This window comes from Balaenoptera physalus (genome assembly GCF_965194825.1).
Source record: "Balaenoptera physalus genome assembly, chromosome: X".
Classification (NCBI taxonomy): Eukaryota; Metazoa; Chordata; class Mammalia; order Artiodactyla; family Balaenopteridae; genus Balaenoptera; species Balaenoptera physalus.
The window spans coordinates 136,391,006-136,462,075 of NC_138903.1; positions in this window are offsets into that span (position 1 = coordinate 136,391,006).

Below are 71,070 nucleotides of genomic sequence, written 5' to 3' on the forward strand. Positions count from 1 at the left end.
TTATTTGGAGGTCCAGCCATGCAGAAGAGTTTAGACACTTTGATAAATAAGGAACACACCCATTATAAAGAAATCACATTAGGATTCTCTTTTTAAGCTGTTCCTTAAAACAGTAGTGCTTAGGAAATCTATTGGAGGCAGAAGCAGTCAAGAGTAGCCTACGGTTAGGGTTAGGCTTGGGGTTAGGCTTAGGGTACGGCTTAGGGTACGGGTTCGGGGAGGGCTTCGGGTACGGCATAGGGTATGGGTTAGGGTTAGGGTTAGTGTTAGGGTTAGGGCTCCGATTAGGGTACGTGTTAGGATTAGGGTACATGTTAGGGTTAGGGTAGGGGTTAGGGTTAGGGTACGCGTTAGGGTTAGGGTAGTTATTAAACCTATCCCACTCTCTAGATACACCTTAGCACGTCAAGGAATATTATTTGGGGGTCCAGCCATGGAGAAGAGTTTAGACACTAGGATAAGATAAGGAACACACCCATTATAAAGAAATCACAATAGGATTCTCTTTTTAAGATGTTCCTTAAAACACTAGTGCTTAGGAAATCTATTGGAGGCAGAAGCAGTCAAGGGTAGCCTAGGGTTAGGGTTAGGCTTAGGGTACGGCTTAGGGTACGGCTTAGGGTACGGGTTCGGGGAGGGATTCGGGTATGGCGTAGGGTATGGGATAGGGTTAGGGTTAGGGTTAGTGTTAGGGTTAGGGCTCGGTTTAGGGTATTGGTTAGGATTAGGGTACGTGTTAGGGTTAGGGTAGGGGTTAGGGTTAGGGTACGCGTTAGTGTTAGGGTAGTTATTAAAGCTATCCCACTCTCTAGATACCCCTTAGCACATAAGGAATATTATTTGGAGGTCCAGCCATGGAGAAGAGTTTAGACACTAGGATAAGATAAGGAACACACCCATTATAAAGAAATCACATTAGGATTCTCTTTTTAAGCTGTTCCTTAAAACACTAGTGCTTAGGAAATCTATTGGAGGCAGAAGCAGTCAAGGGTAGCCTAGGGTTAGGGTTAGGCTTAGGGTACGGCTTAGGGTACGGCTTAGGGTACGGGTTCGGGGAGGGCTTCGGGTACGGCGTAGGGTATGGGTTAGGGTTAGGGTTATGTTAGGGTTAGGGCTCGGTTTAGGGTATTGGTTAGGATTAGGGTACGTGTTATGGTTAGGGTAGGGGTTAGGGTTAGGTTACGCGTTAGTGTTAGGTTAGTTATTAAACCTAACCCACTCTCTAGATACCCCTTAGCACGTAAAGGAATATTATTTGAGGGTCCAGCCATGGAGAAGAGTTTAGACACTAGGATAAGATAAGGAACACACCCATTATAAAGAAATCACATTAGGATTCTCTTTTTAAGCTGTTCCTTAAAACACTAGTGCTTAGGAAATCTATTGGAGGCAGAAGCATTCAAGGGTAGCCTAGGGTTAGGGTTAGGCTTAGGGTACAGCTTAGAGTACGGCTTAGGGTACGGGTTCGGGGAGGGCTTCGGGTACGGCGTAGGGTATGGGTTAGGGTTAGGGTTAGGGTTAGTGTTAGGGTTAGGGCTCGGTTTAGGGTATTGGTTAGGATTAGGGTACGTGTTAGTGTTAGGGTAGGGGTTAGGGTTAGGGTACGCGTTAGTGTTAGGGTAGTTATTAAAGCTATCCCACTCTCTAGATACCCCTTAGCACATAAAGGAATATTATTTGGAGGTCCAGCCATGGAGAAGAGTTTAGACACTAGGATAAGATAAGGAACACACCCATTATAAAGAAATCACATTAGGATTCTCTTTTTAAGTTGGTCCTTAAAACACTAGTGCTTAGGAAATCTATTGGAGGCAGAAGCAGTCAAGGGTAGCCTAGGGTTAGGGTTAGGCTTAGAGTACGGATTAGGGTACGGCTTAGGGTACGGGTTCGGGGAGGGCTTCGGGTACGGCGTAGGGTATGGGTTAGGGTTAGGGTTAGGGTTAGTGTTAGGGTTAGGGCTCGGTTTAGGGTACGGGTTAGCATTAGGGTACATGTTAGGGTTAGGGTAGGGGTTAGGGTTAGGGTACGCGTTAGGGTTAGGGTAGTTATTAAACCTATCCCACTCTCTAGATACACCTTAGCACGTAAAGGAATATTATTTGGGGGTCCAGCCATGGAGAAGAGTTTAGACACTAGGATAAGATAAGGAACACACCCATTATAAAGAAATCACATTAGGATTCTCTTTTTAAGCTGTTCCTTAAAACACTAGTGCTTAGGAAATCTATTGGAGGCAGAAGCAGTCAAGGGTAGCCTAGGGTTAGGGTTAGGCTTAGGGTACGGCTTAGGGTACGGCTTAGGGTACGGGTTCGGGGAGGGCTTCGGGTACGGCGTAGGGTATGGGTTAGGGTTAGGGTTAGGGTTAGTGTTAGGGTTAGGGCTCGGTTTAGGGTATTGGTTAGGATTAGGGTACGTGTTAGTGTTAGGGTAGGGGTTAGGGTTAGGGTACGCGTTAGTGTTAGGGTAGTTATTAAACCTATCCCACTCCCTAGATACCGCTTAGCACGTAAAGGAATATTATTTGGAGGTCCAGCCATGCAGAAGAGTTTAGACACTTTGATAAATAAGGAACACACCCATTATAAAGAAATCACATTAGGATTCTCTTTTTAAGCTGTTCCTTAAAACACTAGTGCTTAGGAAATCTATTGGAGGCAGAAGCAGTCAAGAGTAGCCTACGGTTAGGGTTAGGCTTGGGGTTAGGCTTAGGGTACGGCTTAGGGTACGGGTTCGGGGAGGGCTTCGGGTACGGCATAGGGTATGGGTTAGGGTTAGGGTTAGTGTTAGGGTTAGGGCTCCGATTAGGGTACGTGTTAGGATTAGGGTACATGTTAGGGTTAGGGTAGGGGTTAGGGTTAGGGTACGCGTTAGGGTTAGGGTAGTTATTAAACCTATCCCACTCTCTAGATACACCTTAGCACGTCAAGGAATATTATTTGGGGGTCCAGCCATGGAGAAGAGTTTAGACACTAGGATAAGATAAGGAACACAACCATTATAAAGAAATCACAATAGGATTCTCTTTTTAAGATGTTCCTTAAAACACTAGTGCTTAGGAAATCTATTGGAGGCAGAAGCAGTCAAGGGTAGCCTAGGGTTAGGGTTAGGCTTAGGGTACGGCTTAGGGTACGGCTTAGGGTACGGGTTTGGGGAGGGCTTCGGGTACGGCGTAGGGTATGGGTTAGGGTTAGGGTTAGTGTTAGGGTTAGGGCTCGGTTTAGGGTATTGGTTAGGATTAGGGTACGTGTTAGGGTTAGGGTAGGGGTTAGGGTTAGGGTACGCGTTAGTGTTAGGGTAGTTATTAAAGCTATCCCACTCTCTAGATACCCCTTAGCACATAAGGAATATTATTTGGAGGTCCAGCCATGGAGAAGAGTTTAGACACTAGGATAAGATAAGGAACACACCCATTATAAAGAAATCACATTAGGATTCTCTTTTTAAGCTGTTCCTTAAAACACTAGTGCTCAGGAAATCTATTGGAGGCAGAAGCAGTCAAGGGTAGCCTAGGGTTAGGGTTAGGCTTAGGGTTAGGCTTAGGGTACGGCTTAGGGTACGGGTTCGGGGAGGGCTTCGGGTACGGCGTAGGGTATGGGTTAGGGTTAGGGTTATGTTAGGGTTAGGGCTCGGTTTAGGGTATTGGTTAGGATTAGGGTACGTGTTATGGTTAGGGTAGGTGTTAGGGTTAGGTTACGCGTTAGTGTTAGGGTAGTTATTAAACCTAACCCACTCTCTAGATACCCCTTAGCACGTAAAGGAATATTATTTGAGGGTCCAGCCATGGAGAAGAGTTTAGACACTAGGATAAGATAAGGAACACACCCATTATAAAGAAATCACATTAGGATTCTCTTTTTAAGCTGTTCCTTAAAACACTAGTGCTTAGGAAATCTATTGGAGGCAGAAGCATTCAAGGGTAGCCTAGGGTTAGGGTTAGGCTTAGGGTACAGCTTAGCGTACGGCTTAGGGTACGGGTTCGGGGAGGGCTTCGGGTACGGCGTAGGGTATGGGTTAGGGTTAGGGTTAGGGTTAGTGTTAGGGTTAGGGCTCGGTTTAGGGTATTGGTTAGGATTAGGGTACGTGTTAGTGTTAGGGTAGGGGTTAGGGTTAGGGTACGCGTTAGTGTTAGGGTAGTTATTAAAGCTATCCCACTCTCTAGATACCCCTTAGCACATAAAGGAATATTATTTGGAGGTCCAGCCATGGAGAAGAGTTTAGACACTAGGATAAGATAAGGAACACACCCATTATAAAGAAATCACATTAGGATTCTCTTTTTAAGCTGTTCCTTAAAACACTAGTGCTTAGGAAATCTATTGGAGGCAGAAGCATTCAAGGGTAGCCTAGGGTTAGGGTTAGGCTTAGGGTACAGCTTAGCGTACGGCTTAGGGTACGGGTTCGGGGAGGGCTTCGGGTACGGCGTAGGGTATGGGTTAGGGTTAGGGTTAGGGTTAGTGTTAGGGTTAGGGCTCGGTTTAGGGTATTGGTTAGGATTAGGGTACGTGTTAGTGTTAGGGTAGGGGTTAGGGTTAGGGTACGCGTTAGTTTTAGGGTAGTTATTAAACCTATCCCACTCTCTAGATACACCTTAGCACGTAAAGGAATATTATTTGGGGGTCCAGCCATGGAGAAGAGTTTAGACACTAGGATAAGATAAGGAACACAACCATTATAAAGAAATCACAATAGGATTCTCTTTTTAAGATGTTCCTTAAAACACTAGTGCTTAGGAAATCTATTGGAGGCAGAAGCAGTCAAGGGTAGCCTAGGGTTAGGGTTAGGCTTAGGGTACGGCTTAGGGTACGGCTTAGGGTACGGGTTCGGGGAGGGATTCGGGTATGGCGTAGGGCATGGGTTAGGGTTAGGGTTAGGGTTAGTGTTAGGGTTAGGGCTCGGTTTAGGGTATTGGTTAGGATTAGGGTACGTGTTAGGGTTAGGGTAGGGGTTAGGGTTAGGGTACGCGTTAGTGTTAGGGTAGTTATTAAAGCTATCCCACTCTCTAGATACCCCTTAGCACATAAGGAATATTATTTGGAGGTCCAGCCATGGAGAAGAGTTTAGACACTAGGATAAGATAAGGAACACACCCATTATAAAGAAATCACATTAGGATTCTCTTTTTAAGCTGTTCCTTAAAACACTAGTGCTTAGGAAATCTATTGGAGGCAGAAGCAGTCAAGGGTAGCCTAGGGTTAGGGTTAGGCTTAGGGTATGGCTTAGGGTACGGCTTAGGGTACGGGTTCGGGGAGGGCTTCGGGTACGGCGTAGGGTATGGGTTAGGGTTAGGGTTATGTTAGGGTTAGGGCTCGGTTTAGGGTATTGGTTAGGATTAGGGTACGTGTTATGGTTAGGGTAGGGGTTAGGGTTAGGTTACGCGTTAGTGTTAGGGTAGTTATTAAACCTAACCCACTCTCTAGATACCCCTTAGCACGTAAAGGAATATTATTTGAGGGTCCAGCCATGGAGAAGAGTTTAGACACTAGGATAAGATAAGGAACACACCCATTATAAAGAAATCACATTAGGATTCTCTTTTTAAGTTGTTCCTTAAAACACTAGTGCTTAGGAAATCTATTGGAGGCAGAAGCAGTCAAGGGTAGCCTAGGGATAGGGTTAGGCTTAGAGTACGGCTTAGGGTACGGCTTAGGGTACGGGTTCGGGGAGGGCTTCGGGTACGGCGTAGGGTATGGGTTAGGGTTAGGGTTAGGGTTAGTGTTAGGGTTAGGGCTCGGTTTAGGGTACGGGTTAGCATTAGGGTACATGTTAGGGTTAGGGTAGGGGTTAGGGTTAGGGTACGCGTTAGGGTTAGGGTAGTTATTAAACCTATCCCACTCTCTAGATACACCTTAGCACGTCAAGGAATATTATTCGGGGATCCAGCCATGCAGAAGAGTTTAGACACTTTGATAAATAAGGAACACACCCATTATAAAGAAATCACATTAGGATTCTCTTTTTAAGCTGTTCCTTAAAACACTAGTGCTTAGGAAATCTATTGGAGGCAGAAGCAGTCAAGAGTAGCCTACGGTTAGGGTTAGGCTTGGGGTTAGGCTTAGGGTACGGCTTAGGGTACGGGTTCGGGGAGGGCTTCGGGTACGGCATAGGGTATGGGTTAGGGTTAGGGTTAGTGTTAGGGTTAGGGCTCCGATTAGGGTACGTGTTAGGATTAGGGTACATGTTAGGGTTAGGGTAGGGGTTAGGGTTAGGGTACGCGTTAGGGTTAGGGTAGTTATTAAACCTATCCCACTCTCTAGATACACCTTAGCACGTCAAGGAATATTATTTGGGGGTCCAGCCATGGAGAAGAGTTTAGACACTAGGATAAGATAAGGAACACAACCATTATAAAGAAATCACAATAGGATTCTCTTTTTAAGATGTTCCTTAAAACACTAGTGCTTAGGAAATCTATTGGAGGCAGAAGCAGTCAAGGGTAGCCTAGGGTTAGGGTTAGGCTTAGGGTACGGCTTAGGGTACGGCTTAGGGTACGGGTTTGGGGAGGGCTTCGGGTACGGCGTAGGGTATGGGTTAGGGTTAGGGTTAGTGTTAGGGTTAGGGCTCGGTTTAGGGTATTGGTTAGGATTAGGGTACGTGTTAGGGTTAGGGTAGGGGTTAGGGTTAGGGTACGCGTTAGTGTTAGGGTAGTTATTAAAGCTATCCCACTCTCTAGATACCCCTTAGCACATAAGGAATATTATTTGGAGGTCCAGCCATGGAGAAGAGTTTAGACACTAGGATAAGATAAGGAACACACCCATTATAAAGAAATCACATTAGGATTCTCTTTTTAAGCTGTTCCTTAAAACACTAGTGCTTAGGAAATCTATTGGAGGCAGAAGCAGTCAAGGGTAGCCTAGGGTTAGGGTTAGGCTTAGGGTTAGGCTTAGGGTACGGCTTAGGGTACGGGTTCGGGGAGGGCTTCGGGTACGGCGTAGGGTATGGGTTAGGGTTAGGGTTATGTTAGGGTTAGGGCTCGGTTTAGGGTATTGGTTAGGATTAGGGTACGTGTTATGGTTAGGGTAGGTGTTAGGGTTAGGTTACGCGTTAGTGTTAGGGTAGTTATTAAACCTAACCCACTCTCTAGATACCCCTTAGCACGTAAAGGAATATTATTTGAGGGTCCAGCCATGGAGAAGAGTTTAGACACTAGGATAAGATAAGGAACACACCCATTATAAAGAAATCACATTAGGATTCTCTTTTTAAGCTGTTCCTTAAAACACTAGTGCTTAGGAAATCTATTGGAGGCAGAAGCATTCAAGGGTAGCCTAGGGTTAGGGTTAGGCTTAGGGTACAGCTTAGCGTACGGCTTAGGGTACGGGTTCGGGGAGGGCTTCGGGTACGGCGTAGGGTATGGGTTAGGGTTAGGGTTAGGGTTAGTGTTAGGGTTAGGGCTCGGTTTAGGGTATTGGTTAGGATTAGGGTACGTGTTAGTGTTAGGGTAGGGGTTAGGGTTAGGGTACGCGTTAGTGTTAGGGTAGTTATTAAAGCTATCCCACTCTCTAGATACCCCTTAGCACATAAAGGAATATTATTTGGAGGTCCAGCCATGGAGAAGAGTTTAGACACTAGGATAAGATAAGGAACACACCCATTATAAAGAAATCACATTAGGATTCTCTTTTTAAGTTGTTCCTTAAAACACTAGTGCTTAGGAAATCTATTGGAGGCAGAAGCAGTCAAGGGTAGCCTAGGGTTAGGGTTAGGCTTAGAGTACGGCTTAGGGTACGGCTTAGGGTACGGGTTCGGGGAGGGCTTCGGGTACGGCGTAGGGTATGGGTTAGGGTTAGGGTTAGGGTTAGTGTTAGGGTTAGGGCTCGGTTTAGGGTACGGGTTAGCATTAGGGTACATGTTAGGGTTAGGGTAGGGGTTAGGGTTAGGGTACGCGTTAGGGTTAGGGTAGTTATTAAACCTATCCCACTCTCTAGATACACCTTAGCACGTAAAGGAATATTATTTGGGGGTCCAGCCATGGAGAAGAGTTTAGACACTAGGATAAGATAAGGAACACAACCATTATAAAGAAATCACAATAGGATTCTCTTTTTAAGATGTTCCTTAAAACACTAGTGCTTAGGAAATCTATTGGAGGCAGAAGCAGTCAAGGGTAGCCTAGGGTTAGGGTTAGGCTTAGGGTACGGCTTAGGGTACGGCTTAGGGTACGGGTTCGGGGAGGGATTCGGGTATGGCGTAGGGCATGGGTTAGGGTTAGGGTTAGGGTTAGTGTTAGGGTTAGGGCTCGGTTTAGGGTATTGGTTAGGATTAGGGTACGTGTTAGGGTTAGGGTAGGGGTTAGGGTTAGGGTACGCATTAGTGTTAGGGTAGTTATTAAAGCTATCCCACTCTCTAGATACCCCTTAGCACATAAGGAATATTATTTGGAGGTCCAGCCATGGAGAAGAGTTTAGACACTAGGATAAGATAAGGAACACACCCATTATAAAGAAATCACATTAGGATTCTCTTTTTAAGCTGTTCCTTAAAACACTAGTGCTTAGGAAATCTATTGGAGGCAGAAGCAGTCAAGGGTAGCCTAGGGTTAGGGTTAGGCTTAGGGTATGGCTTAGGGTACGGCTTAGGGTACGGGTTCGGGGAGGGCTTCGGGTACGGCGTAGGGTATGGGTTAGGGTTAGGGTTATGTTAGGGTTAGGGCTCGGTTTAGGGTATTGGTTAGGATTAGGGTACGTGTTATGGTTAGGGTAGGGGTTAGGGTTAGGTTACGCGTTAGTGTTAGGGTAGTTATTAAACCTAACCCACTCTCTAGATACCCCTTAGCACGTAAAGGAATATTATTTGAGGGTCCAGCCATGGAGAAGAGTTTAGACACTAGGATAAGATAAGGAACACACCCATTATAAAGAAATCACATTAGGATTCTCTTTTTAAGCTGTTCCTTAAAACACTAGTGCTTAGGAAATCTATTGGAGGCAGAAGCATTCAAGGGTAGCCTAGGGTTAGGGTTAGGCTTAGGGTACAGCTTAGCGTACGGCTTAGGGTACGGGTTCGGGGAGGGCTTCGGGTACGGCGTAGGGTATGGGTTAGGGTTAGGGTTAGGGTTAGTGTTAGGGTTAGGGCTCGGTTTAGGGTATTGGTTAGGATTAGGGTACGTGTTAGTGTTAGGGTAGGGGTTAGGGTTAGGGTACGCGTTAGGGTTAGGGTAGTTATTAAACCTATCCCACTCTCTAGATACACCTTAGCACGTAAAGGAATATTATTTGGGGGTCCAGCCATGGAGAAGAGTTTAGACACTAGGATAAGATAAGGAACACACCCATTATAAAGAAATCACATTAGGATTCTCTTTTTAAGTTGTTCCTTAAAACACTAGTGCTTAGGAAATCTATTGGAGGCAGAAGCAGTCAAGGGTAGCCTAGGGTTAGGGTTAGGCTTAGAGTACGGCTTAGGGTACGGCTTAGGGTACGGGTTCGGGGAGGGCTTCGGGTACGGCGTAGGGTATGGGTTAGGGTTAGGGTTAGGGTTAGTGTTAGGGTTAGGGCTCGGTTTAGGGTACGGGTTAGCATTAGGGTACATGTTAGGGTTAGGGTAGGGGTTAGGGTTAGGGTACGCGTTAGGGTTAGGGTAGTTATTAAACCTATCCCACTCTCTAGATACACCTTAGCACGTCAAGGAATATTATTCGGGGATCCAGCCATGCAGAAGAGTTTAGACACTTTGATAAATAAGGAACACACCCATTATAAAGAAATCACATTAGGATTCTCTTTTTAAGCTGTTCCTTAAAACACTAGTGCTTAGGAAATCTATTGGAGGCAGAAGCAGTCAAGAGTAGCCTACGGTTAGGGTTAGGCTTGGGGTTAGGCTTAGGGTACGGCTTAGGGTACGGGTTCGGGGAGGGCTTCGGGTACGGCATAGGGTATGGGTTAGGGTTAGGGTTAGTGTTAGGGTTAGGGCTCCGATTAGGGTACGTGTTAGGATTAGGTTACATGTTAGGGTTAGGGTAGGGGTTAGGGTTAGGGTACGCGTTAGGGTTAGGGTAGTTATTAAACCTATCCCACTCTCTAGATACACCTTAGCACGTCAAGGAATATTATTTGGGGGTCCAGCCATGGAGAAGAGTTTAGACACTAGGATAAGATAAGGAACACAACCATTATAAAGAAATCACAATAGGATTCTCTTTTTAAGATGTTCCTTAAAACACTAGTGCTTAGGAAATCTATTGGAGGCAGAAGCAGTCAAGGGTAGCCTAGGGTTAGGGTTAGGCTTAGGGTACGGCTTAGGGTACGGCTTAGGGTACGGGTTTGGGGAGGGCTTCGGGTACGGCGTAGGGTATGGGTTAGGGTTAGGGTTAGTGTTAGGGTTAGGGCTCGGTTTAGGGTATTGGTTAGGATTAGGGTACGTGTTAGGGTTAGGGTAGGGTTTAGGGTTAGGGTACGCGTTAGTGTTAGGGTAGTTATTAAAGCTATCCCACTCTCTAGATACCCCTTAGCACATAAGGAATATTATTTGGAGGTCCAGCCATGGAGAAGAGTTTAGACACTAGGATAAGATAAGGAACACACCCATTATAAAGAAATCACATTAGGATTCTCTTTTTAAGCTGTTCCTTAAAACACTAGTGCTTAGGAAATCTATTGGAGACAGAAGCAGTCAAGGGTAGCCTAGGGTTAGGGTTAGGCTTAGGGTTAGGCTTAGGGTACGGCTTAGGGTACGGGTTCGGGGAGGGCTTCGGGTACGGCGTAGGGTATGGGTTAGGGTTAGGGTTATGTTAGGGTTAGGGCTCGGTTTAGGGTATTGGTTAGGATTAGGGTACGTGTTATGGTTAGGGTAGGTGTTAGGGTTAGGTTACGCGTTAGTGTTAGGGTAGTTATTAAACCTAACCCACTCTCTAGATACCCCTTAGCACGTAAAGGAATATTATTTGAGGATCCAGCCATGGAGAAGAGTTTAGACACTAGGATAAGATAAGGAACACACCCATTATAAAGAAATCACATTAGGATTCTCTTTTTAAGCTGTTCCTTAAAACACTAGTGCTTAGGAAATCTATTGGAGGCAGAAGCATTCAAGGGTAGCCTAGGGTTAGGGTTAGGCTTAGGGTACAGCTTAGCGTACGGCTTAGGGTACGGGTTCGGGGAGGGCTTCGGGTACGGCGTAGGGTATGGGTTAGGGTTAGGGTTAGGGTTAGTGTTAGGGTTAGGGCTCGGTTTAGGGTATTGGTTAGGATTAGGGTACGTGTTAGTGTTAGGGTAGGGGTTAGGGTTAGGGTACGCGTTAGTGTTAGGGTAGTTATTAAAGCTATCCCACTCTCTAGATACCCCTTAGCACATAAAGGAATATTATTTGGAGGTCCAGCCATGGAGAAGAGTTTAGACACTAGGATAAGATAAGGAACACACCCATTATAAAGAAATCACATTAGGATTCTCTTTTTAAGTTGTTCCTTAAAACACTAGTGCTTAGGAAATCTATTGGAGGCAGAAGCAGTCAAGGGTAGCCTAGGGTTAGGGTTAGGCTTAGAGTACGGCTTAGGGTACGGCTTAGGGTACGGGTTCGGGGAGGGCTTCGGGTACGGCGTAGGGTATGGGTTAGGGTTAGGGTTAGGGTTAGTGTTAGGGTTAGGGCTCGGTTTAGGGTACGGGTTAGCATTAGGGTACATGTTAGGGTTAGGGTAGGGGTTAGGGTTAGGGTACGCGTTAGGGTTAGGGTAGTTATTAAACCTATCCCACTCTCTAGATACACCTTAGCACGTAAAGGAATATTATTTGGGGGTCCAGCCATGGAGAAGAGTTTAGACACTAGGATAAGATAAGGAACACAACCATTATAAAGAAATCACAATAGGATTCTCTTTTTAAGATGTTCCTTAAAACACTAGTGCTTAGGAAATCTATTGGAGGCAGAAGCAGTCAAGGGTAGCCTAGGGTTAGGGTTAGGCTTAGGGTACGGCTTAGGGTACGGCTTAGGGTACGGGTTCGGGGAGGGATTCGGGTATGGCGTAGGGCATGGGATAGGGTTAGGGTTAGGGTTAGTGTTAGGGTTAGGGCTCGGTTTAGGGTATTGGTTAGGATTAGGGTACGTGTTAGGGTTAGGGTAGGGGTTAGGGTTAGGGTACGCGTTAGTGTTAGGGTAGTTATTAAAGCTATCCCACTCTCTAGATACCCCTTAGCACATAAGGAATATTATTTGGAGGTCCAGCCATGGAGAAGAGTTTAGACACTAGGATAAGATAAGGAACACACCCATTATAAAGAAATCACATTAGGATTCTCTTTTTAAGCTGTTCCTTAAAACACTAGTGCTTAGGAAATCTATTGGAGGCAGAAGCAGTCAAGGGTAGCCTAGGGTTAGGGTTAGGCTTAGGGTATGGCTTAGGGTACGGCTTAGGGTACGGGTTCGGGGAGGGCTTCGGGTACGGCGTAGGGTATGGGTTAGGGTTAGGGTTATGTTAGGGTTAGGGCTCGGTTTAGGGTATTGGTTAGGATTAGGGTACGTGTTATGGTTAGGGTAGGGGTTAGGGTTAGGTTACGCGTTAGTGTTAGGGTAGTTATTAAACCTAACCCACTCTCTAGATACCCCTTAGCACGTAAAGGAATATTATTTGAGGGTCCAGCCATGGAGAAGAGTTTAGACACTAGGATAAGATAAGGAACACACCCATTATAAAGAAATCACATTAGGATTCTCTTTTTAAGCTGTTCCTTAAAACACTAGTGCTTAGGAAATCTATTGGAGGCAGAAGCATTCAAGGGTAGCCTAGGGTTAGGGTTAGGCTTAGGGTACAGCTTAGCGTACGGCTTAGGGTACGGGTTCGGGGAGGGCTTCGGGTACGGCGTAGGGTATGGGTTAGGGTTAGGGTTAGGGTTAGTGTTAGGGTTAGGGCTCGGTTTAGGGTATTGGTTAGGATTAGGGTACGTGTTAGTGTTAGGGTAGGGGTTAGGGTTAGGGTACGCGTTAGGGTTAGGGTAGTTATTAAACCTATCCCACTCTCTAGATACACCTTAGCACGTAAAGGAATATTATTTGGGGGTCCAGCCATGGAGAAGAGTTTAGACACTAGGATAAGATAAGGAACACACCCATTATAAAGAAATCACATTAGGATTCTCTTTTTAAGTTGTTCCTTAAAACACTAGTGCTTAGGAAATCTATTGGAGGCAGAAGCAGTCAAGGGTAGCCTAGGGTTAGGGTTAGGCTTAGAGTACGGCTTAGGGTACGGCTTAGGGTACGGGTTCGGGGAGGGCTTCGGGTACGGCGTAGGGTATGGGTTAGGGTTAGGGTTAGGGTTAGTGTTAGGGTTAGGGCTCGGTTTAGGGTACGGGTTAGCATTAGGGTACATGTTAGGGTTAGGGTAGGGGTTAGGGTTAGGGTACGCGTCAGGGTTAGGGTAGTTATTAAACCTATCCCACTCTCTAGATACACCTTAGCACGTAAAGGAATATTATTTGGGGGTCCAGCCATGGAGAAGAGTTTAGACACTAGGATAAGATAAGGAACACACCCATTATAAAGAAATCACATTAGGATTCTCTTTTTAAGCTGTTCCTTAAAACACTAGTGCTTAGGAAATCTATTGGAGGCAGAAGCAGTCAAGGGTAGCCTAGGGTTAGGGTTAGGCTTAGGGTACGGCTTAGGGTACGGCTTAGGGTACGGGTTCGGGGAGGGCTTCGGGTACGGCGTAGGGTATGGGTTAGGGTTAGGGTTAGGGTTAGTGTTAGGGTTAGGGCTCGGTTTAGGGTATTGGTTAGGATTAGGGTACGTGTTAGTGTTAGGGTAGGGGTTAGGGTTAGGGTACGCGTTAGTGTTAGGGTAGTTATTAAACCTATCCCACTCCCTAGATACCGCTTAGCACGTAAAGGAATATTATTTGGAGGTCCAGCCATGCAGAAGAGTTTAGACACTTTGATAAATAAGGAACACACCCATTATAAAGAAATCACATTAGGATTCTCTTTTTAAGCTGTTCCTTAAAACACTAGTGCTTAGGAAATCTATTGGAGGCAGAAGCAGTCAAGAGTAGCCTACGGTTAGGGTTAGGCTTGGGGTTAGGCTTAGGGTACGGCTTAGGGTACGGGTTCGGGGAGGGCTTCGGGTACGGCATAGGGTATGGGTTAGGGTTAGGGTTAGTGTTAGGGTTAGGGCTCCGATTAGGGTACGTGTTAGGATTAGGGTACATGTTAGGGTTAGGGTAGGGGTTAGGGTTAGGGTACGCGTTAGGGTTAGGGTAGTTATTAAACCTATCCCACTCTCTAGATACACCTTAGCACGTCAAGGAATATTATTTGGGGGTCCAGCCATGGAGAAGAGTTTAGACACTAGGATAAGATAAGGAACACAACCATTATAAAGAAATCACAATAGGATTCTCTTTTTAAGATGTTCCTTAAAACACTAGTGCTTAGGAAATCTATTGGAGGCAGAAGCAGTCAAGGGTAGCCTAGGGTTAGGGTTAGGCTTAGGGTACGGCTTAGGGTACGGCTTAGGGTACGGGTTCGGGGAGGGCTTCGGGTACGGCGTAGGGTATGTTAGGGTTAGGGCTCGGTTTAGGGTATTGGTTAGGATTAGGGTACGTGTTATGGTTAGGGTAGGGGTTAGGGTTAGGGTACGCATTAGTGTTAGGGTAGTTATTAAAGCTATCCCACTCTCTAGATACCCCTTAGCACATAAAGGAATATTATTTGGAGGTCCAGCCATGGAGAAGAGTTTAGACACTAGGATAAGATAAGGAACACACCCATTATAAAGAAATCACATTAGGATTCTCTTTTTAAGCTGTTCCTTAAAACACTAGTGCTTAGGAAATCTATTGGAGGCAGAAGCAGTCAAGGGTAGCCTAGGGTTAGGGTTAGGCTTAGGGTACGGCTTAGGGTACGGCTTAGGGTACGGGTTCGGGGAGGGCTTCGGGTACGGCGTAGGGTATGGCTTAGGGTTAGGGTTAGGGTTAGTGTTAGGGTTAGGGCTCGGTTTAGGGTATTGGTTAGGATTAGGGTACGTGTTAGGGTTACGGTAGGGGTTAGGGTTAGGTTACGCGTTAGTGTTAGAGTAGTTATTAAACCTAACCCACTCTCTAGATACCCCTTAGCACGTAAAGGAATATTATTTGAGGGTCCAGCCATGGAGAAGAGTTTAGACACTAGGATAAGATAAGGAACACACCCATTATAAAGAAATCACATTAGGATTCTCTTTTTAAGCTGTTCCTTAAAACACTAGTGCTTAGGAAATCTATTGGAGGCAGAAGCATTCAAGGGTAGCCTAGGGTTAGGGTTAGGCTTAGGGTACAGCTTAGCGTACGGCTTAGGGTACGGGTTCGGGGAGGGCTTCGGGTACGGCGTAGGGTATGGGTTAGGGTTAGTGTTAGGGTTAGGGCTCGGTTTAGAGTATTGGTTAGGATTAGGGTACGTGTTAGTGTTAGGGTAGGGGTTAGGGTTAGGGTACGCGTTAGTGTTAGGGTAGTTATTAAAGCTATCCCACTCTCTAGATACCCCTTAGCACATAAAGGAATATTATTTGGAGGTCCAGCCATGGAGAAGAGTTTAGACACTAGGATAAGATAAGGAACACACCCATTATAAAGAAATCACATTAGGATTCTCTTTTTAAGTTGTTCCTTAAAACACTAGTGCTTAGGAAATCTATTGGAGGCAGAAGCAGTCAAGGGTAGCCTAGGGTTAGGGTTAGGCTTAGGGTACGGCTTAGGGTACGGCTTAGGGTACGGGTTCGGGGAGGGATTCGGGTATGGCGTAGGGCATGGGTTAGGGTTAGGGTTAGGGTTAGTGTTAGGGTTAGGGCTCGGTTTAGGGTATTGGTTAGGATTAGGGTACGTGTTAGGGTTAGGGTAGGGGTTAGGGTTAGGGTACGCGTTAGTGTTAGGGTAGTTATTAAAGCTATCCCACTCTCTAGATACCCCTTAGCACATAAGGAATATTATTTGGAGGTCCAGCCATGGAGAAGAGTTTAGACACTAGGATAAGATAAGGAACACACCCATTATAAAGAAATCACATTAGGATTCTCTTTTTAAGCTGTTCCTTAAAACACTAGTGCTTAGGAAATCTATTGGAGGCAGAAGCAGTCAAGGGTAGCCTAGGGTTAGGGTTAGGCTTAGGGTATGGCTTAGGGTACGGCTTAGGGTACGGGTTCGGGGAGGGCTTCGGGTACGGCGTAGGGTATGGGTTAGGGTTAGGGTTATGTTAGGGTTAGGGCTCGGTTTAGGGTATTGGTTAGGATTAGGGTACGTGTTATGGTTAGGGTAGGGGTTAGGGTTAGGTTACGCGTTAGTGTTAGGGTAGTTATTAAACCTAACCCACTCTCTAGATACCCCTTAGCACGTAAAGGAATATTATTTGAGGGTCCAGCCATGGAGAAGAGTTTAGACACTAGGATAAGATAAGGAACACACCCATTATAAAGAAATCACATTAGGATTCTCTTTTTAAGCTGTTCCTTAAAACACTAGTGCTTAGGAAATCTATTGGAGGCAGAAGCATTCAAGGGTAGCCTAGGGTTAGGGTTAGGCTTAGGGTACAGCTTAGCGTACGGCTTAGGGTACGGGTTCGGGGAGGGCTTCGGGTACGGCGTAGGGTATGGGTTAGGGTTAGGGTTAGGGTTAGTGTTAGGGTTAGGGCTCGGTTTAGGGTATTGGTTAGGATTAGGGTACGTGTTAGTGTTAGGGTAGGGGTTAGGGTTAGGGTACGCGTTAGGGTTAGGGTAGTTATTAAACCTATCCCACTCTCTAGATACACCTTAGCACGTAAAGGAATATTATTTGGGGGTCCAGCCATGGAGAAGAGTTTAGACACTAGGATAAGATAAGGAACACACCCATTATAAAGAAATCACATTAGGATTCTCTTTTTAAGTTGTTCCTTAAAACACTAGTGCTTAGGAAATCTATTGGAGGCAGAAGCAGTCAAGGGTAGCCTAGGGTTAGGGTTAGGCTTAGAGTACGGCTTAGGGTACGGCTTAGGGTACGGGTTCGGGGAGGGCTTCGGGTACGGCGTAGGGTATGGGTTAGGGTTAGGGTTAGGGTTAGTGTTAGGGTTAGGGCTCGGTTTAGGGTACGGGTTAGCATTAGGGTACATGTTAGGGTTAGGGTAGGGGTTAGGGTTAGGGTACGCGTTAGGGTTAGGGTAGTTATTAAACCTATCCCACTCTCTAGATACACCTTAGCACGTCAAGGAATATTATTCGGGGATCCAGCCATGCAGAAGAGTTTAGACACTTTGATAAATAAGGAACACACCCATTATAAAGAAATCACATTAGGATTCTCTTTTTAAGCTGTTCCTTAAAACACTAGTGCTTAGGAAATCTATTGGAGGCAGAAGCAGTCAAGAGTAGCCTACGGTTAGGGTTAGGCTTGGGGTTAGGCTTAGGGTACGGCTTAGGGTACGGGTTCGGGGAGGGCTTCGGGTACGGCATAGGGTATGGGTTAGGGTTAGGGTTAGTGTTAGGGTTAGGGCTCCGATTAGGGTACGTGTTAGGATTAGGGTACATGTTAGGGTTAGGGTAGGGGTTAGGGTTAGGGTACGCGTTAGGGTTAGGGTAGTTATTAAACCTATCCCACTCTCTAGATACACCTTAGCACGTCAAGGAATATTATTTGGGGGTCCAGCCATGGAGAAGAGTTTAGACACTAGGATAAGATAAGGAACACAACCATTATAAAGAAATCACAATAGGATTCTCTTTTTAAGATGTTCCTTAAAACACTAGTGCTTAGGAAATCTATTGGAGGCAGAAGCAGTCAAGGGTAGCCTAGGGTTAGGGTTAGGCTTAGGGTACGGCTTAGGGTACGGCTTAGGGTACGGGTTTGGGGAGGGCTTCGGGTACGGCGTAGGGTATGGGTTAGGGTTAGGGTTAGTGTTAGGGTTAGGGCTCGGTTTAGGGTATTGGTTAGGATTAGGGTACGTGTTAGGGTTAGGGTAGGGGTTAGGGTTAGGGTACGCGTTAGTGTTAGGGTAGTTATTAAAGCTATCCCACTCTCTAGATACCCCTTAGCACATAAGGAATATTATTTGGAGGTCCAGCCATGGAGAAGAGTTTAGACACTAGGATAAGATAAGGAACACACCCATTATAAAGAAATCACATTAGGATTCTCTTTTTAAGCTGTTCCTTAAAACACTAGTGCTTAGGAAATCTATTGGAGGCAGAAGCAGTCAAGGGTAGCCTAGGGTTAGGGTTAGGCTTAGGGTTAGGCTTAGGGTACGGCTTAGGGTACGGGTTCGGGGAGGGCTTCGGGTACGGCGTAGGGTATGGGTTAGGGTTAGGGTTATGTTAGGGTTAGGGCTCGGTTTAGGGTATTGGTTAGGATTAGGGTACATGTTATGGTTAGGGTAGGTGTTAGGGTTAGGTTACTCGTTAGTGTTAGGGTAGTTATTAAACCTAACCCACTCTCTAGATACCCCTTAGCACGTAAAGGAATATTATTTGAGGATCCAGCCATGGAGAAGAGTTTAGACACTAGGATAAGATAAGGAACACACCCATTATAAAGAAATCACATTAGGATTCTCTTTTTAAGCTGTTCCTTAAAACACTAGTGCTTAGGAAATCTATTGGAGGCAGAAGCATTCAAGGGTAGCCTAGGGTTAGGGTTAGGCTTAGGGTACAGCTTAGCGTACGGCTTAGGGTACGGGTTCGGGGAGGGCTTCGGGTACGGCGTAGGGTATGGGTTAGGGTTAGGGTTAGGGTTAGTGTTAGGGTTAGGGCTCGGTTTAGGGTATTGGTTAGGATTAGGGTACGTGTTAGTGTTAGGGTAGGGGTTAGGGTTAGGGTACGCGTTAGTGTTAGGGTAGTTATTAAAGCTATCCCACTCTCTAGATACCCCTTAGCACATAAAGGAATATTATTTGGAGGTCCAGCCATGGAGAAGAGTTTAGACACTAGGATAAGATAAGGAACACACCCATTATAAAGAAATCACATTAGGATTCTCTTTTTAAGTTGTTCCTTAAAACACTAGTGCTTAGGAAATCTATTGGAGGCAGAAGCAGTCAAGGATAGCCTAGGGTTAGGGTTAGGCTTAGAGTACGGCTTAGGGTACGGCTTAGGGTACGGGTTCGGGGAGGGCTTCGGGTACGGCGTAGGGTATGGGTTAGGGTTAGGGTTAGGGTTAGTGTTAGGGTTAGGGCTCGGTTTAGGGTACGGGTTAGCATTAGGGTACATGTTAGGGTTAGGGTAGGGGTTAGGGTTAGGGTACGCGTTAGGGTTAGGGTAGTTATTAAACCTATCCCACTCTCTAGATACACCTTAGCACGTAAAGGAATATTATTTGGGGGTCCAGCCATGGAGAAGAGTTTAGACACTAGGATAAGATAAGGAACACAACCATTATAAAGAAATCACAATAGGATTCTCTTTTTAAGATGTTCCTTAAAACACTAGTGCTTAGGAAATCTATTGGAGGCAGAAGCAGTCAAGGGTAGCCTAGGGTTAGGGTTAGGCTTAGGGTACGGCTTAGGGTACGGCTTAGGGTACGGGTTCGGTGAGGGATTCGGGTATGGCGTAGGGCATGGGATAGGGTTAGGGTTAGGGTTAGTGTTAGGGTTAGGGCTCGGTTTAGGGTATTGGTTAGGATTAGGGTACGTGTTAGGGTTAGGGTAGGGGTTAGGGTTAGGGTACGCGTTAGTGTTAGGGTAGTTATTAAAGCTATCCCACTCTCTAGATACCCCTTAGCACATAAGGAATATTATTTGGAGGTCCAGCCATGGAGAAGAGTTTAGACACTAGGATAAGATAAGGAACACACCCATTATAAAGAAATCACATTAGGATTCTCTTTTTAAGCTGTTCCTTAAAACACTAGTGCTTAGGAAATCTATTGGAGGCAGAAGCAGTCAAGGGTAGCCTAGGGTTAGGGTTAGGCTTAGGGTATGGCTTAGGGTACGGCTTAGGGTACGGGTTCGGGGAGGGCTTCGGGTACGGCGTAGGGTATGGGTTAGGGTTAGGGTTATGTTAGGGTTAGGGCTCGGTTTAGGGTATTGGTTAGGATTAGGGTACGTGTTATGGTTAGGGTAGGGGTTAGGGTTAGGTTACGCGTTAGTGTTAGGGTAGTTATTAAACCTAACCCACTCTCTAGATACCCCTTAGCACGTAAAGGAATATTATTTGAGGGTCCAGCCATGGAGAAGAGTTTAGACACTAGGATAAGATAAGGAACACACCCATTATAAAGAAATCACATTAGGATTCTCTTTTTAAGCTGTTCCTTAAAACACTAGTGCTTAGGAAATCTATTGGAGGCAGAAGCATTCAAGGGTAGCCTAGGGTTAGGGTTAGGCTTAGGGTACAGCTTAGCGTACGGCTTAGGGTACGGGTTCGGGGAGGGCTTCGGGTACGGCGTAGGGTATGGGTTAGGGTTAGGGTTAGGGTTAGTGTTAGGGTTAGGGCTCGGTTTAGGGTATTGGTTAGGATTAGGGTACGTGTTAGTGTTAGGGTAGGGGTTAGGGTTAGGGTACGCGTTAGGGTTAGGGTAGTTATTAAACCTATCCCACTCTCTAGATACACCTTAGCACGTAAAGGAATATTATTTGGGGGTCCAGCCATGGAGAAGAGTTTAGACACTAGGATAAGATAAGGAACACACCCATTATAAAGAAATCACATTAGGATTCTCTTTTTAAGTTGTTCCTTAAAACACTAGTGCTTAGGAAATCTATTGGAGGCAGAAGCAGTCAAGGGTAGCCTAGGGTTAGGGTTAGGCTTAGAGTACGGCTTAGGGTACGGCTTAGGGTACGGGTTCGGGGAGGGCTTCGGGTACGGCGTAGGGTATGGGTTAGGGTTAGGGTTAGGGTTAGTGTTAGGGTTAGGGCTCGGTTTAGGGTACGGGTTAGCATTAGGGTACATGTTAGGGTTAGGGTAGGGGTTAGGGTTAGGGTACGCGTCAGGGTTAGGGTAGTTATTAAACCTATCCCACTCTCTAGATACACCTTAGCACGTAAAGGAATATTATTTGGGGGTCCAGCCATGGAGAAGAGTTTAGACACTAGGATAAGATAAGGAACACACCCATTATAAAGAAATCACATTAGGATTCTCTTTTTAAGCTGTTCCTTAAAACACTAGTGCTTAGGAAATCTATTGGAGGCAGAAGCAGTCAAGGGTAGCCTAGGGTTAGGGTTAGGCTTAGGGTACGGCTTAGGGTACGGCTTAGGGTACGGGTTCGGGGAGGGCTTCGGGTACGGCGTAGGGTATGGGTTAGGGTTAGGGTTAGGGTTAGTGTTAGGGTTAGGGCTCGGTTTAGGGTATTGGTTAGGATTAGGGTACGTGTTAGTGTTAGGGTAGGGGTTAGGGTTAGGGTACGCGTTAGTGTTAGGGTAGTTATTAAACCTATCCCACTCCCTAGATACCGCTTAGCACGTAAAGGAATATTATTTGGAGGTCCAGCCATGCAGAAGAGTTTAGACACTTTGATAAATAAGGAACACACCCATTATAAAGAAATCACATTAGGATTCTCTTTTTAAGCTGTTCCTTAAAACACTAGTGCTTAGGAAATCTATTGGAGGCAGAAGCAGTCAAGAGTAGCCTACGGTTAGGGTTAGGCTTGGGGTTAGGCTTAGGGTACGGCTTAGGGTACGGGTTCGGGGAGGGCTTCGGGTACGGCATAGGGTATGGGTTAGGGTTAGGGTTAGTGTTAGGGTTAGGGCTCCGATTAGGGTACGTGTTAGGATTAGGGTACATGTTAGGGTTAGGGTAGGGGTTAGGGTTAGGGTACGCGTTAGGGTTAGGGTAGTTATTAAACCTATCCCACTCTCTAGATACACCTTAGCACGTCAAGGAATATTATTTGGGGGTCCAGCCATGGAGAAGAGTTTAGACACTAGGATAAGATAAGGAACACAACCATTATAAAGAAATCACAATAGGATTCTCTTTTTAAGATGTTCCTTAAAACACTAGTGCTTAGGAAATCTATTGGAGGCAGAAGCAGTCAAGGGTAGCCTAGGGTTAGGGTTAGGCTTAGGGTACGGCTTAGGGTACGGCTTAGGGTACGGGTTCGGGGAGGGCTTCGGGTACGGCGTAGGGTATGTTAGGGTTAGGGCTCGGTTTAGGGTATTGGTTAGGATTAGGGTACGTGTTATGGTTAGGGTAGGGGTTAGGGTTAGGGTACGCATTAGTGTTAGGGTAGTTATTAAAGCTATCCCACTCTCTAGATACCCCTTAGCACATAAAGGAATATTATTTGGAGGTCCAGCCATGGAGAAGAGTTTAGACACTAGGATAAGATAAGGAACACACCCATTATAAAGAAATCACATTAGGATTCTCTTTTTAAGCTGTTCCTTAAAACACTAGTGCTTAGGAAATCTATTGGAGGCAGAAGCAGTCAAGGGTAGCCTAGGGTTAGGGTTAGGCTTAGGGTACGGCTTAGGGTACGGCTTAGGGTACGGGTTCGGGGAGGGCTTCGGGTACGGCGTAGGGTATGGCTTAGGGTTAGGGTTAGGGTTAGTGTTAGGGTTAGGGCTCGGTTTAGGGTATTGGTTAGGATTAGGGTACGTGTTAGGGTTACGGTAGGGGTTAGGGTTAGGTTACGCGTTAGTGTTAGAGTAGTTATTAAACCTAACCCACTCTCTAGATACCCCTTAGCACGTAAAGGAATATTATTTGAGGGTCCAGCCATGGAGAAGAGTTTAGACACTAGGATAAGATAAGGAACACACCCATTATAAAGAAATCACATTAGGATTCTCTTTTTAAGCTGTTCCTTAAAACACTAGTGCTTAGGAAATCTATTGGAGGCAGAAGCATTCAAGGGTAGCCTAGGGTTAGGGTTAGGCTTAGGGTACAGCTTAGCGTACGGCTTAGGGTACGGGTTCGGGGAGGGCTTCGGGTACGGCGTAGGGTATGGGTTAGGGTTAGTGTTAGGGTTAGGGCTCGGATTAGAGTATTGGTTAGGATTAGGGTACGTGTTAGTGTTAGGGTAGGGGTTAGGGTTAGGGTACGCGTTAGTGTTAGGGTAGTTATTAAAGCTATCCCACTCTCTAGATACCCCTTAGCACATAAAGGAATATTATTTGGAGGTCCAGCCATGGAGAAGAGTTTAGACACTAGGATAAGATAAGGAACACACCCATTATAAAGAAATCACATTAGGATTCTCTTTTTAAGTTGTTCCTTAAAACACTAGTGCTTAGGAAATCTATTGGAGGCAGAAGCAGTCAAGGGTAGCCTAGGGTTAGGGTTAGGCTTAGAGTACGGCTTAGGGTACGGCTTAGGGTACGGGTTCGGGGAGGGCTTCGGGTACGGCGTAGGGTATGGGTTAGGGTTAGGGTTAGGGTTAGTGTTAGGGTTAGGGCTCGGTTTAGGGTACGGGTTAGCATTAGGGTTCATGTTAGGGTTAGGGTAGGGGTTAGGGTTAGGGTACGCGTTAGGGTTAGGGTAGCTATTAAACCTATCCCACTCTCTAGATACACCTTAGCACGTAAAGGAATATTATTTGGGGGTTCAGCCATGGAGAAGAGTTTAGACACTAGGATAAGATAAGGAACACACCCATTATAAAGAAATCACATTAGGATTCTCTTTTTAAGCTGTTCCTTAAAACACTAGTGCTTAGGAAATCTATTGGAGGCAGAAGCAGTCAAGGGTAGCCTAGGGTTAGGGTTAGGCTTAGGGTACGGCTTAGGGTACGGCTTAGGGTACGGGTTCGGGGAGGGATTCGGGTATGGCGTAGGGTATGGGTTAGGGTTAGGGTTAGGGTTAGTGTTAGGGTTAGGGCTCGGTTTAGGGTATTGGTTAGGATTAGGGTACGTGTTAGGTTTAGGGTAGGGGTTAGGGTTAGGGTACGCGTTAGTGTTAGGGTAGTTATTAAAGCTATCCCACTCTCTAGATACCCCTTAGCACATAAGGAATATTATTTGGAGGTCCAGCCATGGAGAAGAGATTAGACACTAGGATAAGATAAGGAACACACCCATTATAAAGAAATCACATTAGGATTCTCTTTTTAAGCTGTTCCTTAAAACACTAGTGCTTAGGAAATCTATTGGAGGCAGAAGCAGTCAAGGGTAGCCTAGGTTTAGGATTAGGCTTAGGGTACGGCTTAGGGTACGGCTTAGGGTACGGGTTCGGGGAGGGCTTCGGGTACGGCGTAGGGTATGGGTTAGGGTTAGGGTTAGTGTTAGGGTTAGGGCTCGGTTTAGAGTATTGGTTAGGATTAGGGTACGTGTTAGTGTTAGGGTAGGGGTTAGGGTTAGGGTACGCATTAGTGTTAGGGTAGTTATTAAACCTATCCCACTCCCTAGATACCGCTTAGCACGTAAAGGAATATTATTTGGAGGTCCAGCCATGCAGAAGAGTTTAGACACTTTGATAAATAAGGAACACACCCATTATAAAGAAATCACATTAGGATTCTCTTTTTAAGCTGTTCCTTAAAACACTAGTGCTTAGGAAATCTATTGGAGGCAGAAGCAGTCAAGAGTAGCCTACGGTTAGGGTTAGGCTTGGGGTTAGGCTTAGGGTACGGCTTAGGGTACGGGTTTGGGGAGGGCTTCGGGTACGGCATAGGGTATGGGTTAGGGTTAGGGTTAGTGTTAGGGTTAGGGCTCCGATTAGGGTACGTGTTAGGATTAGGGTACCTGTTACGGTTAGGGTAGGGGTTAGGGTTAGGGTACGCGTTAGGGTTAGGGTAGTTATTAAACCTATCCCACTCTCTAGATACACCTTAGCACGTCAAGGAATATTATTTGGGGGTCCAGCCATGGAGAAGAGTTTAGACACTAGGATAAGATAAGGAACACAACCATTATAAAGAAATCACAATAGGATTCTCTTTTTAAGATGTTCCTTAAAACACTAGTGCTTAGGAAATCTATTGGAGGCAGAAGCAGTCAAGGGTAGCCTAGGGTTAGGGTTAGGCTTAGGGTACGGCTTAGGGTACGGCTTAGGGTACGGGTTCGGGGAGGGCTTCGGGTACGGCGTAGGGTATGGGTTAGGGTTAGGGTTAGTGTTAGGGTTAGGGCTCGGTTTAGGGTATTGGTTAGGATTAGGGTACGTGTTATGGTTAGGGTAGGGGTTAGGGTTAGGGTACGCGTTAGTGTTAGGGTAGTTATTAAAGCTATCCCACTCTCTAGATACCCCTTAGCACATAAAGGAATATTATTTGGAGGTCCAGCCATGGAGAAGAGTTTAGACACTAGGATAAGATAAGGAACACACCCATTATAAAGAAATCACATTAGGATTCTCTTTTTAAGCTGTTCCTTAAAACACTAGTGCTTAGGAAATCTATTGGAGGCAGAAGCAGTCAAGGGTAGCCTAGGGTTAGGGTTAGGCTTAGGGTACGGCTTAGGGTACGGCTTAGGGTACGGGTTCGGGGAGGGCTTGGGGTACGGCGTAGGGTATGGCTTAGGGTTAGGGTTAGGGTTAGTGTTAGGGTTAGGGCTCGGTTTAGGGTATTGGTTAGGATTAGGGTACGTGTTAGGGTTACGGTAGGGGTTAGGGTTAGGGTACGCGTTAGGGTTAGGGTAGCTATTAAACCTATCCCACTCTCTAGATACACCTTAGCACGTAAAGGAATATTATTTGGGGGTCCAGCCATGGAGAAGAGTTTAGACACTAGGATAAGATAAGGAACACACCCATTATAAAGAAATCACATTAGGATTCTCTTTTTAAGCTGTACCTTAAAACACTAGTGCTTAGGAAATCTATTGGAGGCAGAAGCAGTCAAGGGTAGCCTAGGGTTAGGGTTAGGCTTAGGGTACGGCTTAGGGTACGGCTTAGGGTACGGGTTCGGGGAGGGCTTCGGGTACGGCGTAGGGTATGGGTTAGGGTTAGGGTTAGGGTTAGTGTTAGGGTTAGGGCTCGGTGTAGGGTATTGGTTAGGATTAGGGTACGTGTTAGTGTTAGGGTAGTTATTAAACCTATCCCACTCCCTAGATACCGCTTAGCACGTAAAGGAATATTATTTGGAGGTCCAGCCATGCAGAAGAGTTTAGACACTTTGATAAATAAGGAACACACCCATTATAAAGAAATCACATTAGAATTCTCTTTTTAAGCTGTTCCTTAAAACACTAGTGCTTAGGAAATCTATTGGAGGCAGAAGCAGTCAAGAGTAGCCTACGGTTAGGGTTAGGCTTGGGGTTAGGCTTAGGGTACGGCTTAGGGTACGGGTTCGGGGAGGGCTTCGGGTACGGCATAGGGTATGGGTTAGGGTTAGGGTTAGTGTTAGGGTTAGGGCTCCGATTAGGGTACGTGTTAGGATTAGGGTACATGTTAGGGTTAGGGTAGGGGTTAGGGTTAGGGTACGCTTTAGGGTTAGGGTAGTTATTAAACCTATCCCACTCTCTAGATACACCTTAGCACGTCAAGGAATATTATTTGGGGGTCCAGCCATGGAGAAGAGTTTAGACACTAGGATAAGATAAGGAACACATCCATTATAAAGAAATCACAATAGGATTCTCTTTTTAAGATGTTCCTTAGAACACTAGTGCTTAGGAAATCTATTGGAGGCAGAAGCAGTCAAGGGTAGCCTAGGGTTAGGGTTAGGCTTAGGGTACGGCTTAGGGTACGGCTTAGGGTACGGGTTCGGTGAGGGATTCGGGTATGGCGTAGGGTATGGGTTAGGGTTAGGGTTAGGGTTAGTGTTAGGGTTAGGGCTCTGTTTAGGGTATTGGTTAGGATTAGGGTACGTGTTAGGTTTAGGGTAGGGGTTAGGGTTAGGGTACGTGTTAGTGTTAGGGTAGTTATTAAAGCTATCCCACTCTCTAGATACCCCATAGCACATAAGGAATATTATTTGGAGGTCCAGCCATGGAGAAGAGTTTAGACACTAGGATAAGATAAGGAACACACCCATTATAAAGAAATCACATTAGGATTCTCTTTTTAAGCTGTTCCTTAAAACACTAGTGCTTAGGAAATCTATTGGAGGCAGAAGCAGTCAAGGGTAGCCTAGGGTTAGGGTTAGGCTTAGGGTACGGCTTAGGGTACGGCTTAGGGTACGGGTTCGGGGAGGGCTTCGGGTACGGCGTAGGGTATGGGTTAGGGTTAGGGTTAGTGTTAGGGTTAGGGCTCGGTTTAGGGTATTGGTTAGGATTAGGGTACGTGTTAGTGTTAGGGTAGGGGTTAGGGTTAGGGTACGCGTTAGTGTTAGGGTAGTTATTAAACCTATCCCACTCCCTAGATACCGCTTAGCACGTAAAGGAATATTATTTGGAGGTCCAGCCATGCAGAAGAGTTTAGACACTTTGATAAATAAGGAACACACCAATTATAAAGAAATCACATTAGGATTCTCTTTTTAAGCTGTTCCTTAAAACACTAGTGCTTAGGAAATCTATTGGAGGCAGAAGCAGTCAAGAGTAGCCTACGGTTAGGGTTAGGCTTGGGGTTAGGCTTAGGGTACGGCTTAGGGTACGGGTTCGGGTAGGGCTTCGGGTACGGCATAGGGTATGGGTTAGGGTTAGGGTTAGTGTTAGGGTTAGGGCTCCGATTAGGGTACGTGTTAGGAATAGGGTACATGTTAGGGTTAGGGTAGGGGTTAGGGTTAGGGTACGCGTTAGGGTTAGGGTAGTTATTAAACCTATCCCACTCTCTAGATACACGTTAGCACGTCAAGGAATATTATTTGGGGGTCCAGCCATGGAGAAGAGTTTAGACACTAGGATAAGATAAGGAACACACCCATTATAAAGAAATCACAATAGGATTCTCTTTTTAAGATGTTCCTTAAAACACTAGTGCTTAGGAAATCTATTGGAGGCAGAAGCAGTCAAGGGTAGCCTAGGGTTAGGGTTAGGCTTAGGGTTAGGCTTAGGGAACGGCTTAGGGTACGGGTTCGGTGAGGGCTTCGGGTACGGCGTAGGGTATGGGTTAGGGTTAGGGTTAGGGTTAGTGTTAGGGTTAGGGCTCGTTTTAGGGTACGTGTTAGGATTAGGGTACGTGTTAGGGTTAGGGTAGGGGATAGGGTTAGGGTACGCGTTAGGGTTAGGGTAGTTATTAAACCTATCCCACTCTCTAGATACCCCTTAGCACGTAAAGGAATATTATTTGGGGGTCCAGCCATGGAGAAGAGTTTAGACACTAGGATAAGATAAGGAACACACCCATTATAAAGAAATCACAATAGGATTCTCTTTTTAAGCTGTTCCTTAAAACACTAGTGCTTAGGAAATCTATTGGAGGCAGAAGCAGTCAAGGGTAGCCTAGGGTTAGGGTTAGGCTTAGGGTACGGCTTAGGGTACGGCTTAGGGTACGGGTTCGGGGAGGGCTTCGGGTACGGCGTAGGGTATGGGTTAGGGTTAGGGTTAGGGTTAGTGTTAGGGTTACGGTTCGGTTTAGGGTATTGGTTAGGATTAGGGTACGTGTTATGGTTAGGGTAGGGGTTAGGGTTAGGGTACGCGTTAGTGTTAGTGTAGTTATTAAAGCTATCCCACTCTCTAGATACCCCTTAGCACATAAAGGAATATTATTTGGAGGTCCAGCCATGGAGAAGAGTTTAGACACTAGGATAAGATAAGGAACACACCCATTATAAAGAAATCACATTAGGATTCTCTTTTTAAGCTGTTCCTTAAAACACTAGTGCTTAGGAAATCTATTGGAGGCAGAAGCAGTCAAGGGTAGCCTAGGGTTAGGGTTAGGCTTAGGGTACGGCTTAGGGTACGGGTTCGGTGAGGGCTTCGGGTACGGCGTAGGGTATGGGTTAGGGTTAGGGTTAGGGTTAGTGTTAGGGTTAGGGCTCGGTTTAAGGTACGGGTTAGGATTAGGGTACATGTTAGGGTTAGGGTAGGGGTTAGGGTTAGGGTACGCGTTAGGGTTAGGGTAGTTATTAAACCTATCCCACTCTCTAGATACACCTTAGCACGTAAAGGAATATTATTTGGGGGTCCAGCCATGGAGAAGAGGTTAGACACTAGGATAAGATAAGGAACACACCCATTATAAAGAAATCACAATAGGATTCTCTTTTTAAGCTGTTCCTTAAAACACTAGTGCTTAGGAAATCTATTGGAGGCAGAAGCAGTCAAGGGTAGCCTAGGGTTAGGGTTAGGCTTAGGGTACGGCTTAGGGTACGGCTTAGGGTACGGGTTCGGAGAGGGCTTCGGGTACGGCGTAGGGTATGGGTTAGGGTTAGGGTTAGGGTTATTGTTAGGGTTAGGGCTCGGTTTAGGGTATTGGTTAGGATTAGGGTACGTGTTATGGTTAGGGTAGGGGTTAGGGTTAGGGTACGCTTTAGTGTTAGGGTAGTTATTAAAGCTATCCCACTCTCTAGATACCCCTTAGCACATAAAGGAATATTATTTGGAGGTCCAGCCATGGAGAAGAGTTTAGACACTAGGATAAGATAAGGAACACACCCATTATAAAGAAATCACATTAGGATTCTCTTTTTAAGCTGTTCCTTAAAACACTAGTGCTTAGGAAATCTATTGGAGGCAGAAGCAGTCAAGGGTAGCCTAGGGTTAGGGTTAGGCTTAGAGTACGGCTTAGGGTACGGCTTAGGGTACGGGTTCGGGGAGGGCTTCGGGTATGGCGTAGGGTATGGGTTAGGGTTAGGGTTAGGGTTAGTGTTAGGGTTAGGGCTCGGTTTAGGGTACGGGTTAGGATTAGGGTACGTGTTAGGGTTAGGGTAGGGGATAGGGTTAGGGTACGCGTTAGGGTTAGGGTAGTTATTAAACCTATCCCACTCTCTAGATACCCCTTAGCACGTAAAGGAATATTATTTGGGGGTCCAGCCATGGAGAAGAGTTTAGACACTAGGATAAGATAAGGAACACACCCATTATAAAGAAATCACATTAGGATTCCCTTTTTAAGCTGTTCCTTAAAACACTAGTGCTTAGGAAATCTGTTGGAGGCAGAAGCAGTCAAGGGTAGCCTAGGGTTAGGGTTAGGCTTAGGGTACGGCTTAGGGTACGGGTTCGGTGAGGGCTTCGGGTACGGCGTAGGGTATGGGTTAGGGTTAGGGTTAGGGTTAGTTTTAGGGTTAGGGCTCGGTTTAGGGTACGGGTTAGGATTAGGGTACGTGTTAGGGTTAGGGTAGGGGATAGGGTTAGGGTACGCGTTAGAGTTAGGGTAGTTATTAAACCTATCCCACTCTCTAGATACCCCTTAGCACGTAAAGGAATATTATTTGGGGGTCCAGCTATGGAGAAGAGTTTAGACACTAGGATAAGATAAGGAACACACCCATTATAAAGAAATCACATTAGGATTCTCTTTTTAAGCTGTTCCTTAAAACACTAGTGCTTAGGAAATCTATTGGAGGCAGAAGCAGTCAAGGGTAGCCTAGGGTTAGGGTTAGGCTTAGGGTACGGCTTAGGGTACGGCTTAGGGTACGGGTTCGGGGAGGGCTTCGGGTACGGCGTAGGGTATGGGTTAGGGTTAGGGTTAGTGTTAGGGTTAGGGCTCGGTTTAGGGTATTGGTTAGGATTAGGGTACGTGTTAGTGTTAGGGTAGGGGTTAGGGTTAGGGTACGCGTTAGTGTTAGGGTAGTTATTAAACCTATCCCACTCCGTAGATACCGCTTAGCACGTAAAGGAATATTATTTGGAGGTCCAGCCATGCAGAAGAGTTTAGACACTTTGATAAATAAGGAACACACCCATTATAAAGAAATCACATTAGGATTCTCTTTTTAAGCTGTTCCTTAAAACACTAGTGCTTAGGAAATCTATTGGAGGCAGAAGCAGTCAAGAGTAGCCTACGGTTAGGGTTAGGCTTGGGGTTAGGCTTAGGGTACGGCTTAGGGTACGGGTTTGGGGAGGGCTTCGGGTACGGCATAGGGTATGGGTTAGGGTTAGGGTTAGTGTTAGGGTTAGGGCTCCGATTAGGGTACGTGTTAGGATAAGGGTACCTGTTAGGGTTAGGGTAGGGGTTAGGGTTAGGGTACGCGTTAGGGTTAGGGTAGTTATTAAACCTATCCCACTCTCTAGATACACCTTAGCACGTCAAGGAATATTATTTGGGGGTCCAGCCATGGAGAAGAGTTTAGACACTAGGATAAGATAAGGAACACAACCATTATAAAGAAATCACATTAGGATTCTCTTTTTAAGCTGTTCCTTAAAACACTAGTGCTTAGGAAATCTATTGGAGGCAGAAGCAGTCAAGGGTAGCCTAGGGTTAGGGTTAGGCTTAGGGTACGGCTTAGGGTACGGCTTAGGGTACGGGTTCGGGGAGGGCTTGGGGTACGGCGTAGGTTATGGCTTAGGGTTAGGGTTAGGGTTAGTGTTAGGGTTAGGGCTCGGTTTAGGGTATTGGTTAGGATTAGGGTACGTGTTAGGGTTACGGTAGGGGTTAGGGTTAGGTTACGCGTTAGTGTTAGGGTAGTTATTAAACCTAACCCACTCTCTAGATACCCCTTAGCACGTAAAGGAATATTATTTGAGGGTCCAGCCATGGAGAAGAGTTTAGACACTAGGATAAGATAAGGAACACACCCATTATAAAGAAATCACATTAGGATTCTCTTTTTAAGCTGTTCCTTAAAACACTAGTGCTTAGGAAATCTATTGGAGGCAGAAGCATTCAAGGGTAGCCTAGGGTTAGGGTTAGGCTTAGGGTACAGCTTAGCGTACGGCTTAGGGTACGGGTTCGGGGAGGGCTTCGGGTACGGCGTAGGGTATGGGTTAGGGTTAGTGTTAGGGTTAGGGCTCGGTTTAGGGTATGGGTTAGCATTAGGGTACATGTTAGGGTTAGGGTAGGGGTTAGGGTTAGGGTACGCGTTAGGGTTAGGGTAGCTATTAAACCTATCCCACTCTCTAGATACACCTTAGCACGTAAAGGAATATTATTTGGGGGTCCAGCCATGGAGAAGAGTTTAGACACTAGGATAAGATAAGGAACACACCCATTATAAAGAAATCACATTAGGATTCTCTTTTTAAGCTGTACCTTAAAACACTAGTGCTTAGGAAATCTATTGGAGGCAGAAGCAGTCAAGGGTAGCCTAGGGTTAGGGTTAGGCTTAGGGTACGGCTTAGGGTACGGCTTAGGGTACGGGTTCGGGGAGGGCTTCGGGTACGGCGTAGGGTATGGGTTAGGGTTAGGGTTAGGGTTAGTGTTAGGGTTAGGGCTCGGTGTAGGGTATTGGTTAGAATTAGGGTACGTGTTAGTGTTAGGGTAGTTATTAAACCTATCCCACTCCCTAGATACCGCTTAGCACGTAAAGGAATATTATTTGGAGGTCCAGCCATGCAGAAGAGTTTAGACACTTTGATAAATAAGGAACACACCCATTATAAAGAAATCACATTAGAATTCTCTTTTTAAGCTGTTCCTTAAAACACTAGTGCTTAGGAAATCTATTGGAGGCAGAAGCAGTCAAGAGTAGCCTACGGTTAGGGTTAGGCTTGGGGTTAGGCTTAGGGTACGGCTTAGGGTACGGGTTCGGGGAGGGCTTCGGGTACGGCATAGGGTATGGGTTAGGGTTAGGGTTAGTGTTAGGGTTAGGGCTCCGATTAGGGTACGTGTTAGGATTAGGGTACATGTTAGGGTTAGGGTAGGGGTTAGGGTTAGGGTAAGCTTTAGGGTTAGGGTAGTTATTAAACCTATCCCACTCTCTAGATACACCTTAGCACGTCAAGGAATATTATTTGGGGGTCCAGCCATGGAGAAGAGTTTAGACACTAGGATAAGATAAGGAACACATCCATTATAAAGAAATCACAATAGGATTCTCTTTTTAAGATGTTCCTTAGAACACTAGTGCTTAGGAAATCTATTGGAGGCAGAAGCAGTCAAGGGTAGCCTAGGGTTAGGGTTAGGCTTAGGGTACGGCTTAGGGTACGGCTTAGGGTACGGGTTCGGTGAGGGATTCGGGTATGGCGTAGGGTATGGGTTAGGGTTAGGGTTAGGGTTAGTGTTAGGGTTAGGGCTCTGTTTAGGGTATTGGTTAGGATTAGGGTACGTGTTAGGTTTAGGGTAGGGGTTAGGGTTAGGGTACGTGTTAGTGTTAGGGTAGTTATTAAAGCTATCCCACTCTCTAGATACCCCATAGCACATAAGGAATATTATTTGGAGGTCCAGCCATGGAGAAGAGTTTAGACACTAGGATAAGATAAGGAACACACCCATTATAAAGAAATCACATTAGGATTCTCTTTTTAAGCTGTTCCTTAAAACACTAGTGCTTAGGAAATCTATTGGAGGCAGAAGCAGTCAAGGGTAGCCTAGGGTTAGGGTTAGGCTTAGGGTACGGCTTAGGGTACGGCTTAGGGTACGGGTTCGGGGAGGGCTTCGGGTACGGCGTAGGGTATGGGTTAGGGTTAGGGTTAGTGTTAGGGTTAGGGCTCGGTTTAGGGTATTGGTTAGGATTAGGGTACGTGTTAGTGTTAGGGTAGGGGTTAGGGTTAGGGTACGCGTTAGTGTTAGGGTAGTTATTAAACCTATCCCACTCCCTAGATACCGCTTAGCACGTAAAGGAATATTATTTGGAGGTCCAGCCATGCAGAAGAGTTTAGACACTTTGATAAATAAGGAACACACCAATTATAAAGAAATCACATTAGGATTCTCTTTTTAAGCTGTTCCTTAAAACACTAGTGCTTAGGAAATCTATTGGAGGCAGAAGCAGTCAAGAGTAGCCTACGGTTAGGGTTAGGCTTGGGGTTAGGCTTAGGGTACGGCTTAGGGTACGGGTTCGGGTAGGGCTTCGGGTACGGCATAGGTTATGGGTTAGGGTTAGGGTTAGTGTTAGGGTTAGGGCTCCGATTAGGGTACGTGTTAGGAATAGGGTACATGTTAGGGTTAGGGTCGGGGTTAGGGTTAGGGTACGCGTTAGGGTTAGGGTAGTTATTAAACCTATCCCACTCTCTAGATACACGTTAGCACGTCAAGGAATATTATTTGGGGGTCCAGCCATGGAGAAGAGTTTAGACACTAGGATAAGATAAGGAACACACCCATTATAAAGAAATCACAATAGGATTCTCTTTTTAAGATGTTCCTTAAAACACTAGTGCTTAGGAAATCTATTGGAGGCAGAAGCAGTCAAGGGTAACCTAGGGTTAGGGTTAGGCTTAGGGTTAGGCTTAGGGAACGGCTTAGGGTACGGGTTCGGTGAGGGCTTCGGGTACGGCGTAGGGTATGGGTTAGGGTTAGGGTTAGGGTTAGTGTTAGGGTTAGGGCTCGTTTTAGGGTACGTGTTAGGATTAGGGTACGTGTTAGGGTTAGGGTAGGGGATAGGGTTAGGGTACGCGTTAGGGTTAGGGTAGTTATTAAACCTATCCCACTCTCTAGATACCCCTTAGCACGTAAAGGAATATTATTTGGGGGTCCAGCCATGGAGAAGAGTTTAGACACTAGGATAAGATAAGGAACACACCCATTATAAAGAAATCACAATAGGATTCTCTTTTTAAGCTGTTCCTTAAAACACTAGTGCTTAGGAAATCTATTGGAGGCAGAAGCAGTCAAGGGTAGCCTAGGGTTAGGGTTAGGCTTAGGGTACGGCTTAGGGTACGGCTTAGGGTACGGGTTCGGGGAGGGCTTCGGGTACGGCGTAGGGTATGGGTTAGGGTTAGGGTTAGGGTTAGTGTTAGGGTTACGGTTCGGTTTAGGGTATTGGTTAGGATTAGGGTACGTGTTATGGTTAGGGTAGGGGTTAGGGTTAGGGTACGCGTTAGTGTTAGTGTAGTTATTAAAGCTATCCCACTCTCTAGATACCCCTTAGCACATAAAGGAATATTATTTGGAGGTCCAGCCATGGAGAAGAGTTTAGACACTAGGATAAGATAAGGAACACACCCATTATAAAGAAATCACATTAGGATTCTCTTTTTAAGCTGTTCCTTAAAACACTAGTGCTTAGGAAATCTATTGGAGGCAGAAGCAGTCAAGGGTAGCCTAGGGTTAGGGTTAGGCTTAGGGTACGGCTTAGGGTACGGGTTCGGTGAGGGCTTCGGGTACGGCGTAGGGTATGGGTTAGGGTTAGGGTTAGGGTTAGTGTTAGGGTTAGGGCTCGGTTTAAGGTACGGGTTAGGATTAGGGTACATGTTAGGGTTAGGGTAGGGGTTAGGGTTAGGGTACGCGTTAGGGTTAGGGTAGTTATTAAACCTATCCCACTCTCTAGATACACCTTAGCACGTAAAGGAATATTATTTGGGGGTCCAGCCATGGAGAAGAGGTTAGACACTAGGATAAGATAAGGAACACACCCATTATAAAGAAATCACAATAGGATTCTCTTTTTAAGCTGTTCCTTAAAACACTAGTGCTTAGGAAATCTATTGGAGGCAGAAGCAGTCAAGGGTAGCCTAGGGTTAGGGTTAGGCTTAGGGTACGGCTTAGGGTACGGCTTAGGGTACGGGTTCGGAGAGGGCTTCGGGTACGGCGTAGGGTATGGGTTAGGGTTAGGGTTAGGGTTATTGTTAGGGTTAGGGCTCGGTTTAGGGTATTGGTTAGGATTAGGGTACGTGTTATGGTTAGGGTAGGGGTTAGGGTTAGGGTACGCTTTAGTGTTAGGGTAGTTATTAAAGCTATCCCACTCTCTAGATACCCCTTAGCACATAAAGGAATATTATTTGGAGGTCCAGCCATGGAGAAGAGTTTAGACACTAGGATAAGATAAGGAACACACCCATTATAAAGAAATCACATTAGGATTCTCTTTTTAAGCTGTTCCTTAAAACACTAGTGCTTAGGAAATCTATTGGAGGCAGAAGCAGTCAAGGGTAGCCTAGGGTTAGGGTTAGGCTTAGAGTACGGCTTAGGGTACGGCTTAGGGTACGGGTTCGGGGAGGGCTTCGGGTATGGCGTAGGGTATGGGTTAGGGTTAGGGTTAGGGTTAGTGTTAGGGTTAGGGCTCGGTTTAGGGTACGGGTTAGGATTAGGGTACGTGTTAGGGTTAGGGTAGGGGATAGGGTTAGGGTACGCGTTAGGGTTAGGGTAGTTATTAAACCTATCCCACTCTCTAGATACCCCTTAGCACGTAAAGGAATATTATTTGGGGGTCCAGCCATGGAGAAGAGTTTAGACACTAGGATAAGATAAGGAACACACCCATTATAAAGAAATCACATTAGGATTCCCTTTTTAAGCTGTTCCTTAAAACACTAGTGCTTAGGAAATCTGTTGGAGGCAGAAGCAGTCAAGGGTAGCCTAGGGTTAGGGTTAGGCTTAGGGTACGGCTTAGGGTACGGGATCGGTGAGGGCTTCGGGTACGGCGTAGGGTATGGGTTAGGGTTAGGGTTAGGGTTAGTTTTAGGGTTAGGGCTCGGTTTAGGGTACGGGTTAGGATTAGGGTACGTGTTAGGGTTAGGGTAGGGGATAGGGTTAGGGTACGCGTTAGAGTTAGGGTAGTTATTAAACCTATCCCACTCTCTAGATACCCCTTAGCACGTAAAGGAATATTATTTGGGGGTCCAGCCATGGAGAAGAGTTTAGACACTAGGATAAGATAAGGAACACACCCATTATAAAGAAATCACATTAGGATTCTCTTTTTAAGCTGTTCCTTAAAACACTAGTGCTTAGGAAATCTATTGGAGGCAGAAGCAGTCAAGGGTAGCCTAGGGTTAGGGTTAGGCTTAGGGTACGGCTTAGGGTACGGCTTAGGGTACGGGTTCGGGGAGGGCTTCGGGTACGGCGTAGGGTATGGGTTAGGGTTAGGGTTAGGGTTAGTGTTAGGGTTAGAGCTAGGTTTAGGGTATTGGTTAGGATTAGGGTACGTGTTATGGTTAGGGTAGGGGTTAAGGTTAGGGTACGCGTTAGTGTTAGGGTAGTTATTAAACCTATCCCACTCTCTAGATACACCTTAGCACATAAAGGAATATTATTTGGAGGTCCAGCCGTGGAGAAGAGTTTAGACACTAGGATAAGATAAGGAACACACCCATTATAAAGAAATCACATTAGGATTCTCTTTTTAAGCTGTTCCTTAAAACACTAATGCTTAGGAAATCTATTGGAGGCAGAAGCATCCAAGGGTAGCCTAGGGTTAGGGTTAGGCTTAGGGTTAGGCTTAGGGTACGGCTTAGGGTACGGGTTTGGGGAGGGCTTCTGGTACGGCGTAGGGTATGGGTTAGGGTTAGGGTTAGGGTTAGTGTTAGGTTTAGGGCTCGGTATAGGGTATTGGTTAGGATTAGGGTACGTGTTAGGGTTAGGGTAGGGGTTAGGGTTAGGGTACGCGTTAGTGTTAGGGTAGTTATTAAACCTAACCCACTCTCTAGATACCCCTTAGCACGTAAAGGAATATTATTTGGAGGTCCAGCCATGGAGAAGAGTTTAGACACTAGGATAAGATAAGGAACACACCCATTATAAAGAAATCACATTAGGATTCTCTTTTTAAGCTGTTCCTTAAAACACTAGTGCTTAGGAAATCTATTGGAGGCAGAAGCAGACAAGGGTAGCCTAGGGTTAGGGTTAGGCTTAGGGTACGGCTTAGGGTACGGCTTAGGGTACGGGTTCGGGGAGGGCTTCGGGTACGGCGTAGGGTATGGGTTAGGGTTAGGGTTAGGGTTAGGGTTAGTGTTATGGTTAGGGCTCGGTTTAGGGTATTGGTTAGGATTAGGGTACGTGTTATGGTTAGGGTAGGGGTTAGGGTTAGGGTACGCGTTAGTGTTAGGGTAGTTATTAAAGCTATCCCACTCTCTAGATACCCCTTAGCACATAAAGGAATATTATTTGGAGGTCCAGCCATGGAGAAGAGTTTAGACACTAGGATAAGATAAGGAACACACCCATTATAAAGAAATCACATTAGGATTCTCTTTTTAAGCTGTTCCTTAAAACACTAGTGCTTAGGAAATCTATTGGAGGCAGAAGCAGTCAAGGGTAGCCTAGGGTTAGGGTTAGGCTTAGGGTACGGCTTAGGGTACGGCTTAGGGTACGGGTTCGGGGAGGGCTTCGGGTATGGCGTAGGGTATGGGTTAGGGTTAGGGTTAGTGTTAGTGTTAGGGTTAGGGCTCGGTTTAGGGTACGGGTTAGGATTAGGGTACGTGTTATGGTTAGGGTAGGGGATAGGGTTAGGGTACGCGTTAGGGTTAGGGTAGTTATTAAACCTATCCCACTCTCTAGATAACCCTTAGCACGTAAAGGAATATTATTTGGGGGTCCAGCCATGGAGAAGAGTTTAGACACTAGGATAAGATAAGGAACACACCCATTATAAAGAAATCACATTAGGATTCACTTTATAAGCTCTTCCTTAAAACACTAGTGCTTAGGAAATCTATTGGAGGCAGAAGCACTCAAGGGTAGCCTAGGGTTAGGGTTAGGCTTAGGGTACGGCTTAGGGTACGGCTTAGGGTACGGGTTTGGGGAGGGCTTCGGGTACGGCTTAGGGTATGGGTTAGGGTTAGGGTTAGGGTTAGTGTTAGGGTTAAGGCTCGGCTTAGGGTATTGGTTAGGATTAGGGTACGTGTTAGGGTTAGGGTAGGGGTTAGGGTTAGGGTACGCGTTAGTGTTAGGGTAGTTATTAAACCTATCCCAATCTCTAGATACCCCTTAGCACGTAAAGGAATATTATTTGGAGGTCCAGCCATGGAGAAGAGTTTAGACACTAGGATAAGATAAGGAACACACCCATTATAAAGAAATCACATTAGGATTCTGTTTTTAAGCTGTTTCTTAAAACACTAGTGCTTAGGAAATCTATTGGAGGCAGAAGCAGTCAAGGGTAGCCTAGGGTTAGGGTTAGGCTTAGGGTACGGCTTAGGGTACGGCTTAGGGTAACGGTTCGGGGAGGGCTTCGGGTACGGCATAGGGTATGGGTTAGGGTTAGGGTTAGGGTTAGTGTTAGGGTTAGGGCTCGGTTTAGGGTACGGGTTAGGATTAGGGTAGGGGATAGGGTTAGGGTACGCGTTAGGGTTAGGGTAGTTATTAAACCTATCCCACTCTCTAGATACACCTTAGCACGTAAAGGAATATTATTTGGGGGTCCAGCCATGGAGAAGAGGTTAGACACTAGGATAAGATAAGGAACACACCCATTATAAAGAAATCACAATAGGATTATCTTTTTAAGCTGTTCCTTAAAACACTAGTGCTTAGGAAATCTATTGGAGGCAGAAGCAGTCAAGGGTAGCCTAGGGTTAGGGTTAGGCTTAGGGTACGGCTTAGGGTACGGGTTCGGGGAGGGCTTCGGGTACGGCGTAGGGTATGGGTTAGGGTTAGGGTTAGGGTTAGTGTTAGGGTTAGGGCTCGGTTTAGGGTATTGGTTAGGATTAGGGTACGTGTTATGGTTAGGGTAGGGGTTAGGGTTAGGGTACGCGTTAGTGTTAGGGTAGTTATTAAAGCTATCCCACTCTCTAGATACCCCTTAGCACATAAAGGAATATTATTTGGAGGTCCAGCCATGGAGAAGAGTTTAGACACTAGGATAAGATAAGGAACACACCCATTATAAAGAAATCACATTAGGATTCTCTTTTTAAGCTGTTCCTTAAAACACTAGTGCTTAGGAAATCTATTGGAGGCAGAAGCAGTCAAGGGTAGCCTAGGGTTAGGGTTAGGCTTAGAGTACGGCTTAGGGTACGGCTTAGGGTACGGGTTCGGGGAGGGCTTCGGGTATGGCGTAGGGTATGGGTTAGGGTTAGGGTTAGGGTTAGTGTTAGGGTTAGGGCTCGGTTTAGGGTACGGGATAGGATTAGGGTACGTGTTAGGGTTAGGGTAGGGGTTAAGGTTAGGGTACGCGTTAGTGTTAGGGTAGTTATTAAACCTATCCCACTCTCTAGATACACCTTAGCACATAAAGGAATATTATTTGGAGGTCCAGCCGTGGAGAAGAGTTTAGACACTAGGATAAGATAAGGAACACACCCATTATAAAGAAATCACATTAGGATTCACTTTATAAGCTGTTCCTTAAAACACTAGTGCTTAGGAAATCTATTGGAGGCAGAAGCACTCAAGGGTAGCCTAGGGTTAGGGTTAGGCTTAGGGTACGGCTTAGGGTACGGCTTAGGGTACGGGTTTGGGGAGGGCTTCGGGTACGGCTTAGGGTATGGGTTAGGGTTAGGGTTAGGGTTAGTGTTAGGGTTAAGGCTCGGCTTAGGGTATTGGTTAGGATTAGGGTACGTGTTAGGGTTAGGGTAGGGGTTAGGGTTAGGGTACGCGTTAGTGTTAGGGTAGTTATTAAACCTATCCCAATCTCTAGATACCCCTTAGCACGTAAAGGAATATTATTTGGAGGTCCAGCCATGGAGAAGAGTTTAGACACTAGGATAAGATAAGGAACACACCCATTATAAAGAAATCACATTAGGATTCTGTTTTTAAGCTGTTTCTTAAAACACTAGTGCTTAGGAAATCTATTGGAGGCAGAAGCAGTCAAGGGTAGCCTAGGGTTAGGGTTAGGCTTAGGGTACGGCTTAGGGTACGGCTTAGGGTAACGGTTCGGGGAGGGCTTCGGGTACGGCATAGGGTATGGGTTAGGGTTAGGGTTAGGGTTAGTGTTAGGGTTAGGGCTCGGTTTAGGGTATTGGTTAGGATTAGGGTACGTGTTAGGGTTAGGGTAGGGGTTAGGGTTAGGGTACGCGTTAGTGTTAGGGTAGTTATTAAACCTATCCCAGTCTCTAGATACCCCTTAGCACGTAAAGGAATATTATTTGGAGGTCCAGCCATGGAGAAGAGGTTAGACACTAGGATAAGATAAGGAACACACCCATTATAAAGAAATCACATTAGGATTCTGTTTTTAAGCTGTTTCTTAAAACACTAGTGCTTAGGAAATCTATTGGAGGCAGAAGCAGTCAAGGGTAGCCTAGGGTTAGGGTTAGGCTTAGGGTACGGCTTAGGGTACGGCTTAGGGTAACGGTTCGGGGAGGGCTTCGGGTACGGCATAGGGTATGGGTTAGGGTTAGGGTTAGGGTTAGTGTTAGGGTTAGGGCTCGGTTTAGGGTACGGGTTAGGATTAGGGTAGGGGATAGGGTTAGGGTACGCGTTAGGGTTAGGGTAGTTATTAAACCTATCCCACTCTCTAGATACACCTTAGCACGTAAAGGAATATTATTTGGGGGTCCAGCCATGGAGAAGAGGTTAGACACTAGGATAAGATAAGGAACACACCCATTATAAAGAAATCACAATAGGATTATCTTTTTAAGCTGTTCCTTAAAACACTAGTGCTTAGGAAATCTATTGGAGGCAGAAGCAGTCAAGGGTAGCCTAGGGTTAGGGTTAGGCTTAGGGTACGGCTTAGGGTACGGGTTCGGGGAGGGCTTCGGGTACGGCGTAGGGTATGGGTTAGGGTTAGGGTTAGGGTTAGTGTTAGGGTTAGGGCTCGGTTTAGGGTATTGGTTAGGATTAGGGTACGTGTTATGGTTAGGGTAGGGGTTAGGGTTAGGGTACGCGTTAGTGTTAGGGTAGTTATTAAAGGTATCCCACTCTCTAGATACCCCTTAGCACATAAAGGTATATTATTTGGAGGTCCAGCCATGGAGAAGAGTTTAGACACTAGGATAAGATAAGGAACACACCCATTATAAAGAAATCACATTAGGATTCTCTTTTTAAGCTGTTCCTTAAAACACTAGTGCTTAGGAAATCTATTGGAGGCAGAAGCAGTCAAGGGTAGCCTAGGGTTAGGGTTAGGCTTAGAGTACGGCTTAGGGTACGGCTTAGGGTACGGGTTCGGGGAGGGCTTCGGGTATGGCGTAGGGTATGGGTTAGGGTTAGGGTTAGGGTTAGTGTTAGGGTTAGGGCTCGGTTTAGGGTACGGGATAGGATTAGGGTACGTGTTAGGGTTAGGGTAGGGGTTAAGGTTAGGGTACGCGTTAGTGTTAGGGTAGTTATTAAACCTATCCCACTCTCTAGATACACCTTAGCACATAAAGGAATATTATTTGGAGGTCCAGCCGTGGAGAAGAGTTTAGACACTAGGATAAGATAAGGAACACACCCATTATAAAGAAATCACATTAGGATTCCCTTTTTAAGCTGTTCCTTAAAACACTAATGCTTAGGAAATCTATTGGAGGCAGAAGCAGTCAAGGGTAGCCTAGGGTTAGGGTTAGGCTTAGGGTACGGCTTAGGGTACGGGTTCGGTGAGGGCTTCGGGTACGGCGTAGGGTATGGGTTAGGGTTAGGGTTAGGGTTAGTTTTAGGGTTAGGGCTCGGTTTAGGGTACGGGTTAGGATTAGGGTACGTGTTAGGGTTAGGGTAGGGGATAGGGTTAGGGTACGCGTTAGAGTTAGGGTAGTTATTAAACCTATCCCACTCTCTAGATACCCCTTAGCACGTAAAGGAATATTATTTGGGGGTCCAGCCATGGAGAAGAGTTTAGACACTAGGATAAGATAAGGAACACACCCATTATAAAGAAATCACATTAGGATTCTCTTTTTAAGCTGTTCCTTAAAACACTAGTGCTTAGGAAATCTATTGGAGGCAGAAGCAGTCAAGGGTAGCCTAGGGTTAGGGTTAGGCTTAGGGTACGGCTTAGGGTACGGCTTAGGGTACGGGTTCGGGGAGGGCTTCGGGTACGGCGTAGGGTATGGGTTAGGGTTAGGGTTAGGGTTAGTGTTAGGGTTAGAGCTAGGTTTAGGGTATTGGTTAGGATTAGGGTACGTGTTAGTGTTAGGGTAGGGGTTAGGGTTAGGGTACGCGTTAGTGTTAGGGTAGTTATTAAACCTATCCCACTCTCTAGATACCCCTTAGCACATAAAGGAATATTATTTGGAGGTCCAGCCATGGAGAAGAGTTTAGACACTAGGATACGATAAGGAACACACCCATTATAAAGAAATCACATTAGGATTCTCTTTTTAAGCTGTTCCTTAAAACACTAATGCTTAGGAAATCTATTGGAGGCAGAAGCAGACAAGGGTAGCCTAGGGTTAGGGTTAGGCTTAGGGTACGGCTTAGGGTACGGCTTAGGGTACGGGTTCGGGGATGGCTTCGGGTACGGTGTAGGGTATGGGTTAGGGTTAGGGTTAGGGTTAGGGTTAGTGTTATGGTTAGGGCTCGGTTTAGGGTATTGGTTAGGATTAGGGTACGTGTTATGGTTAGGGTAGGGGTTAGGGTTAGGGTACGCGTTAGTGTTAGGGTAGTTATTAAAGCTATCCCACTCTCTAGATACCCCTTAGCACATAAAGGAATATTATTTGGAGGTCCAGCCATGGAGAAGAGTTTAGACACTAGGATAAGATAAGGAACACACCCATTATAAAGAAATCACATTAGGATTCTCTTTTTAAGCTGTTCCTTAAAACACTAGTGCTTAGGAAATCTATTGGAGGCAGAAGCAGTCAAGGGTAGCCTAGGGTTAGGGTTAGGCTTAGGGTACGGCTTAGGGTACGGCTTAGGGTACGGGTTTGGGGAGGGCTTCGGGTATGGCGTAGGGTATGGGTTAGGGTTAGGGTTAGGGTTAGTGTTAGGGTTAGGGCTCGGTTTAGGGTACGGGTTAGGATTAGGGTACGTGTTAGGGTTAGGGTAGGGGATAGGGTTAGGGTACGCGTTAGGGTTAGGGTAGTTATTAAACCTATCCCACTCTCTAGATACCCCTTAGCACGTAAAGGAATATTATTTGGGGGTCCAGCCATGGAGAAGAGTTTAGACACTAGGATAAGATAAGGAACACACCCATTATAAAGAAATCACATTAGGATTCACTTTATAAGCTGTTCCTTAAAACACTAGTGCTTAGGAAATCTATTGGAGGCAGAAGCACTCAAGGGTAGCCTAGGGTTAGGGTTAGGCTTAGGGTACGGCTTAGGGTACGGCTTAGGGTACGGGTTTGGGGAGGGCTTCGGGTACGGCTTAGGGTATGGGTTAGGGTTAGGGTTAGGGTTAGTGTTAGGGTTAGGGCTCGGCTTAGGGTATTGGTTAGGATTAGGGTACATGTTAGGGTTAGGGTAGGGGTTAGGGTTAGGGTACGCGTTAGTGTTAGGGTAGTTATTAAACCTATCCCAATCTCTAGATACCCCTTAGCACGTAAAGGAATATTATTTGGAGGTCCAGCCATGGAGAAGAGTTTAGACACTAGGATAAGATAAGGAACACACCCATTATAAAGAAATCACATTAGGATTCTGTTTTTAAGCTGTTTCTTAAAACACTAGTGCTTAGGAAATCTATTGGAGGCAGAAGCAGTCAAGGGTAGCCTAGGGTTAGGGTTAGGCTTAGGGTACGGCTTAGGGTAACGGTTCGGGGAGGGCTTCGGGTACGGCATAGGGTATGGGTTAGGGTTAGGGTTAGGGTTAGTGTTAGGGTTAGGGCTCGGTTTAGGGTATTGGTTAGGATTAGGGTACGTGTTAGGGTTAGGGTAGGGGTTAGGGTTAGGGTACGCGTTAGTGTTAGGGTAGTTATTAAACCTATCCCAGTCTCTAGATACCCCTTAGCACGTAAAGGAATATTATTTGGAGGTCCAGCCATGGAGAAGACTTTAGACACTAGGATAAGATAAGGAACACACCCATTATAAAGAAATCACATTAGGATTCTCTTTTTAAGCTGTTCCTTAAAACACTAGTGCTTAGGAAATCTATTGGAGGCAGAAGCAGTCAAGGGTAGCCTAGGGTTAGGGTTAGGCTTAGGGTACGGCTTAGGGTACGGCTTAGGGTACGGGTTTGGGGAGGGCTTCGGGTACGGCTTAGGGTATGGGTTAGGGTTAGGGTTAGGGTTAGTGTTAGGGTTAGGGCTCGGCTTAGGGTATTGGTTAGGATTAGGGTACGTGTTAGGGTTAGGGTAGGGGTTAGGGTTAGGTTACGCGTTAGTGTTAGGGTAGTTATTAAACCTATCCCAATCTCTAGATACCCCTTAGCACGTAAAGGAATATTATTTGGAGGTCCAGCCATGGAGAAGAGTTTAGACACTAGGATAAGATAAGGAACACACCCATTATAAAGAAATCACATTAGGATTCTCTTTTTAAGCTGTTCCTTAAAACACTAGTGCTTAGGAAATCTATTGGAGGCAGAAGCAGTCAAGGGTAGCCTAGGGTTAGGGTTAGGCTTAGGGTACGGCTTAGGGTACGGGTTCGGGGATGGCTTCGGGTACGGCGTAGGGTATGGGTTAGGGTTAGGGTTAGGGTTAGTGTTAGGGTTAGGGCTCGGTTTAGGGTATTGTTTAGGATTAGGGTACGTGATAGGGTTAGGGTAGGGGTTAGGGTTAGGGTACGCGTTAGTGTTAGGGTAGTTATTAAAGCTATCCCACTCTCTAGATACCCCTTAGCACGTAAAGGAATATTATTTGGAGGTCCAGCCATGGAGAAGAATTTAGACACTAGGATAAGATAAGGAACACACCCATTATAAAGAAATCACATTAGGATTCTCTTTTTAAGCTGTTCCTTAAAACACAAGTGCTTAGGAAATCTATTGGAGGCAGAAGCAGTCAAGGGTAGCCTAGGGTTAGGGTTAGGCTTAGGGTTAGGCTTAGGGTACGGCTTAGGGTACGGGTTCGGGGAGGGCTTCTGGTACGGCGTAGGGTATGGGTTAGGGTTAGGGTTAGTGTTAGGGGTAGGGCTCGGTATAGGGTATTGGTTCGGATTAGGGTACGTGTTAGGGTTAGGGTAGGGTTTAGGGTTAGGGTACGCGTTAGTGTTAGGGTAGTTATTAAACCTAACCCACTCTCTAGATACCCCTTAGCACGTAAAGGAATATTATTTGGAGGTCCAGCCATGGAGAAGAGTTTAGGCACTAGGATAAGATAAGGAACACACCCATTATAAAGAAATCACATTAGGATTCTCTTTTTAAGCTGTTCCTTAAAACACTAGTGCTTAGAAAATCTATTGGAGGCAGAAGCAGTCAAGGGTAGCCTAGGGTTAGGGTTAGGCTTAGGGTACGGCTTAGGGTACGGCTTAGGGTATCGGTTCGGGGAGGGCTTCGGGTACGGCGTAGGGTATGGGTTAGGGTTAGGGTTAGGGTTAGTGTTAGGGTTAGGGCTCGGTTTAGGGTATTGGTTAGAATTAGTGTACGTGTTAGGGTTAGGGTAGGGGTTAGGGTTAGGGTACGCGTTAGTGTTAGGGTAGTTATTAAACCTATCCCAGTCTCTAGATACCCCTTAGCACGTAAAGGAATATTATTTGGAGGTCCAGCCATGGAGAAGAGTTTAGACACTAGGATAAGATAAGGAACACACCCATTATAAAGAAATCACATTAGGATTCTCTTTTTAAGCTGTTCCTTAAAACACTAGTGCTTAGGAAATCTATTGGAGGCAGAAGCAGTCAAGGGTAGCCTAGGGTTAGGGTTAGGCTTAGGGTACGGCTTAGGGTACGGCTTAGGGTACGGGTTCGGGGAGGGCTTCGGGTACGGCGTAGGGTATGGGTTAGGGTTAGGGTTAGGGTTAGTGTTAGGGTTAGGGCTCGGTTTAGGGTATTGGTTAGGATTAGGGTACGTGTTAGTGTTAGGGTAGGGGTTAGGGTTAGGGTACGCGTTAGTGTTAGGGTAGTTATTAAACCTATCCCACTCTGTAGATACCCCTTAGCACGTAAAGGAATATTATTTGGAGGTCCAGCCATGGAGAAGAATTTAGACACTAGGATAAGATAAGGAACACACCCATTATAAAGAAATCACATTAGGATTCTCTTTTTAAGCTGTTCCTTAAAACACTAGTGCTTAGGAAATCTATTGGAGGCAAAAGCAGTCAAGGGTAGCCTAGGGTTAGGGTTAGGCTTAGGGTTAGGCTTAGGGTACGGCTTAGGGTACGGGTTCGGTGAGGGCTTCGGGTACGGCGTAGGGTATGGGTTAGGGTTAGGGTTAGAGTTAGTGTTAGGATTAGGGCTCGGTTTAGGGTACGGGTTAGGATTAGGGTACGTGTTAGGGTTAGGGTAGGGGCTAGGGTTAGGGTACGCGTTAGGGTTAGGGTAGTTATTAAACCTATCCCACTCTCTAGATACCCCTTAGCACGCAAAGGAATATTATTTGGGGGTCCAGCCATGGAGAAGAGTTTAGACACTAGGATAAGATAAGGAACACACCCATTATAAAGAAATCACATTAGGATTCTCTTTTTAAGCTGTTCCTTAAAACACTAGTGCTTAGGAAATCTATTGGAGGAAGAAGCAGTCAAGGGTAGCCTAGGGTTAGGGTTAGGCTTAGGGTACGGCTTAGGGTACGGCTTAGGGTACGGGTTCGGGGAGGGCTTTGTGTACGGGGTAGGGTATGGGTTAGGGTTAGGGTTAGGGTTAGTGTTAGGGTTAGGGCTTGGTTTAGGGTACGGGATAGGTTTAGGGTACATGTTAGGGTTAGGGTAGGGGTTAGGGATAGGGTACGCGTTAGGGTTAGGGTAGTTATTAAACCTATCCCACTCTCTAGATACACCTTAGCACGTAAAGGAATATTATTTGGGGGTCCAGCCATGGAGAAGAGTTTAGACACTAGGATAAGATAAGGAACACACCCATTATAAAGAAATCACATTAGGATTCTCTTTTTAAGCTGTTCCTTAAAACACTAGTGCTTAGGAAATCTATTGGAGGCAGAAGCAGTCAAGGGTAGCCTAGGGTTAGGGTTAGGCTTAGGGTACGGCTTAGGGTACGGCTTAGGGTACCGGTTCGGGGAGGGTTTCGGGCATGGCGTAGGGTATGGGTTAGGGTTAGGGTTAGGGTTAGTGTTAGGGTTAGGGCTCGGTTTAGGGTATTGGTTAGGATTAGGGTACGTGTTAGGGTTAGGGTAGGGGTTAGGGTTAGGGTACGCGTTAGTGTTAGGGTAGTTATTAAACCTATCCCAGTCTCTAGATACCCCTTAGCACGTAAAGGAATATTATTTGGAGGTCCAGGCATGGAGAAGAGTTTAGACACTAGGATAAGATAAGGAACTCACCCATTATAAAGAAATCACATTAGGATTCTCTTTTTAAGCTGTTCCTTAAAACACTAGTGCTTAGGAAATCTATTGGAGGCAGAAGCAGTCAAGGGTAGCCTAGGGTTAGGTTTAGGCTTAGGGTACGGCTTAGGGTACGGCTTAGGGTACGGGTTTGGGGAGGACTTCGTGTACGGCTTAAGGTATGGGTTAGGGGTAGGGTTAGGGTTAGTGTTAGGGTTAGGGCTCGGCTTAGGGTATTGGTTAGGATTAGGGTACGTGTTAGGGTTAGGGTAGGGGTTAGGTTTAGGGTACGCGTTAGTGTTAGGGTAGTTATTAAAGCTATCCCACTCTCTAGATACCCCTTAGCACGTAAAGGAATATTATTTGGAGGTCCAGCCATGGAGAAGAATTTAGACACTAGGATAAGATAAGGAACACACCCATTATAAACAAATCACATTAGGATTCTCTTTTTAAGCTGTTCCTTAAAACACTAGTGCTTAGGAAATCTATTGGAGGCAGAAGCATTCAAGGGTAGCCTAGGTTTAGGGTTAGGATTAGGGTTAGGCTTAGGGTACGGCTTAGGGTACGGGTTCGGGGAGGGCTTCTGGTACGGCGTAGGGTATGGGTTAGGGTTAGGGTTAGGGTTAGTGTTAGGGTTAGGGCTCGGTTTAGGGTATTGGTTAGGATTAGGGTACGTCTTAGGGTTAGGGTAGGGGTTAGGGTTAGGGTACGCGTTAGTGTTAGGGTAGTTATTAAACCTATCCCATTCTCTAGATACCCCTTAGCACGTAAAGGAATATTATTTGGAGGTCCAGCCATGTAGAAGAGTTTAGACACTAGGATAAGATAAGGAACACACCCATTATAAAGAAATCACATTAGGATTCTCTTTTTAAGCTGATCCTTAAAACACTAGTGCTTAGGAAATCTATTGGAGGCAGAAGCAGTCAAGGGTAGCCTAGGGTTAGGGTTAGGCTTAGGGTTAGGCTTAGGGTACGGCTTAGGGTACGGGTTTGGGGAGGGCTTCGGGTATGGCGTAGGGTATGGGTTAGGGTTAGGGTTAGGGTTAGTGTTAGGGTTAGGGCTCGGTTTAGGGTATTGGTTAGGATTAAGGTACGAGTTATGGTTAGGGTAGGGGTTAGGGTTAGGGTACGCGTTAGTGTTAGGGTAGTTATTAAACCTATCCCACTCTCTATATACCCCTTAGCACATAAAGGAATATTATTTGGAGGTCCAGCCATGGAGAAGAGTTTAGACACTAGGATAAGATAAGGAACACACCCATTATAAAGAAATCACATTAGGATTCTCTTTTTAAGCTGTTCCTTAAAACACTAGTGCTTAGAAAATCTATTGGAGGCAGAAGCAGTCAAGGGTAGCCTAGGGTTAGGGTTAGGCTTAGGGTACGGCTTAGGGTACGGCTTAGGGTACGGGTTTGGGGAGGGCTTCGGGTACGGCTTAGGGTATGGGTTAGGGTTAGGGTTAGGGTTAGTGTTAGGGTTAGGGCTCGGCTTAGGGTATTTGTTAGGATTAGGGTACGTGTTAGGGTTAGGGTAGGGGTTAGGGTTAGGGTACGCGTTAGTGTTAGGGTATTTATTAAACCTATCCCAATCTCTAGATACCCCTTAGCACGTAAAGGAATATTATTTGGAGGTCCAGCCATGGAGAAGAGTTTAGACACTAGGATAAGATAAGGAACACACCCATTATAAAGAAATCACATTAGGATTCTCTTTTTAAGCTGTTCCTTAAAACACTAGTGCTTAGAAAATCTATTGGAGGCAGAAGCAGTCAAGGGTAGCCTAGGGTTAGGGTTAGGCTTAGGGTACGGCTTAGGGTACGGCTTAGGGTACCGGTTCGGGGAGGGCTTCGGGTACGGCGTAGGGTATGGGTTAGGGTTAGGGTTAGGGTTAGTGTTAGGGTTAGGGCTCGGTTTAGGGTATTGGTTAGGATTAGGGTACGTGTTAGGGTTAGGGTAGGGGTTAGGGTTAGGGTACGCGTTAGTGTTAGGGTAGTTATTAAACCTATCCCAGTCTCTAGATACCCCTTAGCACGTAAAGGAATATTATTTGGAGGTCCAGCCATGGAGAAGAGTTTAGACACTAGGATAAGATAAGGAACACACCCATTATAAAGAAATCACATTAGGATTCTCTTTTTAAGCTGTTCCTTAAAACACTAGTGCTTAGGAAATCTATTGGAGGCAGAAGCAGTCAAGGGTAGCCTAGGGTTAGGGTTAGGCTTAGGGTACGGCTTAGGGTACGGCTTAGGGTACGGGTTTGGGGAGGGCTTCGGGTATGGCGTAGGGTATGGGTTAGGGTTAGGGTTAGGGTTAGTGTTAGGGTTAGGGCTCGGTTTAGGGTACGGGTTAGGATTAGGGTACGTGTTAGGGTTAGGGTAGGGGATAGGGTTAGGGTACGCGTTAGGGTTAGGGTAGTTATTAAACCTATCCCACTCTCTAGATACCCCTTAGCACGTAAAGGAATATTATTTGGGGGTCCAGCCATGGAGAAGAGTTTAGACACTAGGATAAGATAAGGAACACACCCATTATAAAGAAATCACATTAGGATTCACTTTATAAGCTGTTCCTTAAAACACTAGTGCTTAGGAAATCTATTGGAGGCAGAAGCACTCAAGGGTAGCCTAGGGTTAGGGTTAGGCTTAGGGTACGGCTTAGGGTACGGCTTAGGGTACGGGTTTGGGGAGGGCTTCGGGTACGGCTTAGGGTATGGGTTAGGGTTAGGGTTAGGGTTAGTGTTAGGGTTAGGGCTCGGCTTAGGGTATTGGTTAGGATTAGGGTACATGTTAGGGTTAGGGTAGGGGTTAGGGTTAGGGTACGCGTTAGTGTTAGGGTAGTTATTAAACCTATCCCAATCTCTAGATACCCCTTAGCACGTAAAGGAATATTATTTGGAGGTCCAGCCATGGAGAAGAGTTTAGACACTAGGATAAGATAAGGAACACACCCATTATAAAGAAATCACATTAGGATTCTGTTTTTAAGCTGTTTCTTAAAACACTAGTGCTTAGGAAATCTATTGGAGGCAGAAGCAGTCAAGGGTAGCCTAGGGTTAGGGTTAGGCTTAGGGTACGGCTTAGGGTAACGGTTCGGGGAGGGCTTCGGGTACGGCATAGGGTATGGGTTAGGGTTAGGGTTAGGGTTAGTGTTAGGGTTAGGGCTCGGTTTAGGGTATTGGTTAGGATTAGGGTACGTGTTAGGGTTAGGGTAGGGGTTAGGGTTAGGGTACGCGTTAGTGTTAGGGTAGTTATTAAACCTATCCCAGTCTCTAGATACCCCTTAGCACGTAAAGGAATATTATTTGGAGGTCCAGCCATGGAGAAGACTTTAGACACTAGGATAAGATAAGGAACACACCCATTATAAAGAAATCACATTAGGATTCTCTTTTTAAGCTGTTCCTTAAAACACTAGTGCTTAGGAAATCTATTGGAGGCAGAAGCAGTCAAGGGTAGCCTAGGGTTAGGGTTAGGCTTAGGGTACGGCTTAGGGTACGGCTTAGGGTACGGGTTTGGGGAGGGCTTCGGGTACGGCTTAGGGTATGGGTTAGGGTTAGGGTTAGGGTTAGTGTTAGGGTTAGGGCTCGGCTTAGGGTATTGGTTAGGATTAGGGTACGTGTTAGGGTTAGGGTAGGGGTTAGGGTTAGGTTACGCGTTAGTGTTAGGGTAGTTATTAAACCTATCCCAATCTCTAGATACCCCTTAGCACGTAAAGGAATATTATTTGGAGGTCCAGCCATGGAGAAGAGTTTAGACACTAGGATAAGATAAGGAACACACCCATTATAAAGAAATCACATTAGGATTCTCTTTTTAAGCTGTTCCTTAAAACACTAGTGCTTAGGAAATCTATTGGAGGCAGAAGCAGTCAAGGGTAGCCTAGGGTTAGGGTTAGGCTTAGGGTACGGCTTAGGGTACGGGTTCGGGGATGGCTTCGGGTACGGCGTAGGGTATGGGTTAGGGTTAGGGTTAGGGTTAGTGTTAGGGTTAGGGCTCGGTTTAGGGTATTGTTTAGGATTAGGGTACGTGATAGGGTTAGGGTAGGGGTTAGGGTTAGGGTACGCGTTAGTGTTAGGGTAGTTATTAAAGCTATCCCACTCTCTAGATACCCCTTAGCACGTAAAGGAATATTATTTGGAGGTCCAGCCATGGAGAAGAATTTAGACACTAGGATAAGATAAGGAACACACCCATTATAAAGAAATCACATTAGGATTCTCTTTTTAAGCTGTTCCTTAAAACACAAGTGCTTAGGAAATCTATTGGAGGCAGAAGCAGTCAAGGGTAGCCTAGGGTTAGGGTTAGGCTTAGGGTTAGGCTTAGGGTACGGCTTAGGGTACGGGTTCGGGGAGGGCTTCTGGTACGGCGTAGGGTATGGGTTAGGGTTAGGGTTAGTGTTAGGGGTAGGGCTCGGTATAGGGTATTGGTTCGGATTAGGGTACGTGTTAGGGTTAGGGTAGGGTTTAGGGTTAGGGTACACGTTAGTGTTAGGGTAGTTATTAAACCTAACCCACTCTCTAGATACCCCTTAGCACGTAAAGGAATATTATTTGGAGGTCCAGCCATGGAGAAGAGTTTAGGCACTAGGATAAGATAAGGAACACACCCATTATAAAGAAATCACATTAGGATTCTCTTTTTAAGCTGTTCCTTAAAACACTAGTGCTTAGAAAATCTATTGGAGGCAGAAGCAGTCAAGGGTAGCCTAGGGTTAGGGTTAGGCTTAGGGTACGGCTTAGGGTACGGCTTAGGGTATCGGTTCGGGGAGGGCTTCGGGTACGGCGTAGGGTATGGGTTAGGGTTAGGGTTAGGGTTAGTGTTAGGGTTAGGGCTCGGTTTAGGGTATTGGTTAGAATTAGTGTACGTGTTAGGGTTAGGGTAGGGGTTAGGGTTAGGGTACGCGTTAGTGTTAGGGTAGTTATTAAACCTATCCCAGTCTCTAGATACCCCTTAGCACGTAAAGGAATATTATTTGGAGGTCCAGCCATGGAGAAGAGTTTAGACACTAGGATAAGATAAGGAACACACCCATTATAAAGAAATCACATTAGGATTCTCTTTTTAAGCTGTTCCTTAAAACACTAGTGCTTAGGAAATCTATTGGAGGCAGAAGCAGTCAAGGGTAGCCTAGGGTTAGGGTTAGGCTTAGGGTACGGCTTAGGGTACGGCTTAGGGTACGGGTTCGGGGAGGGCTTCGGGTACGGCGTAGGGTATGGGTTAGGGTTAGGGTTAGGGTTAGTGTTAGGGTTAGGGCTCGGTTTAGGGTATTGGTTAGGATTAGGGTACGTGTTAGTGTTAGGGTAGGGGTTAGGGTTAGGGTACGCGTTAGTGTTAGGGTAGTTATTAAACCTATCCCACTCTGTAGATACCCCTTAGCACGTAAAGGAATATTATTTGGAGGTCCAGCCATGGAGAAGAATTTAGACACTAGGATAAGATAAGGAACACACCCATTATAAAGAAATCACATTAGGATTCTCTTTTTAAGCTGTTCCTTAAAACACTAGTGCTTAGGAAATCTATTGGAGGCAAAAGCAGTCAAGGGTAGCCTAGGGTTAGGGTTAGGCTTAGGGTTAGGCTTAGGGTACGGCTTAGGGTACGGGTTCGGTGAGGGCTTCGGGTACGGCGTAGGGTATGGGTTAGGGTTAGGGTTAGAGTTAGTGTTAGGATTAGGGCTCGGTTTAGGGTACGGGTTAGGATTAGGGTACGTGTTAGGGTTAGGGTAGGGGCTAGGGTTAGGGTACGCGTTAGGGTTAGGGTAGTTATTAAACCTATCCCACTCTCTAGATACCCCTTAGCACGCAAAGGAATATTATTTGGGGGTCCAGCCATGGAGAAGAGTTTAGACACTAGGATAAGATAAGGAACACACCCATTATAAAGAAATCACATTAGGATTCTCTTTTTAAGCTGTTCCTTAAAACACTAGTGCTTAGGAAATCTATTGGAGGAAGAAGCAGTCAAGGGTAGCCTAGGGTTAGGGTTAGGCTTAGGGTACGGCTTAGGGTACGGCTTAGGGTACGGGTTCGGGGAGGGCTTTGTGTACGGGGTAGGGTATGGGTTAGGGTTAGGGTTAGGGTTAGTGTTAGGGTTAGGGCTTGGTTTAGGGTACGGGATAGGTTTAGGGTACATGTTAGGGTTAGGGTAGGGGTTAGGGATAGGGTACGCGTTAGGGTTAGGGTAGTTATTAAACCTATCCCACTCTCTAGATACACCTTAGCACGTAAAGGAATATTATTTGGGGGTCCAGCCATGGAGAAGAGTTTAGACACTAGGATAAGATAAGGAACACACCCATTATAAAGAAATCACATTAGGATTCTCTTTTTAAGCTGTTCCTTAAAACACTAGTGCTTAGGAAATCTATTGGAGGCAGAAGCAGTCAAGGGTAGCCTAGGGTTAGGGTTAGGCTTAGGGTACGGCTTAGGGTACGGCTTAGGGTACCGGTTCGGGGAGGGTTTCGGGCATGGCGTAGGGTATGGGTTAGGGTTAGGGTTAGGGTTAGTGTTAGGGTTAGGGCTCGGTTTAGGGTATTGGTTAGGATTAGGGTACGTGTTAGGGTTAGGGTAGGGGTTAGGGTTAGGGTACGCGTTAGTGTTAGGGTAGTTATTAAACCTATCCCAGTCTCTAGATACCCCTTAGCACGTAAAGGAATATTATTTGGAGGTCCAGGCATGGAGAAGAGTTTAGACACTAGGATAAGATAAGGAACTCACCCATTATAAAGAAATCACATTAGGATTCTCTTTTTAAGCTGTTCCTTAAAACACTAGTGCTTAGGAAATCTATTGGAGGCAGAAGCAGTCAAGGGTAGCCTAGGGTTAGGTTTAGGCTTAGGGTACGGCTTAGGGTACGGCTTAGGGTACGGGTTTGGGGAGGACTTCGTGTACGGCTTAAGGTATGGGTTAGGGGTAGGGTTAGGGTTAGTGTTAGGGTTAGGGCTCGGCTTAGGGTATTGGTTAGGATTAGGGTACGTGTTAGGGTTAGGGTAGGGGTTAGGTTTAGGGTACGCGTTAGTGTTAGGGTAGTTATTAAAGCTATCCCACTCTCTAGATACCCCTTAGCACGTAAAGGAATATTATTTGGAGGTCCAGCCATGGAGAAGAATTTAGACACTAGGATAAGATAAGGAACACACCCATTATAAACAAATCACATTAGGATTCTCTTTTTAAGCTGTTCCTTAAAACACTAGTGCTTAGGAAATCTATTGGAGGCAGAAGCATTCAAGGGTAGCCTAGGTTTAGGGTTAGGATTAGGGTTAGGCTTAGGGTACGGCTTAGGGTACGGGTTCGGGGAGGGCTTCTGGTACGGCGTAGGGTATGGGTTAGGGTTAGGGTTAGGGTTAGTGTTAGGGTTAGGGCTCGGTTTAGGGTATTGGTTAGGATTAGGGTACGTCTTAGGGTTAGGGTAGGGGTTAGGGTTAGGGTACGCGTTAGTGTTAGGGTAGTTATTAAACCTATCCCATTCTCTAGATACCCCTTAGCACGTAAAGGAATATTATTTGGAGGTCCAGCCATGTAGAAGAGTTTAGACACTAGGATAAGATAAGGAACACACCCATTATAAAGAAATCACATTAGGATTCTCTTTTTAAGCTGATCCTTAAAACACTAGTGCTTAGGAAATCTATTGGAGGCAGAAGCAGTCAAGGGTAGCCTAGGGTTAGGGTTAGGCTTAGGGTTAGGCTTAGGGTACGGCTTAGGGTACGGGTTTGGGGAGGGCTTCGGGTATGGCGTAGGGTATGGGTTAGGGTTAGGGTTAGGGTTAGTGTTAGGGTTAGGGCTCGGTTTAGGGTATTGGTTAGGATTAAGGTACGAGTTATGGTTAGGGTAGGGGTTAGGGTTAGGGTACGCGTTAGTGTTAGGGTAGTTATTAAACCTATCCCACTCTCTATATACCCCTTAGCACATAAAGGAATATTATTTGGAGGTCCAGCCATGGAGAAGAGTTTAGACACTAGGATAAGATAAGGAACACACCCATTATAAAGAAATCACATTAGGATTCTCTTTTTAAGCTGTTCCTTAAAACACTAGTGCTTAGAAAATCTATTGGAGGCAGAAGCAGTCAAGGGTAGCCTAGGGTTAGGGTTAGGCTTAGGGTACGGCTTAGGGTACGGCTTAGGGTACGGGTTTGGGGAGGGCTTCGGGTACGGCTTAGGGTATGGGTTAGGGTTAGGGTTAGGGTTAGTGTTAGGGTTAGGGCTCGGCTTAGGGTATTTGTTAGGATTAGGGTACGTGTTAGGGTTAGGGTAGGGGTTAGGGTTAGGGTACGCGTTAGTGTTAGGGTATTTATTAAACCTATCCCAATCTCTAGATACCCCTTAGCACGTAAAGGAATATTATTTGGAGGTCCAGCCATGGAGAAGAGTTTAGACACTAGGATAAGATAAGGAACACACCCATTATAAAGAAATCACATTAGGATTCTCTTTTTAAGCTGTTCCTTAAAACACTAGTGCTTAGAAAATCTATTGGAGGCAGAAGCAGTCAAGGGTAGCCTAGGGTTAGGGTTAGGCTTAGGGTACGGCTTAGGGTACGGCTTAGGGTACCGGTTCGGGGAGGGCTTCGGGTACGGCGTAGGGTATGGGTTAGGGTTAGGGTTAGGGTTAGTGTTAGGGTTAGGGCTCGGTTTAGGGTATTGGTTAGGATTAGGGTACGTGTTAGGGTTAGGGTAGGGGTTAGGGTTAGGGTACGCGTTAGTGTTAGGGTAGTTATTAAACCTATCCCAGTCTCTAGATACCCCTTAGCACGTAAAGGAATATTATTTGGAGGTCCAGCCATGGAGAAGAGTTTAGACACTAGGATAAGATAAGGAACACACCCATTATAAAGAAATCACATTAGGATTCTCTTTTTAAGCTGTTCCTTAAAACACTAGTGCTTAGGAAATCTATTGGAGGCAGAAGCAGTCAAGGGTAGCCTAGGGTTAGGGTTAGGCTTAGGGTACGGCTTAGGGTACGGCTTAGGGTACGGGTTTGGGGAGGGCTTCGTGTACGGCTTAGGGTATGGGTTAGGGTTAGGGTTAGGGTTAGTGTTAGGGTTAGGCCTCGGCTTAGGGTATTGGTTAGGATTAGGGTACGTGTTAGGGTTAGGGTAGGGGTTAGGGTTAGGATACGCGTTAGTGTTAGGGTAGTTATTAAACCTATCCCAATCTCTAGATACCCCTTAGCACGTAAAGGAATATTATTTGGAGGTCCAGCCATGGAGAAGAGTTTAGACACTAGGATAAGATAAGGAACACACCCATTATAAAGAAATCACATTAGGATTCTCTTTTTAAGCTGTTCCTTAAAACACTAGTGCTTAGGAAATCTATTGGAGGCAGAAGCAGTCAAGGGTAGTCTAGGGTTAGGGTTAGGCTTAGGGTACGGCTTAGGGTACGGCTTAGGGTACGGGTTCGGGGATGGCTTCGGGTACGGCGTAGGGTATGGGTTAGGGTTAGGGTTAGGGTTAGTGTTAGGGTTAGGGCTCGGTTTAGGGTATTGGTTAGGATTAGGGTACGTGTTAGGGTTAGGGTAGGGGTTAGGGTTAGGGTACGCGTTAGTGTTAGGGTAGTTATTAAAGCTATCCCACTCTCTAGATACCCCTTAGCACGTAAAGGAATATTATTTGGAGGTCCAGCCATGGAGAAGAATTTAGACACTAGGATAAGATAAGGAACACACCCATTATAAACAAATCACATTAGGATTCTCTTTTTAAGCTGTTCCTTAAAACACTAGTGCTTAGGAAATCTATTGGAGGCAGAAGCATTCAAGGGTAGCCTAGGTTTAGGGTTAGGATTAGGGTTAGGCTTAGGGTACGGCTTAGGGTACGGGTTCGGGGAGGGCTTCTGGTACGGCGTAGGGTATGGGTTAGGGTTAGGGTTAGGGTTAGTGTTAGGGTTAGGGCTCGGTTTAGGGTATTGTTTAGGATTAGGGTACGTGTTAGCGATAGGGTAGGGTTTAGGGTTAGGGTACGCGTTAGTGTTAGGGTAGTTATTAAACCTATCCCACTCTCTATATACCCCTTAGCACATAAAGGAATATTATTTGGAGGTCCAGCCATGGAGAAGAGTTTAGACACTAGGATAAGATAAGGAACACACCCATTATAAAGAAATCACATTAGGATTCTCTTTTTAAGCTGTTCCTTAAAACACTAGTGCTTAGAAAATCTATTGGAGGCAGAAGCAGTCAAGGGTAGCCTAGGGTTAGGGTTAGGCTTAGGGTACGGCTTAGGGTACGGCTTAGGGTACGGGTTTGGGGAGGGCTTCGGGTACGGCTTAGGGTATGGGTTAGGGTTAGGGTTAGGGTTAGTGTTAGGGTTAGGGCTCGGCTTAGGGTATTTGTTAGGATTAGGGTACGTGTTAGGGTTAGGGTAGGGGTTAGGGTTAGGGTACGCGTTAGTGTTAGGGTATTTATTAAACCTATCCCAATCTCTAGATACCCCTTAGCACGTAAAGGAATATTATTTGGAGGTCCAGCCATGGAGAAGAGTTTAGACACTAGGATAAGATAAGGAACACACCCATTATAAAGAAATCACATTAGGATTCTCTTTTTAAGCTGTTCCTTAAAACACTAGTGCTTAGAAAATCTATTGGAGGCAGAAGCAGTCAAGGGTAGCCTAGGGTTAGGGTTAGGCTTAGGGTACGGCTTAGGGTACGGCTTAGGGTACCGGTTCGGGGAGGGCTTCGGGTACGGCGTAGGGTATGGGTTAGGGTTAGGGTTAGGGTTAGTGTTAGGGTTAGGGCTCGGTTTAGGGTATTGGTTAGGATTAGGGTACGTGTTAGGGTTAGGGTAGGGGTTAGGGTTAGGGTACGCGTTAGTGTTAGGGTAGTTATTAAACCTATCCCAGTCTCTAGATACCCCTTAGCACGTAAAGGAATATTATTTGGAGGTCCAGCCATGGAGAAGAGTTTAGACACTAGGATAAGATAAGGAACACACCCATTATAAAGAAATCACATTAGGATTCTCTTTTTAAGCTGTTCCTTAAAACACTAGTGCTTAGGAAATCTATTGGAGGCAGAAGCAGTCAAGGGTAGCCTAGGGTTAGGGTTAGGCTTAGGGTACGGCTTAGGGTACGGCTTAGGGTACGGGTTTGGGGAGGGCTTCGTGTACGGCTTAGGGTATGGGTTAGGGTTAGGGTTAGGGTTAGTGTTAGGGTTAGGCCTCGGCTTAGGGTATTGGTTAGGATTAGGGTACGTGTTAGGGTTAGGGTAGGGGTTAGGGTTAGGATACGCGTTAGTGTTAGGGTAGTTATTAAACCTATCCCAATCTCTAGATACCCCTTAGCACGTAAAGGAATATTATTTGGAGGTCCAGCCATGGAGAAGAGTTTAGACACTAGGATAAGATAAGGAACACACCCATTATAAAGAAATCACATTAGGATTCTCTTTTTAAGCTGTTCCTTAAAACACTAGTGCTTAGGAAATCTATTGGAGGCAGAAGCAGTCAAGGGTAGCCTAGGGTTAGGGTTAGGCTTAGGGTACGGCTTAGGGTACGGCTTAGGGTACGGGTTCGGGGATGGCTTCGGGTACGGCGTAGGGTATGGGTTAGGGTTAGGGTTAGGGTTAGTGTTAGGGTTAGGGCTCGGTTTAGGGTATTGGTTAGGATTAGGGTACGTGTTAGGGTTAGGGTAGGGGTTAGGGTTAGGGTACGCGTTAGTGTTAGGGTAGTTATTAAAGCTATCCCACTCTCTAGATACCCCTTAGCACGTAAAGGAATATTATTTGGAGGTCCAGCCATGGAGAAGAATTTAGACACTAGGATAAGATAAGGAACACACCCATTATAAACAAATCACATTAGGATTCTCTTTTTAAGCTGTTCCTTAAAACACTAGTGCTTAGGAAATCTATTGGAGGCAGAAGCATTCAAGGGTAGCCTAGGTTTAGGGTTAGGATTAGGGTTAGGCTTAGGGTACGGCTTAGGGTACGGGTTCGGGGAGGGCTTCTGGTACGGCGTAGGGTATGGGTTAGGGTTAGGGTTAGGGTTAGTGTTAGGGTTAGGGCTCGGTTTAGGGTATTGTTTAGGATTAGGGTACGTGTTAGCGATAGGGTAGGGTTTAGGGTTAGGGTACGCGTTAGTGTTAGGGTAGTTATTAAACCTAACCCACTCTCTAGATACCCTTTAGCACGTAAAGGAATATTATTTGGAGGTCCAGCCATGGAGAAGAGTTTAGACACTAGGATAAGATAAGGAACACACCCATTATAAAGAAATCACATTAGGATTCTCTTTTTAAGCTGTTCCTTAAAACACTAGTGCTTAGGAAATCTATTGGAGGCAGAAGCAGTCAAGGGTAGCCTAGGGTTAGGGTTAGGCTTAGGATTAGGCTTAGGGTACGGCTTAGGGTACGGGTTCGTGGAGGGCTTCTGGTACGGCATAGGGTATGGGTTAGGGTTAGGGTTAGGGTTAGTGTTAGGTTAGGGCTCGGTATAGGGTATTGGTTAGGATTAGGGTACGTGTTAGGGTTAGGGTAGGGTTTAGGGTTAGGGTACGCGTTAGTGTTAGGGTAGTTATTAAACCTAACCCACTCTCTAGATACCCCTTAGCACGTAAAGGAATATTATTTGGAGGTCCAGCCATGGAGAAGAGTTTAGACACTAGGATAAGATAAGGAACACACCCATTATAAAGAAATCACATTAGGATTCTCTTTTTAAACTGTTCCTTAAAACACTAGTGCTTAGGAAATCTATTGGAGGCAGAAGCAGTCAAGGGTAGCCTAGGGTTAGGTTAGGCTTACGGTTAGGCTTAGGGTACGGCTTAGGGTATGGGTTTGGGGAGGGCTTCAGGTATGGCGTAGGGTATGGGTTAGGGTTAGGGTTAGGGTTAGTGTTAGGGTTAGGGCTCGGTTTAGGGTATTGGTTAGGATTAAGGTACGTGTTATGGTTAGGGTAGGGGTTAGGGTTAGGGTACGCATTAGTGTTAGGGTAGTTATTAAACCTATCCCACTCTCTAGATACCCCTTAGCACATAAAGGAATATTATTTGGAGGTCCAGCCATGGAGAAGAGTTTAGACACTAGGATAAGATAAGGAACACACCCACTATAAAGAAATCACATTAGGATTCTCTTTTTAAGCTGTTCCTTAAAACACTAGTGCTTAGGAAATCTATTGGAGGCAGAAGCAGTCAAGGGTAGCCTAGGGTTAGGTTAGGCTTAGGGTACGGCTTAGGGTACGGGTTCGGGGATGGCTTCGGGTACGGCGTAGGGTATGGGTTAGGGTTAGGGTTAGGGTTAGTGTTAGGGTTAGGGCTCGGTTTAGGGTATTGTTTAGGATTAGGGTACGTGATAGGGTTAGGGTAGGGGTTAGGGTTAGGGTACGCGTTAGTGTTAGGGTAGTTATTAAAGCTATCCCACTCTCTAGATACCCCTTAGCACGTAAAGGAATATTATTTGGAGGTCCAGCCATGGAGAAGAATTTAGACACTAGGATAAGATAAGGAACACACCCATTATAAAGAAATCACATTAGGATTCTCTTTTTAAGCTGTTCCTTAAAACACAAGTGCTTAGGAAATCTATTGGAGGCAGAAGCAGTCAAGGGTAGCCTAGGGTTAGGGTTAGGCTTAGGGTTAGGCTTAGGGTACGGCTTAGGGTACGGGTTCGGGGAGGGCTTCTGGTACGGCGTAGGGTATGGGTTAGGGTTAGGGTTAGTGTTAGGGGTAGGGCTCGGTATAGGGTATTGGTTCGGATTAGGGTACGTGTTAGGGTTAGGGTAGGGTTTAGGGTTAGGGTACGCGTTAGTGTTAGGGTAGTTATTAAACCTAACCCACTCTCTAGATACCCCTTAGCACGTAAAGGAATATTATTTGGAGGTCCAGCCATGGAGAAGAGTTTAGGCACTAGGATAAGATAAGGAACACACCCATTATAAAGAAATCACATTAGGATTCTCTTTTTAAGCTGTTCCTTAAAACACTAGTGCTTAGAAAATCTATTGGAGGCAGAAGCAGTCAAGGGTAGCCTAGGGTTAGGGTTAGGCTTAGGGTACGGCTTAGGGTACGGCTTAGGGTATCGGTTCGGGGAGGGCTTCGGGTACGGCGTAGGGTATGGGTTAGGGTTAGGGTTAGGGTTAGTGTTAGGGTTAGGGCTCGGTTTAGGGTATTGGTTAGAATTAGTGTACGTGTTAGGGTTAGGGTAGGGGTTAGGGTTAGGGTACGCGTTAGTGTTAGGGTAGTTATTAAACCTATCCCAGTCTCTAGATACCCCTTAGCACGTAAAGGAATATTATTTGGAGGTCCAGCCATGGAGAAGAGTTTAGACACTAGGATAAGATAAGGAACACACCCATTATAAAGAAATCACATTAGGATTCTCTTTTTAAGCTGTTCCTTAAAACACTAGTGCTTAGGAAATCTATTGGAGGCAGAAGCAGTCAAGGGTAGCCTAGGGTTAGGGTTAGGCTTAGGGTACGGCTTAGGGTACGGCTTAGGGTACGGGTTCGGGGAGGGCTTCGGGTACGGCGTAGGGTATGGGTTAGGGTTAGGGTTAGGGTTAGTGTTAGGGTTAGGGCTCGGTTTAGGGTATTGGTTAGGATTAGGGTACGTGTTAGTGTTAGGGTAGGGGTTAGGGTTAGGGTACGCGTTAGTGTTAGGGTAGTTATTAAACCTATCCCACTCTGTAGATACCCCTTAGCACGTAAAGGAATATTATTTGGAGGTCCAGCCATGGAGAAGAATTTAGACACTAGGATAAGATAAGGAACACACCCATTATAAAGAAATCACATTAGGATTCTCTTTTTAAGCTGTTCCTTAAAACACTAGTGCTTAGGAAATCTATTGGAGGCAAAAGCAGTCAAGGGTAGCCTAGGGTTAGGGTTAGGCTTAGGGTTAGGCTTAGGGTACGGCTTAGGGTACGGGTTCGGTGAGGGCTTCGGGTACGGCGTAGGGTATGGGTTAGGGTTAGGGTTAGAGTTAGTGTTAGGATTAGGGCTCGGTTTAGGGTACGGGTTAGGATTAGGGTACGTGTTAGGGTTAGGGTAGGGGCTAGGGTTAGGGTACGCGTTAGGGTTAGGGTAGTTATTAAACCTATCCCACTCTCTAGATACCCCTTAGCAGGCAAAGGAATATTATTTGGGGGTCCAGCCATGGAGAAGAGTTTAGACACTAGGATAAGATAAGGAACACACCCATTATAAAGAAATCACATTAGGATTCTCTTTTTAAGCTGTTCCTTAAAACACTAGTGCTTAGGAAATCTATTGGAGGAAGAAGCAGTCAAGGGTAGCCTAGGGTTAGGGTTAGGCTTAGGGTACGGCTTAGGGTACGGCTTAGGGTACGGGTTCGGGGAGGGCTTTGTGTACGGGGTAGGGTATGGGTTAGGGTTAGGGTTAGGGTTAGTGTTAGGGTTAGGGCTTGGTTTAGGGTACGGGATAGGTTTAGGGTACATGTTAGGGTTAGGGTAGGGGTTAGGGATAGGGTACGCGTTAGGGTTAGGGTAGTTATTAAACCTATCCCACTCTCTAGATACACCTTAGCACGTAAAGGAATATTATTTGGGGGTCCAGCCATGGAGAAGAGTTTAGACACTAGGATAAGATAAGGAACACACCCATTATAAAGAAATCACATTAGGATTCTCTTTTTAAGCTGTTCCTTAAAACACTAGTGCTTAGGAAATCTATTGGAGGCAGAAGCAGTCAAGGGTAGCCTAGGGTTAGGGTTAGGCTTAGGGTACGGCTTAGGGTACGGCTTAGGGTACCGGTTCGGGGAGGGTTTCGGGCATGGCGTAGGGTATGGGTTAGGGTTAGGGTTAGGGTTAGTGTTAGGGTTAGGGCTCGGTTTAGGGTATTGGTTAGGATTAGGGTACGTGTTAGGGTTAGGGTAGGGGTTAGGGTTAGGGTACGCGTTAGTGTTAGGGTAGTTATTAAACCTATCCCAGTCTCTAGATACCCCTTAGCACGTAAAGGAATATTATTTGGAGGTCCAGGCATGGAGAAGAGTTTAGACACTAGGATAAGATAAGGAACACACCCATTATAAAGAAATCACATTAGGATTCTCTTTTTAAGCTGTTCCTTAAAACACTAGTGCTTAGGAAATCTATTGGAGGCAGAAGCAGTCAAGGGTAGCCTAGGGTTAGGGTTAGGCTTAGGGTACGGCTTAGGGTACGGCTTAGGGTACGGGTTCGGGGAGGGCTTCGGGTACGGCGTAGGGTATGGGTTAGGGTTAGGGTTAGGGTTAGTGTTAGGGTTAGGGCTCGGTTTAGGGTATTGGTTAGGATTAGGGTACGTGTTAGTGTTAGGGTAGGGGTTAGGGTTAGGGTACGCGTTAGTGTTAGGGTAGTTATTAAACCTATCCCACTCTGTAGATACCCCTTAGCACGTAAAGGAATATTATTTGGAGGTCCAGCCATGGAGAAGAATTTAGACACTAGGATAAGATAAGGAACACACCCATTATAAAGAAATCACATTAGGATTCTCTTTTTAAGCTGTTCCTTAAAACACTAGTGCTTAGGAAATCTATTGGAGGCAAAAGCAGTCAAGGGTAGCCTAGGGTTAGGGTTAGGCTTAGGGTTAGGCTTAGGGTACGGCTTAGGGTACGGGTTCGGTGAGGGCTTCGGGTACGGCGTAGGGTATGGGTTAGGGTTAGGGTTAGAGTTAGTGTTAGGATTAGGGCTCGGTTTAGGGTACGGGTTAGGATTAGGGTACGTGTTAGGGTTAGGGTAGGGGCTAGGGTTAGGGTACGCGTTAGGGTTAGGGTAGTTATTAAACCTATCCCACTCTCTAGATACCCCTTAGCACGCAAAGGAATATTATTTGGGGGTCCAGCCATGGAGAAGAGTTTAGACACTAGGATAAGATAAGGAACACACCCATTATAAAGAAATCACATTAGGATTCTCTTTTTAAGCTGTTCCTTAAAACACTAGTGCTTAGGAAATCTATTGGAGGAAGAAGCAGTCAAGGGTAGCCTAGGGTTAGGGTTAGGCTTAGGGTACGGCTTAGGGTACGGCTTAGGGTACGGGTTCGGGGAGGGCTTTGTGTACGGGGTAGGGTATGGGTTAGGGTTAGGGTTAGGGTTAGTGTTAGGGTTAGGGCTTGGTTTAGGGTACGGGATAGGTTTAGGGTACATGTTAGGGTTAGGGTAGGGGTTAGGGATAGGGTACGCGTTAGGGTTAGGGTAGTTATTAAACCTATCCCACTCTCTAGATACACCTTAGCACGTAAAGGAATATTATTTGGGGGTCCAGCCATGGAGAAGAGTTTAGACACTAGGATAAGATAAGGAACACACCCATTATAAAGAAATCACATTAGGATTCTCTTTTTAAGCTGTTCCTTAAAACACTAGTGCTTAGGAAATCTATTGGAGGCAGAAGCAGTCAAGGGTAGCCTAGGGTTAGGGTTAGGCTTAGGGTACGGCTTAGGGTACGGCTTAGGGTACCGGTTCGGGGAGGGTTTCGGGCATGGCGTAGGGTATGGGTTAGGGTTAGGGTTAGGGTTAGTGTTAGGGTTAGGGCTCGGTTTAGGGTATTGGTTAGGATTAGGGTACGTGTTAGGGTTAGGGTAGGGGTTAGGGTTAGGGTACGCGTTAGTGTTAGGGTAGTTATTAAACCTATCCCAGTCTCTAGATACCCCTTAGCACGTAAAGGAATATTATTTGGAGGTCCAGGCATGGAGAAGAGTTTAGACACTAGGATAAGATAAGGAACTCACCCATTATAAAGAAATCACATTAGGATTCTCTTTTTAAGCTGTTCCTTAAAACACTAGTGCTTAGGAAATCTATTGGAGGCAGAAGCAGTCAAGGGTAGCCTAGGGTTAGGTTTAGGCTTAGGGTACGGCTTAGGGTACGGCTTAGGGTACGGGTTTGGGGAGGACTTCGTGTACGGCTTAAGGTATGGGTTAGGGGTAGGGTTAGGGTTAGTGTTAGGGTTAGGGCTCGGCTTAGGGTATTGGTTAGGATTAGGGTACGTGTTAGGGTTAGGGTAGGGGTTAGGTTTAGGGTACGCGTTAGTGTTAGGGTAGTTATTAAAGCTATCCCACTCTCTAGATACCCCTTAGCACGTAAAGGAATATTATTTGGAGGTCCAGCCATGGAGAAGAATTTAGACACTAGGATAAGATAAGGAACACACCCATTATAAACAAATCACATTAGGATTCTCTTTTTAAGCTGTTCCTTAAAACACTAGTGCTTAGGAAATCTATTGGAGGCAGAAGCATTCAAGGGTAGCCTAGGTTTAGGGTTAGGATTAGGGTTAGGCTTAGGGTACGGCTTAGGGTACGGGTTCGGGGAGGGCTTCTGGTACGGCGTAGGGTATGGGTTAGGGTTAGGGTTAGGGTTAGTGTTAGGGTTAGGGCTCGGTTTAGGGTATTGGTTAGGATTAGGGTACGTCTTAGGGTTAGGGTAGGGGTTAGGGTTAGGGTACGCGTTAGTGTTAGGGTAGTTATTAAACCTATCCCATTCTCTAGATACCCCTTAGCACGTAAAGGAATATTATTTGGAGGTCCAGCCATGTAGAAGAGTTTAGACACTAGGATAAGATAAGGAACACACCCATTATAAAGAAATCACATTAGGATTCTCTTTTTAAGCTGATCCTTAAAACACTAGTGCTTAGGAAATCTATTGGAGGCAGAAGCAGTCAAGGGTAGCCTAGGGTTAGGGTTAGGCTTAGGGTTAGGCTTAGGGTACGGCTTAGGGTACGGGTTTGGGGAGGGCTTCGGGTATGGCGTAGGGTATGGGTTAGGGTTAGGGTTAGGGTTAGTGTTAGGGTTAGGGCTCGGTTTAGGGTATTGGTTAGGATTAAGGTACGAGTTATGGTTAGGGTAGGGGTTAGGGTTAGGGTACGCGTTAGTGTTAGGGTAGTTATTAAACCTATCCCACTCTCTATATACCCCTTAGCACATAAAGGAATATTATTTGGAGGTCCAGCCATGGAGAAGAGTTTAGACACTAGGATAAGATAAGGAACACACCCATTATAAAGAAATCACATTAGGATTCTCTTTTTAAGCTGTTCCTTAAAACACTAGTGCTTAGAAAATCTATTGGAGGCAGAAGCAGTCAAGGGTAGCCTAGGGTTAGGGTTAGGCTTAGGGTACGGCTTAGGGTACGGCTTAGGGTACGGGTTTGGGGAGGGCTTCGGGTACGGCTTAGGGTATGGGTTAGGGTTAGGGTTAGGGTTAGTGTTAGGGTTAGGGCTCGGCTTAGGGTATTTGTTAGGATTAGGGTACGTGTTAGGGTTAGGGTAGGGGTTAGGGTTAGGGTACGCGTTAGTGTTAGGGTATTTATTAAACCTATCCCAATCTCTAGATACCCCTTAGCACGTAAAGGAATATTATTTGGAGGTCCAGCCATGGAGAAGAGTTTAGACACTAGGATAAGATAAGGAACACACCCATTATAAAGAAATCACATTAGGATTCTCTTTTTAAGCTGTTCCTTAAAACACTAGTGCTTAGAAAATCTATTGGAGGCAGAAGCAGTCAAGGGTAGCCTAGGGTTAGGGTTAGGCTTAGGGTACGGCTTAGGGTACGGCTTAGGGTACCGGTTCGGGGAGGGCTTCGGGTACGGCGTAGGGTATGGGTTAGGGTTAGGGTTAGGGTTAGTGTTAGGGTTAGGGCTCGGTTTAGGGTATTGGTTAGGATTAGGGTACGTGTTAGGGTTAGGGTAGGGGTTAGGGTTAGGGTACGCGTTAGTGTTAGGGTAGTTATTAAACCTATCCCAGTCTCTAGATACCCCTTAGCACGTAAAGGAATATTATTTGGAGGTCCAGCCATGGAGAAGAGTTTAGACACTAGGATAAGATAAGGAACACACCCATTATAAAGAAATCACATTAGGATTCTCTTTTTAAGCTGTTCCTTAAAACACTAGTGCTTAGGAAATCTATTGGAGGCAGAAGCAGTCAAGGGTAGCCTAGGGTTAGGGTTAGGCTTAGGGTACGGCTTAGGGTACGGCTTAGGGTACGGGTTTGGGGAGGGCTTCGTGTACGGCTTAGGGTATGGGTTAGGGTTAGGGTTAGGGTTAGTGTTAGGGTTAGGCCTCGGCTTAGGGTATTGGTTAGGATTAGGGTACGTGTTAGGGTTAGGGTAGGGGTTAGGGTTAGGATACGCGTTAGTGTTAGGGTAGTTATTAAACCTATCCCAATCTCTAGATACCCCTTAGCACGTAAAGGAATATTATTTGGAGGTCCAGCCATGGAGAAGAGTTTAGACACTAGGATAAGATAAGGAACACACCCATTATAAAGAAATCACATTAGGATTCTCTTTTTAAGCTGTTCCTTAAAACACTAGTGCTTAGGAAATCTATTGGAGGCAGAAGCAGTCAAGGGTAGTCTAGGGTTAGGGTTAGGCTTAGGGTACGGCTTAGGGTACGGCTTAGGGTACGGGTTCGGGGATGGCTTCGGGTACGGCGTAGGGTATGGGTTAGGGTTAGGGTTAGGGTTAGTGTTAGGGTTAGGGCTCGGTTTAGGGTATTGGTTAGGATTAGGGTACGTGTTAGGGTTAGGGTAGGGGTTAGGGTTAGGGTACGCGTTAGTGTTAGGGTAGTTATTAAAGCTATCCCACTCTCTAGATACCCCTTAGCACGTAAAGGAATATTATTTGGAGGTCCAGCCATGGAGAAGAATTTAGACACTAGGATAAGATAAGGAACACACCCATTATAAACAAATCACATTAGGATTCTCTTTTTAAGCTGTTCCTTAAAACACTAGTGCTTAGGAAATCTATTGGAGGCAGAAGCATTCAAGGGTAGCCTAGGTTTAGGGTTAGGATTAGGGTTAGGCTTAGGGTACGGCTTAGGGTACGGGTTCGGGGAGGGCTTCTGGTACGGCGTAGGGTATGGGTTAGGGTTAGGGTTAGGGTTAGTGTTAGGGTTAGGGCTCGGTTTAGGGTATTGTTTAGGATTAGGGTACGTGTTAGCGATAGGGTAGGGTTTAGGGTTAGGGTACGCGTTAGTGTTAGGGTAGTTATTAAACCTATCCCACTCTCTATATACCCCTTAGCACATAAAGGAATATTATTTGGAGGTCCAGCCATGGAGAAGAGTTTAGACACTAGGATAAGATAAGGAACACACCCATTATAAAGAAATCACATTAGGATTCTCTTTTTAAGCTGTTCCTTAAAACACTAGTGCTTAGAAAATCTATTGGAGGCAGAAGCAGTCAAGGGTAGCCTAGGGTTAGGGTTAGGCTTAGGGTACGGCTTAGGGTACGGCTTAGGGTACGGGTTTGGGGAGGGCTTCGGGTACGGCTTAGGGTATGGGTTAGGGTTAGGGTTAGGGTTAGTGTTAGGGTTAGGGCTCGGCTTAGGGTATTTGTTAGGATTAGGGTACGTGTTAGGGTTAGGGTAGGGGTTAGGGTTAGGGTACGCGTTAGTGTTAGGGTATTTATTAAACCTATCCCAATCTCTAGATACCCCTTAGCACGTAAAGGAATATTATTTGGAGGTCCAGCCATGGAGAAGAGTTTAGACACTAGGATAAGATAAGGAACACACCCATTATAAAGAAATCACATTAGGATTCTCTTTTTAAGCTGTTCCTTAAAACACTAGTGCTTAGAAAATCTATTGGAGGCAGAAGCAGTCAAGGGTAGCCTAGGGTTAGGGTTAGGCTTAGGGTACGGCTTAGGGTACGGCTTAGGGTACCGGTTCGGGGAGGGCTTCGGGTACGGCGTAGGGTATGGGTTAGGGTTAGGGTTAGGGTTAGTGTTAGGGTTAGGGCTCGGTTTAGGGTATTGGTTAGGATTAGGGTACGTGTTAGGGTTAGGGTAGGGGTTAGGGTTAGGGTACGCGTTAGTGTTAGGGTAGTTATTAAACCTATCCCAGTCTCTAGATACCCCTTAGCACGTAAAGGAATATTATTTGGAGGTCCAGCCATGGAGAAGAGTTTAGACACTAGGATAAGATAAGGAACACACCCATTATAAAGAAATCACATTAGGATTCTCTTTTTAAGCTGTTCCTTAAAACACTAGTGCTTAGGAAATCTATTGGAGGCAGAAGCAGTCAAGGGTAGCCTAGGGTTAGGGTTAGGCTTAGGGTACGGCTTAGGGTACGGCTTAGGGTACGGGTTTGGGGAGGGCTTCGTGTACGGCTTAGGGTATGGGTTAGGGTTAGGGTTAGGGTTAGTGTTAGGGTTAGGCCTCGGCTTAGGGTATTGGTTAGGATTAGGGTACGTGTTAGGGTTAGGGTAGGGGTTAGGGTTAGGATACGCGTTAGTGTTAGGGTAGTTATTAAACCTATCCCAATCTCTAGATACCCCTTAGCACGTAAAGGAATATTATTTGGAGGTCCAGCCATGGAGAAGAGTTTAGACACTAGGATAAGATAAGGAACACACCCATTATAAAGAAATCACATTAGGATTCTCTTTTTAAGCTGTTCCTTAAAACACTAGTGCTTAGGAAATCTATTGGAGGCAGAAGCAGTCAAGGGTAGCCTAGGGTTAGGGTTAGGCTTAGGGTACGGCTTAGGGTACGGCTTAGGGTACGGGTTCGGGGATGGCTTCGGGTACGGCGTAGGGTATGGGTTAGGGTTAGGGTTAGGGTTAGTGTTAGGGTTAGGGCTCGGTTTAGGGTATTGGTTAGGATTAGGGTACGTGTTAGGGTTAGGGTAGGGGTTAGGGTTAGGGTACGCGTTAGTGTTAGGGTAGTTATTAAAGCTATCCCACTCTCTAGATACCCCTTAGCACGTAAAGGAATATTATTTGGAGGTCCAGCCATGGAGAAGAATTTAGACACTAGGATAAGATAAGGAACACACCCATTATAAACAAATCACATTAGGATTCTCTTTTTAAGCTGTTCCTTAAAACACTAGTGCTTAGGAAATCTATTGGAGGCAGAAGCATTCAAGGGTAGCCTAGGTTTAGGGTTAGGATTAGGGTTAGGCTTAGGGTACGGCTTAGGGTACGGGTTCGGGGAGGGCTTCTGGTACGGCGTAGGGTATGGGTTAGGGTTAGGGTTAGGGTTAGTGTTAGGGTTAGGGCTCGGTTTAGGGTATTGTTTAGGATTAGGGTACGTGTTAGCGATAGGGTAGGGTTTAGGGTTAGGGTACGCGTTAGTGTTAGGGTAGTTATTAAACCTAACCCACTCTCTAGATACCCTTTAGCACGTAAAGGAATATTATTTGGAGGTCCAGCCATGGAGAAGAGTTTAGACACTAGGATAAGATAAGGAACACACCCATTATAAAGAAATCACATTAGGATTCTCTTTTTAAGCTGTTCCTTAAAACACTAGTGCTTAGGAAATCTATTGGAGGCAGAAGCAGTCAAGGGTAGCCTAGGGTTAGGGTTAGGCTTAGGATTAGGCTTAGGGTACGGCTTAGGGTACGGGTTCGTGGAGGGCTTCTGGTACGGCATAGGGTATGGGTTAGGGTTAGGGTTAGGGTTAGTGTTAGGTTAGGGCTCGGTATAGGGTATTGGTTAGGATTAGGGTACGTGTTAGGGTTA